The sequence below is a fragment of the Melitaea cinxia genome, chromosome 29, assembly GCF_905220565.1.
Source record: "Melitaea cinxia chromosome 29, ilMelCinx1.1, whole genome shotgun sequence".
NCBI lineage: Eukaryota > Metazoa > Arthropoda > Insecta > Lepidoptera > Nymphalidae > Melitaea > Melitaea cinxia.
The window spans coordinates 6216850-6277797 of NC_059422.1; the positions used below are offsets into that span (position 1 = coordinate 6216850).

The 60948-nt window shown below is 36.1% G+C and overlaps 4 protein-coding genes and 1 long non-coding RNA gene across 6 annotated transcripts; 2 read left to right on the top strand and 3 right to left on the bottom strand.

Moving 5' to 3' along the window:
- Window positions 1–7039: 7039 nt before the first annotated feature.
- Window positions 7040–22603, bottom strand: LOC123667899 (dymeclin). Its single transcript, XM_045601732.1, has 16 exons — window positions 22464–22603; window positions 21155–21301; window positions 19326–19452; window positions 18626–18747; window positions 17520–17639; window positions 16798–16934; window positions 15100–15312; window positions 14288–14367; window positions 13240–13362; window positions 12285–12410; window positions 11458–11620; window positions 10462–10560; window positions 9627–9685; window positions 9214–9384; window positions 8451–8576; window positions 7040–7440 (listed from the first exon to the last, which is right to left on the bottom strand). The coding sequence occupies exons 1-16, from the start codon at window positions 22601–22603 to the stop codon at window positions 7297–7299; spliced, it is 2097 nt and encodes a 698-aa protein (XP_045457688.1). The 3' UTR covers window positions 7040–7296.
- Window positions 22604–27120: 4517 nt separating this feature from the next.
- Window positions 27121–34377, top strand: LOC123667763 (putative ATP-dependent RNA helicase TDRD12). Its single transcript, XM_045601602.1, has 4 exons — window positions 27121–27524; window positions 28689–29497; window positions 29906–33655; window positions 33830–34377. The coding sequence occupies exons 1-4, from the start codon at window positions 27247–27249 to the stop codon at window positions 34375–34377; spliced, it is 5385 nt and encodes a 1794-aa protein (XP_045457558.1). The 5' UTR covers window positions 27121–27246.
- A 7316-nt stretch (window positions 34378–41693) lies between these two features.
- On the bottom strand, window positions 41694–51993 carry LOC123667765 (WD repeat-containing protein 7-like). The gene is made up of 7 exons (XM_045601603.1): window positions 51915–51993; window positions 49677–49862; window positions 49187–49313; window positions 47111–47288; window positions 43847–43973; window positions 42670–42840; window positions 41694–41973 (listed from the first exon to the last, which is right to left on the bottom strand). The coding sequence occupies exons 1-7, from the start codon at window positions 51991–51993 to the stop codon at window positions 41801–41803; spliced, it is 1041 nt and encodes a 346-aa protein (XP_045457559.1). The 3' UTR covers window positions 41694–41800.
- A 571-nt stretch (window positions 51994–52564) lies between these two features.
- Window positions 52565–56431, bottom strand: LOC123668011 (WD repeat-containing protein 7-like). Its single transcript, XM_045601829.1, has 6 exons — window positions 56296–56431; window positions 55659–55805; window positions 55031–55173; window positions 54211–54322; window positions 53205–53331; window positions 52565–52746 (listed from the first exon to the last, which is right to left on the bottom strand). Exons 1-6 carry the CDS (start codon window positions 56418–56420, stop codon window positions 52588–52590), a joined length of 813 nt encoding a protein of 270 aa, XP_045457785.1. The 5' UTR covers window positions 56421–56431; the 3' UTR covers window positions 52565–52587.
- A 2771-nt stretch (window positions 56432–59202) lies between these two features.
- LOC123668001 lies at window positions 59203–59729 on the top strand. Of its 2 annotated transcripts, none has more exons than XR_006745502.1 (2): window positions 59203–59219; window positions 59474–59729. It is a non-coding gene; the product is annotated as an uncharacterized LOC123668001 (long non-coding RNA). The 2 variants fall into 2 exon arrangements; XR_006745501.1 differs by lacking the exon at window positions 59203–59219 and adding an exon at window positions 59263–59373.
- The last annotated feature ends 1219 nt before the right edge of the window (window positions 59730–60948 follow it).

Below are 60948 nucleotides of genomic sequence, written 5' to 3' on the forward strand. Positions count from 1 at the left end.
TTTACTGTAAGATGAAAATACGATACGAACTGACCTTTAACGACTGACGAATAGACACTTTTAAACAAAATAACGCCACTTTTAAACAAAATAACGCGTAGTTGTGCTGCGGGACGTCCACTCATGCTCCGTTTTGGGACTTTCACACGTTATTTTTCGAACTAATGGTGAAATAAAATGATAATTTAAAACACAATAACAATTATTAAAAATACGATACGAACTGACGTTTAACGACATAGACAACATAAACTGAGTTCTGGGACAGATTATTAAATGCATAATATAAATTATATAAAAATCATTTTTAAGATTTAATAATCTAAGCTATTTTTATTTATTATTAATATCTCAAATAATTGTAATTTTCTTTTCTTAAAGTACTTTTAAATTTGTATCCATAAATAAGTCAGAGATAGAAATAGATTAAAAATACTTTGAGATAGTTTAACATTGCGTGCTAGAATATAGGTTTAGAAATTCGAAAAATACCCAAAACCGAATCGGAGCACCCCACTGTCCACGTGGTCTTGGTCTGTCCTACCCCTAGAGTGTTTTTTTTGTGCCGCGGAGGCGCGGAGGGAGGGCAGCCCTCGCCCGCCGTGCGAAAGCGCGCGAACGAATGCGTAGAGGAGCGGCTGAGGCTGGTCGCCGCAGGCGACCAGCCTCCGCTGCGGAACGGAGCATGAGTGAGCGTGCTTTCGCACGCAAGGGCGGAAGGGCTGCACTTCCCGCAGCGCCGGAGCCAAGCGTTCCTCTAACTTTCGAAATTCTTCTTCTAGCCTGAAAACTTTAACCATGGATATCTCCATAACTATGGGGTTCTGAGGTGTGACAGTGGTACCAGGGGTAGCGTTCCCCATCCTCTCCCCCCTTCCCCCCACGTCGTTAAACGTTGTACTTCTTAAGTTAGATAGGTTAGGGTTTTTTTTTTTTTTTTTTTTTTGTTAAACGAAACTGTCGTTAAACGTACTTCTTAAGTTAGATAGGTTAGGGTTATTTTTTTTTTTTTTTTGTTAAACGAAACTGTCGTTAAACGTACTTTTTATGTTAGATAGGTTAGGGTTATTTTTTTTTTTTTTGTTAAACGAAACTGTCGTTAAACGTACTTCTTAAGTTAGATAGGTTAGGGTTATTTTTTTTTTTTTTTTTTTGTTAAACGAAACTGTCGTTAAACGTACTTCTTAAGTTAGATAGGTTAGGGTTATTTTTTTTTTTTTTTTTGTTAAACGAAACTGTCGTTAAACGTACTTCTTAAGTTAGATAGGTTAGGGTTATTTTTTTTTTTTTGTTAAACGAAACTGTCGTTAAACGTACTTCTTAAGTTAGATAGGTTAGGGTTATTTTTTTTTTTTTGTTAAACGAAACTGTCGTTAAACGTACTTCTTAAGTTAGATAGGTTAGGGTTATTTTTTTTTTTTTTTTGTTAAACGAAACTGTCGTTAAACGTACTTCTTAAGTTAAATAGGTTAGGGTTATTTTTTTTTTTTTTTTTGTTAAACGAAACTGTCGATAAATGTTTAATTAATTTTATATATAATATATAAAGTATAGCAATTAATTTTATATACAATATTAATTATATGTATATGATAATTTTAAATTAGATACGTTATGGTTGTTTTTTTTTGCAATGACAAAAATTAAAATAAAAATAAAAATATATTTCAGTAAAAAGTATGACATGAAATTAAAATAAAATACACTACAATCATTTTGTTTAATAGTCTGTTTTAGAACTGTTTATGTTATCTATGTCGTTAAACGTCAGTTCGTATCGTATTTTTAATAATTGTTACTGTTTTTATTTTATGTACAGTTATTTAGATAAGAATAATGATTTTGTGTTTAAATTTTTTCTAAAAGTAATGCTAAGTGACGCGTTATTTTGTTTAAAAGTTTCTATTTGTCAGTCGTTAAAGATCAGTTCGTATCGTATTTTGATTTTGCAATAGAGATCGTTTTTACGTACATTTTTTTTGAAAATAACGTGTGAAAGTCGTGGAATGGAGCATGAGTGCATTTCCCGCAGCACTGGAATTAAGCTAGAGTCAGACACGGAGCTCTAAGGTATTGTAATAATCAAATCTAAGGTATTGTAACCTCAAAACTTTAACCACAATATTTTCGTAACTATGGGGTTTACACGATAATAGTTGCCAGGGAGGGTTAGGGGGGGTAGAAACCCACCCTTCCTACCCCTCCCAACCCCCCTTTTCTCCCTTAACCCCATAATTTAACCTTAAAACATTAACCACGATGTCTTTGTAACAACGGGGTTTACACGAAAATAGTCTGCCGGAGGGGTGAAAACCCACCCTCCTCCCCCCCAACCCACCCTCCTCCCCCCCACCCAACCCCCCTCTTTCCCCCCAACCCCATAAATTTCTCGCCAGGATTGTACATAATTACCAAGTAAATTTTTATTTTATAAATTAAAATAAGGTACAAAATAATAATGTGGAAATTAAACAACAACAACAAAAAAAACGGTGCGAAATATAAATTAAGCATATACAGAGAAATAAATTTGTAATAATTTTAAAACAAGTAACTATTAAAAATACTTAGGTAAATATTTATAATCTTTTACTCTTAAAATAACGATTTACGTTTCAAAAATAAATTAAAAACATCACACCTACCTGTCGCCCTCAGCCGCAACGATAGCTTATTATATAAACATATACTTTTTAATAATTAATAAAAGTTTTTTATTTTATATATCACAATTTCATAACACACTTATTTACTTCAAACGTTAACAAAATAAACAATTAAATACGCACAAAACATTTTCGTATCAACTTCATATGATTCGATTGATTGATTCAGTAACTGTGTTGCCATGTACGGAGATTTAGAATGAGATAAGATCATAAGACTACTAAAAAGCTTAGAAAGCTTATGATATTTTTTTTTTGTAAAATTTTCAATCTTATTTAAAATGAATAAAAAAGTACCTGAAAATTAAGTTATTTAAAGTATAATGAACAATAATATTAGTATGTTAACAAATCTTTGTTGTAATAATAAACTAAAATATTATTAAACAACTACACTATTTTAACTTTTTTAAATAAATATTTTATCTGACTGCTTATTAATTAAACTTTTCTGTGAATAAATAATAATGCTTTCAACTGTTCATTGAATTTCAATTGTTTCAGTAAATTCACTATGACTATCAAAAATATAAAGTTTACCGTAATACTTACAGTTTCTATATGAATTATATGATTGACCGTTATCTTCGGACGATTGGGAATGATTAATGTTTTTATAGAAAGTAATGTATTATAAGTATGTTTAATAACTAATAGTTAGTACCGTTGCGCGTTGGTGACGAACAATAACAGAGTATAGTAATACTTATAGAAACGAACAATCATCTAAGGCCTCATGCGTTTCGCTTTTATTTCAAAGTAACCAGCTGAGGTAACCAGGATATTCTTTGCCTTTTAATTAACTACAGTAAGTTAATTCCTAGTCGTATGTATGACTTTAGAAAAATTGAGTGATATGTGAAATTTTAACACAAATCGCATCAATAAAATAATAAGCAGTTATGATTGAGACAATTTGGTAATCGGGTACTTTACTGCTAAATGCTGGTTGCCTTCGTCAGTGACGTAGCGAGCTTAACTCGTGCCGGGGTCACAATACCTTTTAAGCGCCCCTGCCCCATTCGAAAACCATATTATATGTCCAGCAATTTTTTGTTTTGCGAACCATTTGGCACCCCTTAGTGAGTACCGTCCGAGGCATGATGCTCCCTCTTGCCCCACCACGCTACGCCTCTGGTCTTCGTATAAAAAATTTTTTAGCACTGATTAATCCCCTTCCTGTCTTCTTCATTCTACGTGACATTGGCGAAATCTATTGTGCTAATTTGGAAATAATGGAAGAAGTTAATCTGAAGAAATTAAATATAACGTGATTTTAATTATGAACTTCTACTTTCTTACTAAAATGGACTCGCTACTGAGTTTGAGTAGGTATAAATTAAAGGGCAATTCTAGTTATTATATTATTAGCTTCAAGAGTTCTAGCTACCGTTTTTATTTAGAGCATAACTACTTTTGCTAATTACGATTATAATAGTCACAATAGTTGGTGGGTCGTCACCGTATTTATAATTATATACACTAGATGTACTCAAGCGTATTGTAATCCCTAGCCTTCCCCAGATACTGTAGCATATTTGCCAAAGGAAAACGGCAATACTTCTGATTGTTGTGATTTTTTTTAATGTAACTGCGGAGTTTCCTGCAGATTCTTCTCTGCACAATCTATATTCGAAATTGGTGGCAGGCTGGCAGCTTCATTTTTAACTAGTTGGTTATTTAAAATTAATGTAAATTAATTTTGTAAAATGTCGAATCAAAAGTGCCTTTAAAGCCTATTTGAATAAAGTAATTTTTGATTTTTATTTGACTGCAAATTCGAAATCTTCACTAATTCATAAAAGTGCAATAAAAGTGGTTATGGGTTTGGGATGGAAGGCATTGCCGACCCTCCCCAGGAGTTCTGGTAACCTTACTCACCACAGCAGTATTATTTAGCTGTAAGGTTACTAACCCAGTTAAGCTGCTCCAAAAAATTTACCTTCAATCCGTGGGTTACTACGGATGTATATAGATTTGGCGCCCTAAAAAATTAAAGGCGGAAAACTATAATAGGCCCGGGGCGCTGAATTTTAAAATACGCCACTGAGTGTAAGAGTTACACGTAGAGGTGAGAGGTCTTATTTCCAAATATATCATGTATCATCTTCAATTATAGGACAAAATTAAACACACACATAATTAAATAATCATTTATTATTCTATATTGCATCCTTGTATACTACTTAAATCTAACATATCATTAGAATGGAAAGTTATAGTCAAATTATAAGCTCATATATAAATAATGTGTATCCGCGTGACTTATACATTGTTTCGAGTTAAAATAATTCGTTTTATAAATCTAACAGAGATATACTATTGATGATTAATGATTTTGTTTATAGTTAAAATGTATGAAAATATCAAAAAAAATAATTGTTATTATGAAAGGGCCAGCAACCCACCTGCCTAGCGTGGTGACTATGTCCAGCAGTGGACTGCGATAGGTTGAAGTGGAAGTCGTGTATTTTTCGTACACTATTTAACCGGTTACTGAAAAAATTATCTGATGTATAACGGTATCGAATGGAAAATTTTTTGATATACTTATATCTGTCAAATAGATATGTTATGTAATTGTAAATATTCAGATCAGAGATAATTCGAAATATATTAAAATACATTTAATACAGGCAGGGCACGGCAGGAAATACCCTGCTCGAAAATGTTTCTTTTTTTTTGTTTGTTAACAAACATTTTAAAATCGAAATTTCATACTAACATGAAATATCCAACTTTTAAGGGATGAAAGATGAAATAAGAAGAGCACTTGTAAGAGATATTTCAAGAAAAAATACTTCCAAGAATACTTTCTTAAGATTTAATGACTGATCAGGAATATCAAAATCATTAAGACGCTAATGTAAACCAACTAATGTTACAGCCTATCAACCAATAGGTATATTTTACTATAAATTATAGTTATAAATCTATCAAGACACGTTGATTTATAAGTAAATTTGTTAATTTCATACAATTTAACTAGTTGACAAAACAGAATTGACTACGAATGAATAATACCCCGGTTCCAATATAAAAAGTACCCAAACAATTCATTTTTTTAATATGGGAACACTAGGCTTATAGGCTTTAGTGAAGTGCTACAAGTCTTATATTGATTAAATAAATTAATGACATTACAACAAAAAGCTAAATATAGGTACGGTTTTAATATATTAATATCATTGGATATTAAAATAAATATTTAAATAAGAATTAATTAAAAATCGTGATAATACAGACAATTAATGTTATACAATATTCGTATTGAAGATAGAAATACATTCTATGAAGGAATTTACTAACAAAACAAGTTATAATTGTAGTACAAATTACACCAAAACAGACATTCATAAAGTAATAAAATTAGTGTTTCATATGATCAATAAAGTTAGTAATTTTTAAATTTGTGACTGGCAGTAATACAATAAAAAATTTATCTAGAGTAGCCTCAATAAATATTAATAGATTAAAAAAAAGTCGTGATATTATTTTTACAAATATTTCAAAACGGAGTTTTTTTTAATATGCTGATTCTTATCGCATTTTTTCTAATATTAGGTGGTAGGTATAGACAATTTTTTTAAATTTCTTATTTTATATAAAAAAAATTGATTATAACCATCTTGTTTACAGTATAGAAATAAAATAACTATTAAAGTTTTAAACACATTAATGTCTTTGTATGCATTATTCAAAAAATTTAACTTTGTGATGTAATTTCGTTACATAAAAAGAAAGAAGTAGGGATTATATCCGCCAACCCGCAGTGGGGAAGCGAGGTGGATTAAGCTCCGAAACTTCTTCTACATGGGGAAAGAAGCCTATGCCCAGCAGTGGGATGCTACAATTTGAATCAATAAAAAAAATTCAAGTCACAAATGTCAAATATCCTCTTTTACATATAAATCATATTATTAGTTTTTTTTTTAATTCATACTTTTCCATACATATATAAATATCCATTAGAACAGAAAAACCAATTTATTCGAAATATATTTACCATTAAATGATAAAACTAGCTTCTACAATACAATAATTGAATGTTATCTAGCTTTTATTAAATTGTTCACAGTAATTTATAGTACCATCTCTCCCATAGACTATGGTTATTGACCATAGATCTATCACAATGTTCAATATTGCCATCGCAAAAATATGTCGACAATGTAACCATTTTATTGGTTTGAAAACAAAATTAATTGCGGGTTTTGGTTCTAGCAATAGAAAGATAAAAGAAAAACAAAATACCAATAGTTTTGTATACACATCATATATATTATATCAATCAATCTGCTTAAGATTTCGAGCAAAGTATTATCTGCAGTACCCCAACTCTTAGGTTTATAATATATTTTCAAAGACACGAAAATTTGTTATTCTCTTTATTAATAGCAATCATTTTGTATGTTCAACTGACTTTACCTTTCATATTATTCCAATCAAACTGCTCCACATTTCGATCAAGATATTCTTTGTCACCCCTTTACTCTTGAGTTCCTATTTTGCAAATACACTACATTACACGGTATTACAATCTTTCATAGTCAATATCCAACAGAGATAAGGCGTGGTCCATACAAGCGCGAACGCAGTGGATCAGACCCCACAGGGGGTGGGGACGCGATCACGCCAGTAGGTCGCAGGTTCGAGCGCATTCACTCGCCCAGTAAACATTCCCGCACGCGTTTATTAGCGCCCACACGTAGGGGGTGAAAAATTCTTCTGGTCTATCTTCTTCAACGTAACGGAATTTGAGATCGGGAAATTTCTGCAAGAATAGATTAATTCAAAATAAAAAAACTAGCGGCCCCAGCAGACGTTGTCCTGGCCGGAATACAGCTACCAAATTTGATTGTTGACATATATGACATAGCAGCGCCAGCCTACCGGGTCCAATTGTGTTTTCGGAGAGAAAATGTTGCAATGTTAATAAATCAGTATATTAACGATAAAATATTTTAAAATGTATACATAAAAGCATACAAACAAATATGTATGTGTATATATATATATATATATATATATATGTGGGAAACGGAACGTAAGCGTGAGTGAAAGAGAGAGAGTGTAAGTATGAGCGAGTGAGGTATGGTAAAAGGAAACTGATTCGAGCGAGTGATACGAGCGGTGGAAAGACGGTGTTAGCTACGAAATAAATTAATAAAAGCATTCTGTTGTTTTACTCTGAGCCATCAATCCCACATATATATATATATATATATATAATCCTCTTTATGAATATCAAACGTTATTTAAGTACTGTCCGACCATCTACTGGCTGTATGAGGACTGCGGAATACCGGAATGTCTGGCGTGAACATAAGGACGCCTATGTCCAGCAGTGGACTGCGATAGGTTAAGCTAACTGACTGAATTATTTTTTGTTTTGACATATTCTCAGAACAAATAAGCCTACAAACCAGTCAAAAATTTTAGACATATCAATAAAATTATCACTGTAAAAAAAATGAGTATGCTTTAGACCACACGACTGAAGTAAAATTTTCGAAACGTAACTCTTTCTCTTTCTATCTTCGCTAACTTGTATCTCCCTTTCAACTCCTGTTCTGACTTTCCGTATCGCTCTCATCATGCATTCACCACCTTACTCCCAAAGCGTGCGTAGAGAAGTCTTACTTCAAAAAATTACAAAAATCTTTGTAACGCTTTAGCGATAAGTCCAAAACCAACTGATACAACTATGTTAGTTTAATATGTAATTCTGTATTTTATTAATCACCCTCGGTGAATCTATGTAAATAAAACATAAATACATACCTTAAGCCTATCACTCGACCACTGCTCGGCGCCCTTCTTGATACACTGCAACACCTCGGTGACCCCCAGGTCCCCACCGGCACCCTCCTGGACCCGCTGGAGTCGGGTCGAGAAGTAGCCTATTACCTGGATCATCATTTCAGCCTATTGCAGTTCATCGTTGGAAATAGGCCTCTACAAGTTCATGCCAAAAAATGACGTGAACTCATGTATTTTGCCCATAGTCACCACGCTGGGCAGGCGGGTTGGTGACCGCAGTACTGGCTTTGTCGCACCGAAGACGCTGCTGCCCGTCTTCGGCCTGTGTATTTCCAAGCCAGCAGTTGGATGGTTATCCCGCCATCGGTCGGCTTTTTAAGTTCCAAGGTGGTAGCGGAACTGTGTTATCCCTTAGTCGCCTCTTACGACACCCACGGGAAGAGAGGGGGTGGCTATATTTTTTACTGCCGTAACCACACAGCGTAAATTGGTGAAGGACAAGAAGGTTGCATCGTCTTTATTTGTTTTTTTTTGGTTTAAAAATCGCCGCAGATAATGGAAAATAAATTCACATAATATCTCAATCTAACACCCTCCTTGTTTCATTTCGTGATGTTTTTCTAAGCCCCTCCCTCCCTTTCGAGCCTCACGTGATCAATGGACGACCCCTAATTTAAAATATAATACGATCTAAAATATATTAATGAACAGTTCTTATCAAAATCAATAAAACATCAAACAATTTCGTTATCAAAATTAGATCAGTGTAACAAATATAAATCACCATTTCGATGTTCTGCGCGATGTGGTGATGGGCGTGGTGTTGGAACAGTTGTCGCTTGTGAAGCAAGGCGTACACCAAGTTCAGGTTGTTTGAGAGCTGGTGGGTGAGGCACGAATTTATTATCTCCAGCAGCATCCGCAGCACTTCGTCTAGTACTGCTATGTGTTCCATCTGTAACAAAACAAGCGGACATACTATAGGCTATAATATATCACGGTGTGAGTTGCAGTGGTCGAACAATGTATGGTAAATTTGCATTTTTTTTTTGTAATAATAATAATACTTCTAATAAAAGATATAATATTGAACCACATATCCGTTGCTACACTATAAAATTAGTAATACAAGTTAACTAGCTTCAAACTACTTTAGCTAATAACAAATATACTATAGAAACATATGGAACGACTTACAATTTCCTCTGTTTTCTCTTCTGCGTGATGTGGTAAGTCTATGCTGTTTATATCGCCTCCTAAAAAACAGTTAAATTATATTAAGACCTAAAAAATAACGTTATATTAGGTATACAAGTGATTTTAACTGAATTAGGGGACAGCAGGAAATTTCCTGTTCAAAATATGGAGCAGCCCGACTGGGGAAGTAACTCGACTTTACAGAAATTAGTGAAAAGTGTTCCTGTTGGTGAGTAAGGTGACCAGAGCTCCTGGTGAAATTGGGGATAGGGTTAGCGGCGCGCTTTCGATACTTCTGGTGTTGGAGATGTCTATAAGCTACGGCAGTCACTAACCATCAGGTGAGCCGTACGCTTGTTTGCCGACCTAGTTGTATAAAAAAAAAACATTTACAGTACATAGATCTGCCCTATAGATCCCCTCTACCGTCCCTATCCTGGACAGCCTGTATTTTATTTTATTTTTTATATCACTAGGTCAGCAAACAAGCGTACGGCTCACCTGGTGGTAAGAGATTACCGTAGCTTATAGACGCCTGCAACACCAGAAGCATCGCAAGCGCGTTGCCGACCCAATCCCCAATCCCCCAGGAGCTCTGGTCACCTTACTCACCAACAGGAACACAATACTGCTTGAAAACAGTATTATTTAGCTGTGATCTTCTGTAAGGTCGAGGTACTACCCCAGGCGGGCTGCTCCATATTTTGAGCAGGAAATTCCTGCTGTGCCCTACCTCAATCGCTATTTACATCTCTGGTTATCATCTCTCATCTTTCCAAAATTCAATGTCTACTTTCTATCTGATTATATACGAAACCGAATAAGCCTAACTTACCTTCTATTTCAGTACAAAGTCTTGCTCTTCGTTTCGTTAATATTTCGAACAGTGACACCAGCCGCTGGGCAACGTATGGATGTAGATTCCTAAATTCACCTGAAAATGTTTATTGATTTTCATATCACTACTTAGTATAAAACAAAGTCGGTTCGCGCCTTTTGATGCGGTTTTCTTTAGTCAATAGAGTGATTCCAGAGGAAGGTTTATAAGTATATTACATGCATAATATAGTAGAAGGAACACTGATAGTTTTAGAGGTTTCTAATGTGATGTCGTAAATAAACACATTTCTTTGCGCTTACATTGCAAATATTTATTTTATATTTAGTATCAGCAATGCACCCGTGCAAAGCCGGGGCGGGTCTACTATTATTCTAGTCTCTATTGCTCTAGTCTTTATTACCCTTTCAATCACAGTTCATAAGATACTAGTTCCTATTGCTCACGACCCGTTAGATACTAGTCCCTTTTGCTCACGACACGTTATATACTAGGCCCTTTTGCTCACGACCCGTTAGATAGTAATCACTTTCGCTCACGACCCGTTAGATACTAGTCTCTTGCTCACGACCCGTTAGACACTTGTCCCTTTTGATCACGACCTGTAAGATACTATTCTCTTTCGCTCACGACCCGTTAGATACTAGTGCCTTTCGCTCACGACCCGTTAGATACTAGTCCCTTTTGCTCACGACCCGTTAGATACTAGTTTCTTTTGCTCACGACCCGTTAGATACTTGTCCCTGTTGATCACGACCTGTAAGATCTATGCTCTTTCGCTCACGACCCGTTAGATACTAGTCCTTTTTGCTCACGACCCATTAGATACTAGTCCCTTTTGCTCACGACCCGTAAGATACTAATCACTTTCTTTCACGGCACATAAGAAACTAATGCCTTTGCCTCATAATTCATTATATACTGGTCCTTTATGCTAACATTCTATTAGATATTAGTAAAACCCCCTTTCCCCTAGTAGACAGTATCACTCACAGCTCATATTAGCGATGGCAGCCAGGCAGTTAGTATGCAAGTACTTGTCTCGTACGCGAGCCATATTATACTGTAATGCACGTAGTAGTACAAGTACAACCAGGCCCCCCAGAGATACCTCAGAGATTGAACGCTCCGTATACCACGGGATGTTTTTCAGCATCTGCAATTATTTCATAAATTATATAATTAAGAATTGGTATTATATTGAGATCAAGGTTCATTAAAGTATACTCTAGTTAATAAATTTAAATACAAGCAATACAAATATAACGTACAAAACCAACATACAAATATGCAAGTGAAAAAACAAAAAATACGTACAAAAGGTGGTCTTATCGCTTGAGAACGATTGTTTCTAGACAATCTTTAGAAGGAGATGAAAAAGAATAAAGCGAGAAGAATGAAGTTCTATCTTTGGTAAGTTAAATCAGAAACAAGCACCAGTCTAGTTATAGCTAGTTTATATTGTGAATTAGTAACAAATTACGATACGAATTTTCAAATTAAAATTACACCAAAAAGCTAATAAATCGAGGCAGGGCACAGTAGGAAATTTCCTGCTCACAATATGAAGCAGCCCGACTGGGGCAGTACCTCGACCTTACAGAAGATCACAGCAAAATAATACTACTTACAAGCAGTTTTGTGTTCATGTCGGTGATTAAGGTGACCAGAGCTCCTGGGGGAATTGGGGATAGGGTCGACAACGCGCTTGCGATGATTTTGGTGTTGCAGACGTCTATAAGCTACGGTAATCGCTTACCATCAAGAGAGCCATACGCTTGTTTTTTGACCTCTCTAGGTATATTAAAAAATATACTTACAATTAAATGAACATTCTTGATCAAGGAGTCATCCTCTGTCAGTATCAGTAGAACAATAAGAGACATGTAAATATGATGTGACGCGCTGTCTGGAGTATTGTACAGTACTTGTAGGATTGGTACCAGCTGGAAACAAATTATTAAGTTTACTAACTGTCCATATTCTAAGAAAAATTAATTCAACAATTATTTTTTTAAGTTTTATATAATTTTTTCCAGCTCTAGTTGACAGATCTACGACAATCATGTAAAAATCGCGCAATCGACCAATATGTGTCATTTATAGCTTAATTATGTATAATACGTAAAAATATTAATAATGACTTGTATACAGGACAGGACAACGCGTTTGCGCAACGGTCACAGCACTGGTTTGCGGCTGTCGCGCTGGCGGTTGCGGGTTCGATTCTCGCACATGACAAACACTTGTATTGGCCATACAGATCTTTGCCCTGGGTGTTTGTGCAGTACTTGTGGGTCTTGGAGTATTACTTGTGGGTCTTGAAGTATCTCCTTGATGGTACTAGATACATCAAGATTAAACCTGTGCCGGAGGTAGTTAGACTCCAAGAGTTACAACTTTAAAAACTGAACCCTTTAATAGAAAAACAGACTATATTTCTTAGAATAATCATTTTGTTAAATATCTGGACATCGCCACAGAAGTAAATTACTACACACTCATTGTTGATTGTGATGTATTTATTTGACTAGACCGTTGGCGCAATTTGTAGTGGCCCTGCTTTCTGTTCCGCGGGTTGCGTATTCGATTCACGCCTGAGCCTAGGTGTAAATATGTTTATTTGTATGTATGTGTTATTTCTATGTATATTTATTGAAAAAAAAAAGTTTTAACTGTCGGCCGTTGCCTTTGACACAATCATTAAGTTTGCTTATCATAGGAAGTAGGAACAGACGACAGTGTTATAAGATATTTATTTACTTGTGAACTCACCAGATTCTCAATATGAGGTACGTTGCTAACGTGCCGCTTGTAGGCCTTACAGGAGTGGAGCATGAGGTAGAGTAGCAGAGTGGAATGTTCACAACCCGCCGTCGCACACAGGGCCTTGTGGAGCTAGGGAGCATAATCTTAATATATATAAATCTCGTGTCACAATGTTTGTCCTCAATGGACTCCTAAACCACTTAACCGATTATAATACAATTCGCACACCATGTCCAGTTCGATCCAACTTAAAAGATAGGCTATATTTTATTTTGATATATTCTGTTATTATTATATTTCAGAAAAAAAATAAGGTGATACGAAGTTCGCCAGGTCAGCTAGTATGTATGTATGAATTTAAATGAAAATATTAATTATGCCATACGGTGATTGATTACACACACTTAACAAAAGGAAGAAAAATAAGTCATGGTAGCAAGTCAACTAACAATTTCAAAATTGCTACAATATTAACATTAAGTACATTACAAACATAGGTAATGTATGTGTTATGTAATAAATAACAATACCTATTCTCCTCTTATATCTAGTGTCCCGAAACTTAAAACAGATTATCATTGTCTTATAGCTGGTCTAGTCTCTTCACATATGGGACAAGGTTTTGAATTTGCTCTATGACTTGAAATGAAAAGAAACGGACTACAATTTACATTGAAAAATAATAAAATGAGTATAAATTTACGCATAATATTGATAACTCAAAAACTACTCCGAGATCGCTCTATCGCTAGAAACTATCGAGATCGTCACATGACAAGCACCACATGTAGGTAAGACATAAAAAAATACACTCGAATTGAGAACCTCCTCTTTTTAGCAGTCGGTTAAAAATGTACACATATACATCTCAAAACTAAAGATAAAATTGTCCTAATTGTATCCATGTCACCGTTGAATTATCTCCTAAACGTCTGGACCAACTTTGACAAAAAAATATATAAGGTCAAATAGGGTTCTTAGATTGTTTTGAGGAAGGTAACATCTGGCAGGTTAACTAGCTAAGCTATTAATTGTAACATAAATATACACTTACAGCGGCCATGTCTATTCTAGGGGGTGTGAGGTGTGTGATGCTGCCGTTTGTATCTCTGTGTGGCGTCGTGGTCGATGTGTCTGGAAATTAATTAATTTTTAGTATATTAAAAAGAAAGCCTATTGAGTTTGGTTTCACATGCTAATATTGATAGAACGAGGGTGCGTTTAAGATGATTAAGCATTGGGTATCAGCCCAGAATGATTTGAGCGAGCAGGCAGATTATACAATATGTATATATAAAACTGTTAAAAGTTCTACTGTTGAGCAAATATGTAGATCTTTTTATTTTCTTCTTATCTTTACTAGAAGCTGTCCACTAGTAAAGACAAATGTTGGAACCATATTGTCACTATTAAGTAGTTTTACTGCATGTGGGCCTATATATATATATATATATATATATATATATATATATATATATATATATATATATATATATATATGTTTTTTTTCAATAATTCTATCCACCGATCAACCTTGCTTCAATAAGACCAAAGATGGTTGACCACAGATTACTCCTTTATGAGACTCCTTTATGAGACTTTATCAGGTCTACCGAATGCTTATTTTCCACTGTAGTAGTACAAAAAAAACGCGTGCTCTAGACCACGCAACTGAATTAAAACTTAACGTAACTCTCTCTCTATCTTCACTAACTTATCTCCCTCTCAACTTCCGTTTGCCTCGCCCGATCACACTTTTCGTAACGCTCTCATCACGCATTCACCAGCGTACTTCTCAAGTCAAGCGTGCATAAAGAAGTCTTTACTTCAAAAACTTCCAGTAGTACTAAATTTAGCGTAGCTTACCTTGAGAATCCTCGCAGTGCAACAATGCCACTCGGTACAAGTTATCCTCATGTATACAATGGTTAGCCAGGGCCAGTAATAACAGACAAGACTGGTTGGCTACGGGGTGTTCTTTCTTTAGCCGTTCCAATAGTTCATGCCTATCTACTGGCGGGTTAGTGTATATTGTCTGCCGGGCTGCCGGGCTGAAGGTCAGCATGTTCCATATGCTCGCTGGAAATTAATTTATATTATTTATTAATTTTTTACTGTATTCTATAGTATTGTGTAGTACAATGGAGTTATAGCAAATTGGCTATTTCTTCCAAATAAGCTAAAATTTTTAATATATCTATCTTTATAATATAAACTAGCCGACCCGTGTCCACTTCGTTGGGCGTTATTATATTAACCAAAAAACATACTTTAAAGAACGAATTTTATAGCACTTAAATAAATAATATGTTGCTCCCGTGTATTTATTATTTTAAATTACAGAACCAAATAACATACTTTAAAGAACAAATTTTATAGTACTTAAATAAATAATATGTTGCTCCAACGCCATCTATTAAAAATCGAGATAACGTCGAAAGACTAATAAATTGTTTTCTAATAGCGATAGATGGCGCTAGTTTATTTACCATTTTGATATTATATTTTAATCTTTTTCTTATTTACTGAATTTTTTGTTCAATTAGAATAAGATATAGCCTATGTCACTCCTGAATAGTGTAGCTTTCTGTTAGTGAAAAAATTTACATGATCGGATCAGTATTTGCGAAGATTACCCCCTACATACAAACAAAGTTATAAACTTTACCTCTTTATAATATTAGTATAGATACAAGTTAGTCTATTCTTATTAAACCTGGATGTCTGTTTTAGGTAACAGCTCACTGATATAGTTACATTTTTGTCAATTTATACACATACATAATATATATATATATATATATATATATATATATATATATATATATATATATATATATATATTAATACGTGAAGCAAAAACTTTGTGCCCCTTTTCACAAAAATTGCGCGGATGGAGCAGTATGAAATTTCGTACACTTATAGTTTATATAGAGGAGTGTAGAATACGAATATATTTTTTTTAAATTATGCATAAAAACATATTAAATAAATAAATTAAAAAAAAAAAAACATTACAAACAATACCATGGATTTTACACGCACGCTCTTTTGTTGATTATTAGTCTGTAGTCAAATTGAAAAAGTTAAAAAAAGGTTCTTTATTTTCATAATTTTTTGGTTTTCTTTAATTTCAAATTTTAATTTTGGTCGAATTTAGACTTCTGGGCGACCACTAGTCTTAATAATTATATTAATATTAAAAAAAAACATATATTAAACCCAGGGTTGCGGCGAAATCGAATCTATATACCAGGAGCAGAACGCAGGCTCACTACAAACTGTAGCAACTAAATAAATAAAAATATAGTAAACAAAGCTCGACAGTGTTTTATTACGTTTTGAATATGTAAACTACTCTTAGAAGTTTTAAATACCCCTTTTATCATGTCTCATATTAGTCTTGCAGATATTATGGTAAACAATTTTAAATATTACATATGCACAATAAAATTTATACTACTGCTTAAACTCCCCAGGCCCCCTTATCACAGGGGGCCTCAACATCAACATAACAATAATACGATTATATACCTTAAATTAAACACAAAACAGCAAACTTACAAGCAATGTTAATCAATAAGCTGCCAGGCCCCTGGGCCCCGAACTGTGGGGGGGCCGGCAACATAGCCGACAAATTGGTTAGTAAAGTTTTGACTAGTAAAGATGCGTGCATACTGTATCTGCCTTGGAATAGTGTTCTGAAACAATATGAGTTCAAATTATTTCAATTCTATTTAAAAAAGTAAATAATACAGAAAATCTTTAAATATTAAAAGGGGGGAGGGGATAATACGATATCTTTTTTATATACAATTTTATCATATTGAATTTTATTTGTTTTAAAATAAAATTTATGTTACATGGTGGAATAATAATTTAGAGCACGTTAATAATTTGTAATAAAAAATGTATTGACGACGCGTTGGCGCAACGGTCACAGCACTGGTTTATAGCTGTTGCGCTGGCGGTTGTGGGTTCGATCCACGCACATGGCAAACGTTTGTATTGGCCATACAGATGTTTGACGTGGTTTAAATGTTTTTGCAGTCTTTGTGGGTCACCCCACCTTACCTCAGAAAGCACGTTAAGCCATCGGTCCCGGTTGTTATCATAAATACATGATAGCGATCATTACTCATAGTAGGAAATATATCCGCCAACCCGCAGCGGACACCGTAGTAGATTAAGCTCTGATCCTTCTCCTACATGAGGAAAGAGTCCTATGCCCAGCAGTGGGATGCTACAGGCTGAATTCGAAATGCGAAAATAATAAAATAACATACCTGAATATCAACGAAGTCTCAACTAACTGTGCCTGTCCGTGAGCCCCGGCAAACATGTACACTGACATTAGTACTAGCAGTGTATTGAGACACTCTAGGTGAAGGTAGTAAGTGTTGTCACTGGAAAGTTAATTATATAATTATAAATTTTTATTACAACTAGCTGATCTAAGCAAATGTTTTTCTCCCCCTATCACCTGATGTATAAAAAATAGCTTACGACCTATTCTCAGACCTACCAAATATATACCATAAAAATCGGTCAAGCCTTTACGGAGGACTTTAGTAAGAAACAATGGTGCACGAGATTTTTATATATAAGATAAAATATAGATGTGGCGACGATAATCAATTGAGTTTTAAATTAAAATATCTTTAATATTTGTACGATTAATACAAATTATATTTTTGTATGTTTGAATAGATAAACATAAAAACTTTTGGACCGATTTAAAAAGTTCAATTGTGCAAATGCTATGTTACCAATGAGTGTTTGGTAGTATGAAGAAAAGGCAGGGTTCTCCGACCGGACGGGTGTTGTGTCTGGTGGACTACTGGCCCAACGGTTGTTGTCGGGATCTTGTATATATACCTCAATCACTTTGATATCTTTGATAGCGCGATGTAGGATACGTCAGTTTTTTCTCTAGTTACGTAGTTCGTAGTCGCGGTAGATGTCGCCACAAGTGAAATAGGCTATATTTTATAGCACTCACGAGCCCGCAGTGGTATGGACGCGCACGCATATACCACATATCCCAAATTATTCACTCCGTAAAAACCACCATCAAAGTAGATAACTATTAAAAATCGGTCAGCAATTTCACCCCAGTCGTTCCCGAGTATAATAAATATTTAATTTTTATTTTATTGCTTGATATATTACTTCCCTTAACTTTCTTTTATTATTGACTTTTTTTTTGGAAAAGATATTATTTTTGACTTTCGTTAAGTGTATGGATCACATTATGGCGAAATAAATATTTTCATTTCTTTTCATTAGCAACACATTAATTAATTTATTTCTATTTATATATAGAATTATAGTTAAAAGAGTTAACTAACTTCCTAACATGTTTTTTTTTATTTTATAAATGTATACTTACGTAATAGGCACATCAATAATTAATCCTATCAAGGCATCGATAAGCATCTCAACTCTGCTTTCTCCGGACACAGATTTTGTCTGCGTGTCCGTTACTTCTTGTGATGGGGACAGTGGGGGCGACTGTTCTTGAGGTGTGGGTGACTAAAAAATTAATATATATATAGAAGGAAAACAGTAATGTTAGCAAGAAAATATTTGATTTCTTATTAAGTTTTTATTGTAAATTAGTGAACTTTTAAAGCGTATATTAATTTTGTTATTTAACTATTAATTATATGTTACGATTTAATTTGAATATAATATAAGTCATTGAACAAAAAACCTGTATCTTAACTAAAAACTTTCACACACTTATTTTTAAGTCATAGAAAAAAAAAATTGTTTAACAAAATTAGAAAAAATGTTCTTTTTGTTAGAAAAATCTAACATTTTATTTATATAACACTATAATTACTATAATATTACACAAACAGTTAATTTAATGAACAGGCACGATAAACCGATTATAAAAAAAAAATAACAATATAAAAGAACATCTAATAAGAAAAGCTAGGGGTATGAAAAAAAGATGTTGGCCGATTCTCAGACCTACCCGATATGCATACAAAATTTCATAAAAATCGATCCAGCCGTTTCGGAGGAGTATTTTAATTAACATTGTGACACGAGAATTTTATATATAAGATTAATCAACTTACATTGACATTCCTCCCTTGCACATCTAAATGCTTACACAGTTCATACTCCGGCACCAGTTCCACTAAATACTTAGTGACTGCTCTTATCACGAACAACGCGTTGTAGCTCTGCCATGCCAACATCACACTGCAAAATAAATATAAATATAACGAAAAAAAACCAACTTCAATTACATCCACAAGTACACACATACAACGTAGTTAGACGAAAAAATAGTCAAGTAAATACTCATTATCAAAGATTACTCCAAAACTACATGATAAACATCGGCTTTCGATTAAATTAAAAATCATCAAAATCGGTACACCCAGTAAAAAGTTATGCGGATTTACAAGGGTTTCCTTCGATTTATCTATCCTATCATCAGATCCTGGTTTCCTTATCATGGTACCACACTGGAGATATTTCCTTTCCAACAAAAAAAGAATTATCAAAATCGGTTCATAAACGACGCAGTTATCCCCGAACATACATTTAAAAAAAAAATATATATATATATATATATACGGTCGAATTGAGTAACCTTCTCCTTTTTTAAAGTCGGTTAAAAATTAATAAATCAATGAAATAATTTATAGAATTAATTAAAATACAAATCGTTAATTATTAAAATATCTATGCAAGAAGGTAGGTTGGACGTGACTTTCTTTTTCTTTTTTTTTTCGAAAATTTGAATAAAGTCGACTTTTAGGTTTACAAATACCACACACAAAATGACAATGGCACTGGAGTTAAAGGATACAATACAATGTTGGCTATATCAATTTTAAGATCCATCGTTATACCAAGAATACGGCCAAATAAATCTCTTTGAAGTCGTACTTCCTGTAGTTTGCCAACGATTGTTTTTTTTTTTTTATAATCTACAGATAAATTGTTTTAATGATCGACCGGTTTTACTATTATTAATCTAATGTTCTAAGAGTTATCTGCCGAAATATAAAAACCGGTTTATTAAAGGGGTCATAAATTGTAAACGGTAAATTTTACAAAGAAGTTTACAGGAAACAATAGATGCTAAATATTATTCTTTACAATAATGATCTTAATAACTTTTGGCCTAAGGTGCATAGTTTCCGAGATATCGGCCAAAATCTTATTCAAGATGGAGCTTGAAGCTCTATCTGAATATGTCAGTATTTTGTGGTTTTATGTTCAGTAAATGATCCTAATCTTTATAAAAAATAAAAAAAAAAAAATAACGGAAATTTAGTGTGTGGCTAATACATATATATACCTCATGTAGTTCATTTGGTATATTCTGTTGGTGTTTGTTAAAGTAATTTTGCAATTATTATAACTTTAACTATTATTTATATTTATTTAATAACGATATAATAAATTATAATCCAATATAGAAAGACAGGTCATGAATAAATTACAAAATTTTGCTTAACTTTTCATTTTTTATAATATTGTTTTTTTATTTCATAATGCCATTTATTTTAATATTGCTGTAATACGATCCTTTCTATTTCTCGCTCTATTAATCATTTTGTAATAATGATTGCAAATATTATATATTTTTTACATAAAATTATCAGAGAGTGGAATTCGATGGCGAAAAAGAATAACATATAAAAACTTTATCTGTTGGATACCGTCATCTGGCAAATAGAGTTATCCGAAAAAGGTATAATAGGCTCTTATTTTATATGTATTATAATATTGGAAACTTTATTGATTAATTTGCATGTTTTGTTTATTTTAAAGACCATTGTAATAAATACAGTTTGCTTCCAAAATAAAAGATAAAAAAAATACACTTTTTTAGGGCCCCTTAGTCATAGGGGCCTCAATAATTTTCATTTACTATTCTAGTACTTACTTATCTGAGTTAGGTTCAGCGAGTAGTTCCGTCGCCCGTGTTATAAAAACCTGTACAAGTGACCCTAAGTTGCCAGTCTGTGGATTGTTCTGTAAGAACTTTTGTAGTAAGGCCTCCGTACTCGAGTCTAACATTAATTGTTCCTCACTAAAAATAATAATAACGATGTTTAGACCATTCTAAATGTATTTTATATAAATAAAATGGAATTAAATTAAGTTAGTTAATGCATATTTTCTTTATAGAAAAACATGCCGTGTTCGATTTGATCTTACGTCATTTGCTTGCTTGTTGATGTTTGTTATTGCTGTTATAAACAACATACAACCATAAATATTAATAATTATAATCTTAAATGTTTTTTTTTTATGTCACTAGGTCGGCAAACAAGCGTACGGCTCACCTGATGGTAAGCGATTACCGTAGCTTATAGACGCCTGCAACACCAGAAGCATCGCAAGCGCGTTGCCGACCCAATCCCCAATCCCCCCGGGAGCTCTGGTCACCTTACTCACCAACAGGAACACAATACTGCTTGAAAACAGTATTATTTAGCTGTGATCTTCTGTAAGGTCGAGGACTACCCCAGTCGGGCTGCTCCATATTTTGAGCAGGAAATTCCTGCTGTGCCCTACCTCTAGATTTGTTCAAAAAAATGTGTCCAAAAGTTGTCATAAAATAATATCGTTTTTCTCATACTGACAAATAAATATAATTTTTATCCTCTTTAGAAACTAACACTATTGTTCTGATATTAATTGAGATATTTACCATAACCCCTGGGTTGGGGGCACAACTTTTTAGCCCCCCCCCACATCGAAAAACCATATAATATGTCCAGCAATTTTTTATTTTGCGGACCATTTGGCGTCCCTTAGTGTGTAGCACCTGGGGCAAGATGTTGCTTGCCACCACCCCGCTACGTCACTGGGTAGCCATAATCAATAATATAATCATGGCGCTTGCAACAGTGACAGCAATATTGAAAATAGTATCGCGAATATTACGTCATCTAAATCTCATTGATATTACGTCACAAAAGCTACACCAAAAAATGATTTCGATATTAAAATAGCATACAGATTACGATTCTTTGTTTTGTAGATCTATAAAAAAAAACTATTGTCATATCTCGTCACACTAAATAAATACCGGGGGGTCTTTTCCTTAGTGTGACAACATGTGACAAGGATGGGGGATTCCCTTTTATTGGCAAAAGTATTTTAAGGACAACAACAAAAAATCAAGAACAAACTTTGCAAATATCCCATTTAAACTTTTTATAATAGTATCAATAAATAATACTTACACATTAGTCGGTATCTGTATATTGAAAGCGAGCAGTTGATTCCAGAATGGATCATTTGGACATATTATTTCATTTGAACAAAACCTCTCCACCAGCTCATTGGTCGATATATCAGAATATTTCGTTACCGCGATACCCATCTTTCCTGTAATAAAATACATACCTAATAATTATATTTATACTAGCTGCCCAGACAGACTTCATTCTGCCAAAAGTTAATAGTAAAAATTACTTTTTAACTGACTTCAAAAAAGGAGGAGGTTACTCAATTTGACCATATATATATATATATATGAATGAATGTTTGGGGATAACTTCGTCGTTTATGAACCAATTTTGATAATTCTTTTTTCGTTGGAAAGGAGATATATAAAAAGTGCGGTACGATGGGAATGGGTACAAGGAAACCAGGATCTGATGATGGGATCCCAGAGAAATCGAGGGAAACCCTCTAAAATCCACACAACTTTTTACTGGGTGCACCGATTTTGATGATTTTTAATTTAATCGAAAGCCGATGTTTATCATGTTGTCACATTTAAATTTCATCGAGATCTGATTACAGCTTTTGGAGTAATCTTTGATAATGCGTATTTACTTAGAAATTTGTCATCTATCTTATACATTATTTGTTAATGTAATTGAAATATTATTTATTTACTATTAGAAGGCTATATTATTCAAAAGTAAATACTAAAAAAACAACACAAGAAATTGCAATAACAACTAATTAATATTATGATTTACAGCTCCAATCAAGACATACCAAAATCACATTTATTTATGTCATAATAATGTATATTAGTGGCCATCCATAAATTACGTCTCCCGTTAAAGGGTGACGAAATGTGACAAAGGGTGGGGAGGGCTTCAAAATTTAGTGACGTCACATTTAAAAGTATGATATATTTAATTTTTAGCTACACGGTAACAAAATGTCGAAATTGATGTTTTAATTTAATAAATAAGAATTTGCAGGTGTTAAAAAAACTGAGTTTGTGTGAGAATATATAGATCTCAAGTTAATATAAAATATGATAACATTAGCATAAACTTCTTCTTTATTTTTTTCAATAAACATTTCCAAATTATGTATAAGATTAAATCTTTAATTTTGTACATAATTGTAGGTAAATATATTTACCTAAACTTCAAAGTTAAACTAAGCTAAAGATAGCATTATAAGTTTATTGATTTATCATATAAATTACTAACACACGTTCGCTTGATTATTAACGTATAAATTTAACTGATAATATCACATTGTTTTCTAATGTTTACTCGAATGTCACTCATTATAATGAAATAGCTTTTTCGGATTTTATCGCGGTTTATTAAGTTTTTTAGATGCCCGACGTTTCGTATACTTTACAGCAACCATGGTCACGGGACGACGATAGGAGGAGGAAGAGGAGGAATGATAATAATTAATAATAATTATAAATAGTAGAGAAGTCTCTCACAGTACCTACTGCATTTGTTGTTATAATTGATCTCAAATAAAGGAATTCGAATAGGCGTTATTTATATTTAATGCCCTGAATCATATAACTAAATTAATTTTTATCAATAAAACGTTAGATTCCAAGAAGAACTATCTTTTATTTCGACCGGTGATTTAATTAAATATATATTTTTTGACTTTTTATAGAATTAATTCAACTTTACACTTACATCGATATAATATTTACAACTTACCTCAAACTTTAGACTTTTAATTGTAATATAAATATCATTAAGCAAAATGTTATTAAAATTTTCTCAATGTTGTTTCCCTACGCCACGAAATCATTGTTAATCTGACAAACGTCAATTTTTTTAAATGTCATCAGTGTTATGTCCATGGAGCATAGAGTTATGTCCATGGAGCATAGAGGTTATGTCCATGTTCAATCCATGGACCATGATTTCGGGCTGTTGATATTTTTTATTTTTTAAAATGCCGGATTCTCGAAATATCGATATTTAAAATATATCAATATCGGAGTTTGATATATCGAAAAAAATATCGATATTTCGATATATCGATAGTTTTTTGATTGGATTTCATCGGCTTTGTTTTTAAAAAACAATCGTTATTCAGCTCAAAAATAGTTTACACAGTTTATAATTCAGTATATTTGTTAAACAAATTAAATTATAAGTGTATTAAAATGTAAGATTTTAAGTCATTATTGTTGAATTTTAATAAAACAATAACGCGTACCAATATTCAGTAAGAGTTTAAAAAATACTCGTTGTCTTATATGTTCAGTTGTTTGAGTATTACGATTATTAGACTCTAAAAGATTGATCATAGAAGCAATCCGTTCAGATGCTATAGATGTAGCAGAAGAAATCAAATATTTAACAGCTATTTCTGATAGCACAAGAGTGAAATGCTTACTATCAATCCAAAATTTTATTAACGCAGTATTTAATGACCTTGAAATATTCGGTTGATCTAAACACTGCTTTAATTCAGTAGACATTGTAACAAAAATTGTGACAAAAAATTCATTGACATTAGACAAATTTTTCGAGAGCATATCTTCATGTCTGTTCTGCAATGATGAAGTATTTTCCTTTTCTCTGCGTGGAGAAGTGCCTACGAAAATTACATTTTTATTTAGGATAATTACTACTAATATAAAAAATGTGAATGTGTTTATTTGTTAAGCTTTCACGCGAAAACTACTTATCATAATGAAACTTTGTACATATATTCTTGGAGGTATAAGAAGTAACACAGGATACTTTTTATTTAAAATATATATATATATATATATATTTTACGAAAGATAAAATCTCTCTACTTATTTAATAGCCACCCCTCTCTTCCCGTGGGTGTCGTAGCAGGCGACTGACGGATAAAACAGTTCCACTACCACTTTGGAACTTAAAAAGCCGACCGACGGCAGGATAACCATCCAACTGCTGGCTATGAAATACACAGGCCGAAGATGGGCAGCAGCGTCTTCGGAGCGACAAAGCCAGCCCTGCGGTCACCAACCTGCCTGCCCAGCGTAGTGACTGTGGGCAAAACACATGAGTGCACGCCATTTTTGGCGTGAGCTTGTGAAGGCCTATGTCCAGTAGTGGACTGCAAAAGGCTGCTGTGATGATGATGATGATGATGATGACTTATTTAATGGCTTCAGTTCGAGCGAAACCGTGGGTAAAAGCTAGTATGTAAATAAATAAACTAAAAGAGGAAAAAAATAACGTAGTGTAAATAAAGTTCAGTAGAATTAGTTTATGATGTTCTAGTTTAAATAATTAACGAGAAAAAATAAAAAAATAAAAAGTTACTTAAAAATACGAGTAAGCTTTAGACTACATGACGAAAGCTTTACGAAACATAAGTCTTTCTCTTTTTCTACTTTCACTAACTTATGGGTCCCTCTCAACTTCCGGTCGCCTCGTCCGATCACACTTTTCGTAACACCCCATCACGTATTTCCCAGTTTACTTCCCAAGACAAGCTTACGTCAAAAAGTTTTACTTCAAAATATCGAGTGTCAATATTTAAATTTCAATATCGAACTATCGATATATCGTATTCTAAATAATGATATCGATATTTCGATATATCGATACTTTATCAACAGTCCTATCGTGGTTAAGTCCCATGGTTAAGTCAATAACTCTACCAGAGCAAGGAATATCGTTAAAAAATCTATCACCGTTATTAGTTCAGAATATTTATTTACCGGTAAATCTTAAAAATGTATGTACATGCATGTATTGTATGAAGAAGTGAGATCGTCGTCTGACGATGTGTTGTAAGCTCTAAACTGTAAACCCTATCATTTTCCCCTATTTCGCCTTCTCTGGTTCCCGTTTACCATGGTCTAAGTATGAACGGGGACAACTATATATTGTTAAAAATCTTGTTTTTTTTACAAGAATATTAATTTTTTGATTAATTTTATAATTTTTTAATCATAATTGTAAAATGTAAGCAGGTGGAAAAAAGATTAATTATTGCTTACATTTTCAACAAGAATATGGAAAAGTTATCGTGCAAACGACACGTTGGTGCAACGATCACAGCACTGGTTTGTGTCTGTTGCGCTGGCGGTTGCGGGGTTGATCCTTGCAGATGACAAGTATGTGTATTGGCCATACACATCTTTGACGTGGTCTGGGTGTTTGTGCAGTCTTTGTGGGTCTCCCTACCGTGCCTCAAAGAGCACGTTAAGCCATCGGTCCCGGTTGTTATCATGTACACCTGATAGCGATCGTTACTTGTAGTAGCGAATATATCCACCAACCCGCATTGGAGTAGCATGGTGGATTAAGCTCTGATCCTTCTCCTACATGGGGAAAGAGGCCTATGCCAATCAGTGGAATATTACATATTACAGGCTGAAGTGATCGTGTAAACTTTGAAATCGTGCCTTTTAGCCCCGTTTTATGGTATCAGAAAAAAATTAACGCTATTAACCGGTATTTTATAATGGTAATCAGTAACGTTACGAAGCTTGCTGCATTCTAAACGTTAATTTCGGCCTTATCGATATCGATTTTAATAAGTGGTATTATCAAGACTTCTTTTCATATAAATACTTAATTTAGAATCGTATATTATCGTTTATTATCTTACGTATATTATATTGATTTGCCTCTGATTCTCTAAAGAATTTGAGTTAAACATTTTTATCCTATGGTATGGTGCATTTAAAAATGAACTGAAACTTTTAGTTGCTGACATAAGAAATCGTGCTTAGCGCCGGTATTAGGGCATTTTTAATTCCAACAATATACTGTCATATAAAATAATTAATAGTACCTACTTAAAATGCCCCCCGATTGCTATAAAGTAAAAGTTATTTACTATTTAAATCCTCATTTGATATGGGTCGAAGTGTGTGATCCTAACGTTGCGAAAGATGAGTGTATTTTTGAACAAATCGGTTTATACGGAATTTTGCCGCTTGAAACAACGCTGGATATTGAAAATGAGGAGATAAAGATACAGAAATGCGATAACTGGACCACTGCAGCATCGACGTTGATGAAAACTGTATTTGCGGATAGTACAGAAGTTTGGTTTTCGCCAACATACATAGATAGACGGTAAGTGCTAAATGAAGGGGTAATTTGCAAATAAACCAGGTTCCACCTGCAACTAAATTTGAAAGCAAACTCGCTTGTAATTAGCTATTTTATATCCGACTTCAAAAAAGGAGGAGGTTCTCAAGTCGACTAGATTTTATAAATTGTTTTTTTAAATACCTTATATTAGACTTAATATGAAAGGCATTATATTAAAGCGAATACTCAGAATAAGGATCTGGTATAATTTGTTCAACAAATTAAATTATGAGATGACCTATTTTCGAATTACCTCCTGTAATATTTTTACTTTTTGATTTTTTAATAAATGTAATATGAAAATCATATATTGGCTTCTAACAGTAAGCTTTTATTTATAGAGATAATATTAAAGAGAAAAGGACAGGAGGCAGTCATCAAAATTATATAAATAATTGTGTTTGCTCGCAAACAAAAAAAAAACCGACTTCAATTACATCGACAATGTAGATCGACGAAAAAATAGTCAAGCAACTACGCGTTATCAAAGATTACTCAAAAAGTAGTTATCAGATCTCGATAAAATTTATATGTGACCACATGATAAACATCAGCTTTCGATTAAATTAAAAATTATCAAAATCGGTACACCCAGTAAAAAGTTATTACGGATTTTCGAGAGTTTCCCTCGATTTCTCTGGGATCCCATCATCAGATCCTGGTTTCCTTATCACGGTACCAAACTAGGGATATCCCCTTTCCAACAAAAAAAGAATTATCAAAATCGGTACATCCAGTAGAAAGTTATGCGGTATAATACAACGTAGGTCGACGAAAAAAGCGTCAAGTAAAAACGCATTATTAGATATAACTCGAAAAGTAGTTGTTAGATCTCAAATAAATTTAAATGGGACCAATTGGCACACACCACCTTTCGATTAAAACAAAATTTGTCGAAATCGGTCTACCCAGTCAAAAGTTCTGATGTAACATACATAAAAAAAAAAAAAAAATACAGTCGAATTGAGAACCTCCTCTTTTTTTGGAAGTCGGTTAAAAAAAAACAGTCAAATTGAGAACCTCCTCCTTTTTTGGAAGTCGGTTAAAAATATCAAAATACTACTAGAGAATTGTACTATTTGTCTAAACTTAACAATGTTTATTCATGTGCTGTATATGTAATTATTACATAAATTCTGTTTTCAGAACTTCCATATTTGATGACAACATACACAAATATGGGGAATTGTTAATAAAATACAAAAACGATGTTGATTTAAAACAACTATCGAAACTTTTAATCAAATCTAATTTTGCCCAGTTTGATATTTGCGATTTCTACCAACAACTAATTTCTGGAAATTTAAAAACTAAACTCAGTATAACAGAAACTCAGAATGTAGTCGAAGAAATCAAGAAATATTACTCAACAAATGCTTCATTAAAAAAAAAATGTGTGGAATCTTTAGAAAAGCGAACAACAGTTGTACAGCTATCTCAGGATATGGAAACAGCATTAACTGTATCTAATCTAGAGAAACATAACAATCGAACACTTTATAAGATGTTCGAGAATAAAATGAAAGACTTGGAGCTTTGTAAAGATATCGAGGAAGAGGCATTAGGTCGTGGTTACGTTAAATTAAAGAAGCCTTCGATTATCGATCAATCGGATTCAGATACGAACAAATCTCAAAATGACAATGAAGCATTTAGTCAAACTTTACGCAAAATAAAAAAAACTTCAGGTAGTACTACTTCAAATAGCAACGAGCAATCAATCCATGTTAATAAGGAAAGTATTACAAATACAACTGAAGAGAAAAAAGTTCATAATAGCAGTTTGTGTAAGAAGCTACATATTTTTAATCAGATTGATAGAGACAAGATGATTAAAATTCAAAAGAAACATAAGTTCAATGTGGAAAAACAAAATGTTAATGAGGAATGTACTAACAAAAACCAACCATCCAAACAGGAGACTCAGAGTAATGAAAGAGCTAGTTCAAATACTGGTAAGTTATCTGCTTACACTCTTGACAAATAAAAAAATATGTCACCTCTAATACGCAACTGCAGTTTACTTTTTAAGGGTCGTCCATTAATCATGTCTCATGTCCATCAATGCTTTTCAGCAATTTATTAACCCCCTACCTCTACCCCTCTATTACCTCCTCTTCCTTGGTGATGTTTGCCGAGATTGTCCTTTTTAAACCACCCCCCCCACTTGAGTGTGTGACCTGTGTTACATCCTATTTTATTTTAAAATAAAAAAATGTTTCAAATTTTTCGAACTCTTGTGGCGTAATATTTGTTGGGGCATAGCTGAAAGTGTGATCCAACATGACAAGCTTGGAGGGAATCCTTAATTAATTCTTGTTACTAAGTTTTTCCTCTAATAACTTAGTTATTAATATTTACAGGATCAATATGTGATGTCAAACAACAAAGTACGAAGAAGGATGTGAAAAAAATAGCATATGGACCACCAGGATTAGACCCTCAGCATTGGAAAACAATAGATGCAGAAACTTGTGACCAAGTTGATGCTGCACAAGAAAAACATTCTATTGAACAAGTTCCCGATATTGATGAAAGCAGTGACCATACTTTTGGTGAAATTGATTCTGAAGCTAGTGTTGAAATAAAAAATAATAAAGTTTTGTCCAATTATTATAATAGAATCAAATTGCTTAAGAATAATCTGGATAGAGAATTAAAACAAGAAGATTCAAATATAACTAAAACTATAGAAATACCAAAAATTGGTGAAAATGATGATTCTAGTAAAAAAAGGAAGTCTTTGACAAGATCGTCACTTCTTAGTATGAAATTAAGAGCGTTTGATAGTCATAAAAAGCGCACCAGTAGCATATCAAGTTCAGACACATCGAACAAAGACGAGTCAAGCTATTCTGATAGCAAAAGTATCGATAAAGTTCCAGATGAAGAAGAGGAGATAGAAGAAGTAGTAAAAAGATTAGAAGAACAGTACAAAGTTATTCCAGAAGTTAAAAATAAAGAAAAATCAGAGGAAATATCACAAATGAAATTAAAAAATAATGTTAACCCATTTAAAAACATCGATCCTAGTTTATCAGTTTTCGTTGACAAACTTGTTGCCCCTATCCTCATGGTGCACACTAAGAAAAACAAACGTATTCAACCAGTTTATGAAATGAGAGATGTATTCTTCAACTCTCACATACATTTTATACTTAAGAATATGTCTTTCAATCATCCGATGATAGTTCAGAGCGTATCGTGGAAAACGATTTTACGAGGCTATAGTTTGTTTATGATAAGTCCTCCAAATAGTGGGAAAACGCTAGGCTACTTACCCGCAGTATGTCGTTTTATAAGCGATGCAAATCAAGATGGGTGTAGCGTAGGTCCACTTTGTATAATCGTTTGTGCTACAGCTAAATCAGTGGCGTATATCGAAGAATTGGCACGAATGTTTTTAGGTAATGATAGTAAGGTGTTAGGTTGCTACGCGGGTGTTGATAATTTTCACATAACTACTCAGTTGTTGAACGGTTGTGATCTATTAGTATCAACACCGCCATATCTTATTCGTTTAATGCAATTAACTGACTACGGCGTAGACTTGCGTCGTCTATCGATCTTTGTTTTCGATGATTGTGAACATTTAGCTGTAACGTACCCAGATGAGATGAAGTATTTCTTGTTTAAAATCAAAGAAACGGTTAAATCTAGAGCAAATAATGAGTTAAAAGTTCAGTATGTTATCGCGTCACGTGTTTGGTGCGACTTTATGGGACCATTAGCAAAAAAAACACCTGACACAGTGATTTCGATTAGCGCGTTCCAAGAATGCGTCCTGTATTCCAAAGCTAGTACCTCAGTTAGTTTTGTCGAAATTGATAATAAACTCGACATCGTATTCGAATTTTTGACGGAAATCGACGAATCTAAGAGAACGGTAATAGTTTGTAAGTCTGACGATGAAGTGAAATTGTTAGAAACGGCTCTCAAAAAATCTAAACATGTAGTATTCGCTTGTAATAATAATATGACAGTTCACGAATTGTATAATTTAAGCATAGCTTGGGCGGATTATGAAGAACCTTTGGTGGGGCCGATTCTTATCTGTTGTGATGGGAATTTGACCCACATGAACATTACAGATGCTCACCATTTATTACATTTTTCCTTACCCCAGTTCTTCTCGATGTTCTGCAAAAGATTCTGCGTTCTCAATGACAATTATCCGTCTATCTTTAAAGATGATAATGAAAAAGTTAAAATTAAAATAATACTTGACGGTAGTAACATGGAACAATTACCGAAAATTGTCCATTTTATAAAACGTTGTACGAATAATGTTCCCGATTTCTTGGACGGAATATGTAGTAAAGTTTTAAAGGAGAAAGACGTGATCAAAGCTCAGAATTTGGTTCCCATTTGCGAAAAGTTTCTCATTTTGGGTTCGTGTCCTGATTTGTATAATTGTCAAGAAAGGCATACAATTTTGAAAGAATATGATAATCCTAAAGATTGGATGCCTAAAGAAGGTCACATTACCTTTAAAATTTTACATTATCATAACGCGGTTACATATTCCGCAAACCTTTTAACTAATACTGTGAATGGCGTCACCACGAAGTACCCTCAAACGTATAGCTCACTTTCCATGAAAATGGGAATGTACTATAGCAAAGATTGTAACAAAAGACTCCATGGTATTCCTAAAATTGGAGACATTTGTGCAGTATCAAAGAATCTAAATTTTTTCGTGCGTTGTCAAGTCGTTAAAATTTTAAATCATTATCCAAATGGAAATCCCAAAACAGTCTTTATAAATTTAATAGACGAGGAGAAATATGAAATAACCAATGATATTTACCTTTATTATTTACCAGAAGAGCTAAAAGATGTTAAAACGTCTGTAGTACTCGTGAGACTAACAAATATTATACCGAAAGATAAAGATATAACATTTTCCGATCTTGCGATGAACCAGCTGAACAAAATAACGAGAAACGATGACCTTTTCATAAAAGGACGCATAGCTTTGACACTTGGAAACTGCGTTTTCGTTGATACATTAGAAGCGTGTCAAGAATTTACATCTATGAATGAGACAGCTGTGAAACATAATTTAAAGAAGGAGCTGTTAGATAACCACGCGCAGTTACAGCCCGATCATATTAATAAACTAGAAAAGTTGTGCATTGAAAGTGGCGTTATCGTGAAAAAAGAAATAGAACAGTCTCAAAGTCAAAATCCTGTTAAAAACTTCCCGAAAGGTACTTGGGCATATTTGGACAGTGAATTGTCTACAGTATTCTTAGCGTTTTCCAAAAGTCCGGATAAATTCTTTGTGCGTCTTAATAAATTTGAGTCTTGCATGAGTTCTTTGTTGCGCGATATTAAAAAATATGTTGAAAACTATAATAAAACTAGTGAATGTATTGATGTAAAAGAGGGTGATTTAGTTTTGGCGGAATTCCCTGACGATGCGACTTACGAACGAGCTAGAATTGACGGCTTAAACGAAGATAAAGCGAAATGTTTCTTTGTGGATCAAGGTGATTGTAGAGATATTTCTTTAAAGTGTATTTTACCAATAACAGAGTCTATCATTAATCGATTGCCTTTCCAAGCAATTGAATGCAGATTGATGGGAATCCAGCCGCCCGGTGACGATTGGTCTGATTTTAGTAAAAATTGGTTTTTCGATAACTGTTATGAAGATAGAAATGGTGATTTGAAATTATTGTACATCAAATACTTTACAAAAGAAATGGCTGAATTCACAAATGGATATAAATACGGAGTTGCTTTAATAGACACTAATGAGGACAGAGATGTTGTAATAAATCAACTAATGATTGACTTAAATTTGGCGAGAGAAAACATTAAGGAAAGGGAATATCTTAATAAAATTCAATCTGTGTTAAAAGAATCAGATTCTAAGCCATCATCTGAGGTATATTCATCAGAAAACGAAGATGAAGTTGAAAATAAATCAGATGTAAATAAAGAAATAGTCAGCGCTAAAGACATGATATACCAACTATCGAACCCAGTAAGATCTGTTCCATTAGTTGACTCCGACAGTGACTTAGATAAATGGGAAGTTAACATGGATAAAGCATCTGTGGGTGCTCTATTTAAAGGAGTAAGAGCTAATCTTGATGACGTCAGTGCAACTCAAGAAAAAAAACACGATCAGAAGATAGTTGATAATAAAATTGTACCTTTTCATTCTTTAAGTAATGAAAAACATGAGTTGTACTCTAATGATCTTAACACTGTCAGCAATAAAACACGGGAGTCATACGCTAGTGATGTTAATTCTATAAGTAATGAAACAAAAGTATTTGATGTTGACCAAACTAAACAACAGGAAGAATTAGATTCTGATGATTTAACGTCGTCAGAAGTATCACAGCCAATTAACGCTATAGAAAAACCGTTAATAATAGAATCGGAACAAAAAAGTCGACCAAAACTACTATGGCGTCAAACTAAAAATATGGTTTATATAAAGATCCAACTAACTGCTGTCGAAGATTATGAAATCGATATTGATTCGCGTTCATTAAAGTTTAGTTGTAACGTAAATGATACTCAATATGGGTTTGATATAGAATTATATGGAGTCATCAATAAGGACATGTCTACTCATGTTAAAAATGGATTATATATTACGGTGAAACTTGTAAAAATTTTTAAAGCAAAATGGCTCTCCTTAACTAAAGATTTCGATACTAAAAATTGGATTGTGTATGATGTGGATAACATCGATACCTCATCAGACGAGGAACAAGTTGATAAGACACATATGGAGAAAATCATAAAGAATATTTACGATGTTGAAAGTGAATCAGAAGATGAAGAATTTTTAGATGACACTTATCGATAAAATTTTATTTTGACTTGAATTACAGAATAAGTTCTTAAGCTTTCACGGTCGCTATTGTTTTACTTATACGGAAAACACCACGATTGTCATTTTTAAAATCCCGATAGTGTTGCAGACGGCGTGGCGATTCAGTATCATAAAAAGAATAATCAGAACCGCTGCACCCAGTAAAAAGTTGTTAGGTAATTAAAAAAATTAACTCGAAGAAACTTTCACTTTTTATATCAGTTGAAAATGATGATAGCGGTAAATACCGTGTAAGTAAAGTACATAGACGCAGCTGTGATTAATGAAACCGGTTCTAGTCTAACAATGATGTAGAAGAATATAACTTACTTTATAACAGAATGATTTATTTTTGAAATGTTTATTATAAAGTAAGGGAAAAATGAGAATGGCCAGAAGGGCTTAAGATACTTTTAAAGTATTTAAACTTGGTATACACAATCATATCTGTGAACATTCCATTTGTTTTTTTTTTTCGTGGTCGTTTAATGACTCCTAAGATTAGAAGTAATGGGATAATTCTATTATAAGAGCAATAAATTGCAAAGGCTTACATTGTCATTGAGGATAAGCGAGAAAACTCAATTAGTGAGAGTATATAACCAGGTCCCATCATTTTACCACTCAAAATACTCGATAAGTGATAGTCGTTCCTTCACGTCTTACGTTACGATAGTAAATTTTTTATTTGTATTAATTTATTTAATGACTTTTCGAATATGCTTTTGAAGTTTATTTGAATAGAGGATTATTAGGAACTGAGGTAGGGCACAGCAGGAATTTCTTGCTCAAAATATGGAGCAGCCCGACTGGGGAAGTACCTCGACCTTACAGAAGATCGCAGCAAAATAATACTGTTTTTAAGCAGTATTGTGTTCCTGTTGGTGAGTAAGGTGACCAGAGCTCCTGGGGGATTGGGGATTGGGTCGGCAACGCGCTTGCGATGCTTCTGGTGTTGCAGGTGTCTATATGCTACGGTAATCGTTTACCATCAGGTGAGCCGTACGCTTGTTTGCCGACCTAGTGACATAAAAAAAAATAGAGCTATTTTTTATTTTTACTCGTGAACCTTCGTAACTCTTAGATTTAAAAGCCCCTTTGAATTGTCATTTTAAATTAAGTTTATTTTAATAAGTTAGTGCTGTGACCATGGTTGCTGGAAAGTATCCGAAACGTCGAGCATTTAAAAAACTTAATAAACCGCGATAAATTCCGATAAAGTTGTTTCATTATAATGAGTGAGATTCGCGTAAACATTAGAGAACAATAAGTTAACATGATCTGTCATCAAATCGAAATATAGATTCTGTAGGAGAAATGGCCAAAATTCCTCATTTACTCTTAGAGAATATAGTTTTTGGCGCTCATATTGTCATATGTCTTACTACTGTCAGTAGTGTAATTAGAATTTGCGAAGCAAGTTCCCGCGAGTAAGGTGACCAGAGCTCCTGGAGGGAATCGGGGGTAGGTCGGTGACGCGCTTGCAGTGTTCCTAATGTTGCAGGCGTCTACGGTGAGCCGTATGCTTGTTTGCCGACATAGTTGTATAAAAAAAAAGGATCCATTTTAATGCTCAAAACTGTACAGTTTTGTTTTAAGGAAATGCAAGCTTTAAGGTCATAATTATGCGCGTTTTTAAGTGTTTGTAATTCTGTTATTAAATTTGACTACGTTTGTAAATGTATCTATTACTTTTTGTGTATATTTATAATGTGTACATTTGTATTATATTTTGTTTTATTATTTATTTAATACTAATAAGTACTAAAACTGTTGTATTGTTTTCGAAACTTGTACTGTATACAACTTACCTTCAGGTAAGGTTACCTGGATAACAATGATTACGTGTTATGCACTAAGATGACCTTTTTGTGTGTCTTAAGTCCACATTTTATTGTTCTGGATCTTAAGTCTACATTGTTAAACTTTTACAAGTAAGAAGTAACGTGTAATAGATACGTTTATTATAATGTTAATATTACTTTATATCGATTAATACTGGAAATGATTCGCCCTAAAACATGTTACGAAAGACTGGTGAGGTGCTAAATTAAATTTTCCTGATTTTTACAACACCTGAATTACGTATGTATGTATGTAAGTTAAACGCCGCGTTGGCGCAATGGTTACAGCCATGGATTGTATCCCCGCACATGATAAACATTTGTATTTGTCCATACAGGTGTTTGCAGTGGTCTGGGTGTTTGTGCAGCCCTTGTGGGTCTCCCCACCGTGCCTCGGAGAGCACGTTAAGCCGTCGGTCCAGGTTGTTATCATGTACACCTGATAGCGATCGTTACTCATAGTAGGGAATATATCCGCCAACCCGCATTGGAGCAGCGTGGTGGATTAGGCTCTGATCCTTCTCCTACATGGGTAATATCCCATTACTGGGCATAGGCCTCTTTCCCCATATAGGAGAAGGATCAGAGCTTAATCCACCACGCTGCTCCAATGCGGGTTGGTAGATATATTCCCTACTATGAGTATGAGTTATACATATATGTGAAATCATTTTTATTTCTATATCTTTTCCGCTTTGTTCTCTTAATATCATTTTTTGCCCAAAAGTTGTGTGGAAAAGAGCGCTCTTTTAGCGAAAAAATCGCCTTTGTACATTGATTTTTTATTTACTTTTGGACAATAAAGAAAGATTGTATTTGAAATCTTACTGGATCGCTTACCTAAAAAAAGTACATTTTTTTTACTAAAACTTGAAAAATCCAGCGTAATTTTGTTGCCTTTTCAAATTTTAATAAAAGAATCTGTCCGGTTTTCAACTTTTTTTTGGCCTTATTGATTTATTTACTGCTTTCTAGTTAAGTTGCATATTTTTAAGGATAATAAGTCTTATGTTTAATTTATCGCTATAAAAGTTTGTGCTGTTATAGAAGATAAATGCTATTATCATCAAGCATCGTTTAGTAGCTTGATTTTTTTTTTTTGTTGTAACCTAGTGTTTCTATGCTTATTTAAATAAATATCTTTTAATATTTTTTTTCTTTAGGCGCATATGAGGGTAACATTTTTACAGATGAAACGGCAACGTTTTATGTAAAAATTTTACGCTCATGCGCAACATGTGTGTACTTTGTACGCACGCATTTTTCATTAATTCTAGGTTTTTGTTTAATAAGTAGCTATGTAATTTGTTTTAATTTTCGTACATTTGTTTCTAGTTCCTAAGACTGGTCAGTGAAAAAACAAATACAACCATATACCTAATGTTATACTAAGGCCTACATAATGTTATATTGAGCCATATATATTCCTTATATAATAAAGAAACTTAAGTATAGTATAAGAAAACGTATCTCAGTAGGTATAAAAATCTTTGTAAGCTTTTATTAACAGTAACATATTCTGTAATAAATATAAATTTAAAATATAAATTGTTTTATTTTAAAGTCTATAGAAACACATAATATTTTGCTAGACAAGTATCTTCTTAATTCCTATCTTGTCTATATAAAAAACTAGCGACCCGCCCCGCTTTGCACGGCTATGCTGATACCAAATATACTACGGAATGTCTTTTTACAGGATGTCCCGTAAGTAGTGGACCAACGGGCTACGGCGGGTAGTGAGACTTATTATCTAACATAAATTTTACCATAATTATCTGTTTTTAATTTTAGTGTTATTTTATATTCAAGGTAGTTAGGAATACATAAGTCTTCCTAATTAAAATGATACTCAAGCATTATTAACAACAACAAGAAAATTCGACCAAAAACTAGGTACAAATTTTACGTTTAAAAGTTTATGAACTGAAGTTTGAACAAAGCTGGTGTAAAAAAAATGTATGGTAACCTTATTTTAAACACATCTACATCTCGTACAGATTACAAAAAGGTATAATTATGTGGAATAAATTTAAAAAATCTTATTTTATTCAATATCATAGGATAATTTTAGGAGAAAATAAAAATACTATTTTTGTAAAAACCCTTTTATTAAACTTTTTTTGTTACAGTAAATGCTCAAAATGCCTTCCTCTTGCTCTTATGCATAACCAACACTTCTCATTTCTTATAAAGTTTCTTCGTAAACTTCTACGAGCCTTTTCATTGGTTTTTACTATTTTGGCTACATTATTTAATTTTTCTCATAACTCTTTCATTGGAAACATTTTTCTCGTAAACTGATTCTTTGAAGTAACCCCATAAAAAATAATCGAAAGGATTTAAAGCCGGAGATCGTGTTACGTTCGTCAAAAATAGCTATCGTTTACCCAAAATCGAACCTCGGCAATGTTGATGCGAGTCTGATGCCTATGCTAGGTATAAAATATTACAGGTCACCAGTCTCGCACCACCTCGGACCACTTAGCATACTGATCGCACTGTGACAAAAAGGTAATATCTATGCACGGCTTTTCAAAAAAGAAATACTTAAAAAACATATGAGTACCATCGCGGACTTTTTTGTAGACTTTTTCAAGGTGTACAATACTATAGATACATTATTTTGATCAATCTCGCAGGGTTCAACCAGCGTTTGCAATGTAAGCGCAAAAAATGTGTTAATTCACGACATCTCATTAAAAACCTCTAAAAATTATTTACTTGTTTCTCTACTTTACAACGCATATATTATACACACAAACCTTCCTCTTGAATCACTCTATATATTAAAAAAACCTCATCAACATCCGTTGCGTATTTTTAACAATCTAAGCATACAAAGGGACAGACAGACAGCGGGAATCGACTTTGTTTTATACTATGTAATGAAGTTGAAGAATCTTATACAAAACACGACGTTTCACGAAGCGATGACACAGCGGTCACAGCGCTAGCTTAGAGGTTTTTGCCGTGGACTGGGCATTTGTGCTTGTGTGTTGTAGGTGTTTCTGGACCACCGACCCAGGAATAAATCCTACTGGGGGCTGTTGAGTGGGAAGCGTTTATTATTTAACTTCTTCATTTATATTTTAGGTACCTACACATATATTTTTTGTAAAAATATCTTTTTGAAGTTATACTTCTTTTAGCGCGTTAGGGAAAAATGATGAGAGTTAATTTTCACAAACAACCGACACCTGTAGTTAGCTATTTAACGAAGAAGAAGTTAGCAACGTGAAGTTAGCTAGCCAATGAAGTATAACTTCTTACGTGCGTACATAAGTACACACACTTTTTTTATTTCTATATTACTGAAATATAAACGATTCGCGTAATTTGGAGCATCTGTCAAATATTACCTCAATAATCTTAACTGTTTTGGTTGTTATAATAGGGCCCCAGTATGTGTGATGTTTTTCATAATGTAGACATACTAACAATTGCGTCGCAATATAATTATAACAATATTATGTATATTCACAAGAATATCGAATGTTTTGATATAAATATTAATAATCTCAGTATAAACACGAGAAGCAAGATAATTTAAATTCGTAAAATGTCGATTCGAAGGTGCAATTGAAGCCTATTTGTATTGATCGACTCGAAAATACACAATTCATGAACGGGAATTGAGGATCAAAATAATTGCAGCGAACTCTTTTTTTCCACTGATCACGCTGGGTGAGTTTGTGACCGCAGGGCTGACTTGTCGCTCCATACACGCTGCTGCCCGTCTTAGCTCTGAAGGTATTAATCCGTTTCCACAGTTCCAAGCTAGTAGTGAAACTTTTTTATAAATTAAGCTCTCATAAAAGTGATAAAAAATAAAAGACAAACATTTCAAATAAGATGCATTTATTTAATAACATCAATAATTTACATGGTGGCAATAAACACATAAATAAATAATACTTTCTGTTTATCACGACAAAATTATACTTAATATTAAATAAAATAACAATTTAAATATAAAACTAATCTAAACTAATTATTCAACATTTTGACCTTTGACCATCAAAAGGTAAGTTTAAATAATGTTATTACATTTGTTAGTAATAATTGTAATTTAGAGCTAGTGGACAGTTTCTCCAAAAGTGTTAAGAATAAAACACAGAACAAATTATTCAGGGTCCGTATATATAATTATTATAAAACTAAAGCAAAAAATATATTGCGATAATTTGAAATTTTGCAATCTACTATTATCTTAGTTTTACTTCAGCTTATTTCATTTATCAATTTAAAATACTGTCAAATATAATTCACCGCTCATTTTCATTATGTACGACTTTGCTGTCGTCGTACCACGATGATCAACCAGTGGCCTATCGAAAACTTTACATAAGTTGTTTTTTTTTTTAAATTTGATTTAGAGTATGTTTGAAATAGTAGAAAGCTTTGGACCATAAAGATCACAAAGTGATTTTATTACAAATATGTTGTAAATTTTAAATAATTATTAATATAGACTAATTTATTAGTACATTTTAACAATTGATTAAATATTTTAAAAAGGTCAGTATTGTTAATAAGTAAAAATAGTTGTTAATAAATAATTTTTCATGTTATACACAGTTGTTTGAATAATACTTCGAAAATGTACTTTTTGTGAATCTTATACATGACTTGTTATTCGTGACTTTAATATATATAATTGTGCTATATTTTATACATTTTTGCTACTAGATTAAATTTTAATAATTTTATAAGGTAAACATATTGCGTAAGCTTTACATCAGATGACAAACGTATGAATTTTTGTTTTTGGCATTTTCATGGTCATATTTGTAGACGGCCAAGTATTTTTTTTAACAAATAGTTTTTTGTGTATTAAGGTGTAACTTACTGCAGATCATCAGTTCCTTATTACACTAAGAACAAAACTATGTTACTGAGGGATTGAATAACTTTTAAATCAATATGACCTGTATTTATAGTCCAAAATATAGCCTATAGTTACGAAAATATCACCAATTTAAGTTAGTTATGAATATAATACTTTATTGTAACAATCTTTTTACTATTACTCTTATTTCGAACAACAACAATAATATATTAAGAAGTCATTAGCTTTTAAAGGTAAATTTAGGTTTGGAGCAATGTATAAGGTAAGCGTGAATCACAAATTAAGGTGCAAATTTTTTATCTTTGAATCCATATATATCACCATACAAGTTTTGTTTTATTGATTTTCAATAACGACTCAAGGGAAATAGTAATTTAGGAAACCGTCAATAAAAAATTAAAATAAGAAAATCTATTTAAATTTAGATTTTGCAAGAGGAACATTAGAATTGGAGCAGAGTGGTGGATTAAGCTCTGATTCTTCTCCTACATGAGGAAAGAGGTCTATGCCCAGTAGTGGGATATTACAGGCTGAAGCGTGAAGCGTACATTAGAATTAACAGTCACGAAACGTAGTTAAGCTAAAATGACGGCTAATGAAATAAAACAGGTAAGTTTTCATTACATTGGGTAACATTTGCATATATATTAATTTTATTAGTACATGTAATAATTTACTTTAATATATTATTCTGATAAAATATTTCGATAATTGTTATTGTCTACACGTTGAATCTTGTTTCAGAACCGTCAGCTAGCATTAGTGTGACGGTTCTAGAATTAGTCCAGACCAGTCTGGCTAGTCTGGCCGGGTTTAGTCTAGCCACGTCTGCCATTGGCGCAGTGCTGTAGCATTTTACGCAGCGAGTTTGAGCCGCGCCGAGACCAAACATACCTGTAAAATATATTATTTAATTTTAAAAATTGAAGAAACTAACCTAGGCGAAGCAGTTCTTGTGATTTAGTACAAAGGTTATTATTGTGATGATACTATTAAATCGGGATTTTTGTGTAAGATTTATTAAAAATAATTACATTTAGAGACTAATGTTGTATTTACTATTTATTCATTTAGTTTCGCTGTAAATATTAAAAATTAGCTCGAAGTACGAAAGAATCGTGTATATCTCCCAAGTCTTATTATGTACTATTATGTATAAAATATACGTACATTTATTAAAAAATGTGTATATATGTAGGCTTTTACTTAAAACACACGAATAAGGTTGTTTAACTTAGTAACAGACGACCATGAATGTGTTTTTAAACACAATAAAAAAATTAGACCAAGATTTATTTTTGGCATTTATTGGCGCAGATATTGAGCGCTAGCCTTCAAATTTACATCAACATCTTATGGATATAAATAAAAACAATTAATCAGTACTAAAAACATTTATGTTTTTAGCAAACTAAATTATTTTTTGTTTGCGAGCCTAGTACAATTTGCAAAGCGATCCCCGCTTTATCATCGAATGCTCAATATTCAGGCCGATACCTGTACCAACGCATAAAAACTTTTCATACCATACCATTAGCTCTAAAAATCCTATAGACAAAGTATACAATAATATTGTTTAATAGACCGTACCAGCGGTGCTCTGCCAGAAGGACAGTCGGTTGTCGGCCGTGGCGTAGGACACGAGGTAGCGGCCGTCGGGGCTGAAGGCGCAGGCGGTGACCGGCCCCGAGTGCGCGGCCAGCGACTGGCAGCGGCCCGCGCGCAGCTCGTAGATGGCGAGCTGGCCCGTGTGGCTGCCCACTGGGGTGCAGTGAGTTGTAGTTTAGGGAAGTCGGTCGATTGGGTAAGTCGGAAGATTAAGGAAGTCAGTAGAATAGGGAAGATAGAACTGATAGTTCCGAGGAGGCACGCTGTTCGTAGATAGTCAGCTGGCCTGTGTGGCTGCACACTAGATACAGCGATTTAATAGAATATCAATAAAATAGGGAAAAATGATCCACTGATATGCAGTGATTTATTAACATATCAGTAAATTAAGAAAACACGCTTTTAGCAAATGGAAAGGTCTCAGGCAGCTCGTAGATAAGCTAACTGCCCCGTATCCCATCGGCATCACCGGAATTAGTACAAAAGTCAGTATACCAGGGGAAAATGTTGCCAGCGACTAGTATCGCCCCGCAAACGTTATAAAAAGTCATTTTAATTGAAAACGTCATTAAAAGTCCTTTTAACTGTTGAATAAACTAAAAAACTATTGGACTGTCAATAAAAATTCTTTCATGAATATAAAGCTATCACTAAGTGGCGTAGGCTATGTTTAAACAGGAAAATAATGAAAAATATAACCGAGAAATCAATAAAATTAATATACAGGTACACCATAAGCCTGGTAGGTGGAGGGTAATTAATCCGTTTAGCTACTAACTGCCACACGAATACCAGATCTATATGAGACTACAGGTCAAGAGGTTTAACATTTTAATAATCGAGCGATTTAAAAAATATTCTAAATAAAGTGATTAAATGAATGTGTGGTGGACCATATATCGTTCCATATTTTTATTTTTTCCTATACCATATTTTTATTTTTATTTTTAATAGTAATAAAAAAAATCAAAGTTCAATTAATGTAGACACATACAAAAAAAAAAAAATCATATATCATAGTGGTAACTTACCTGTAAATAGAATATTATAAGTAATGATAGTTAAAGCTTACAAATGTACAAAGATTAAGCAACACGAAAACAATTTTAACTTAGTCAATGATATCTAAGAAGTTATTTAAATACTAATTATATTTTACCTGCGATTCTTCTAGTCGCAGGGCAGTGCGAGACTTGGTTGTAGCGACAGATCGCGGGGAATACCTCATTCAGACCTTTACTCTTGAGATGTGATTGGTCCACGCAGTGCAGGATAATGTCCATAACCTATTAAAGTTTTGTGATATTATTTGGCGTTCGAGTAATTGTAGTGATAATATTGTACTCTTACATCTTTAAATGTCCAAAATAATTGTGTTTGCAGGCAAACGAAGAAAAACCGACTTCAATTATATCGACAAGTAAAGCAACGTAGGTAGACGAAAAAATAGTCAAGTAAATACTTATTATCAAAGATTACTTAAAAAGTTGCAATCAGATCTCGATGAAATTTAAATGTGCCCACATGACAAACATTAGCTTTCGATTAAATTAAAAATCATCAAAATCGGTTCACCGAATAAAAAGTTATGCGGATTTTCGAGTGTTTCCCTCGATTTCTCTGATCCAACCATCAGATCTTGATTTCCTTATCATGGTACCAAACTAGGGATATATCCTTTCCAACAAAAAAAGAATTATCAAAATCGGTTCATAAACGACAGAGTTATCCCCGAACATACATAAAAAAAAACATATATATTGAAGTCGGTTAATAACGATAATTTCAGCGACAGAACGAATTTCAGGGCCTCGACAGAGGCACGAAAGTAATGCAATTGGTAGCACTACATTTCTCAAAGTTCTAAAGTTCGAGGTGAGGTCAGACAGTCGAGCTAGGGCGGGGGCGGTCAGGTCACCTCGACGAGCAGCTCGGCCACGTCGGCGTGCACGCGCTCGATGAGCAGCTCGACGCCGCGCAGCACCTCCGCGCGGCCGCGGTGCAGCGCCAGCGCGGCGGGCGGGGGCGGTCACAGCACCGAGGTGAGGTCAGACAGTCGAGCTAGGGCGGGGGCGGTCAGGTCACCTCGACGAGCAGCTCGGCCACGTCGGCGTGCACGCGCTCGATGAGCAGCTCGACGCCGCGCAGCACCTCCGCGCGGCCGCGGTGCAGCGCCAGCGCGGCGGGCGGGGGCGGTCACAGCACCGAGGTGAGGTCAGACAGTCGAGCTAGGGCGGGGGCGGTCAGGTCACCTCGACGAGCAGCTCGGCCACGTCGGCGTGCACGCGCTCGATGAGCAGCTCGACGCCGCGCAGCACCTCCGCGCGGCCGCGGTGCAGCGCCAGCGCGGCGGGCGGGGGCGGTCACAGCACCGAGGTGAGGTCAGACAGTCGAGCTAGGGCGGGGGCGGTCAGGTCACCTCGACGAGCAGCTCGGCCACGTCGGCGTGCACGCGCTCGATGAGCAGCTCGACGCCGCGCAGCACCTCCGCGCGGCCGCGGTGCAGCGCCAGCGCGGCGGGCGGGGGCGGTCACAGCACCGAGGTGAGGTCAGACAGTCGAGCTAGGGCGGGGGCGGTCAGGTCACCTCGACGAGCAGCTCGGCCACGTCGGCGTGCACGCGCTCGATGAGCAGCTCGACGCCGCGCAGCACCTCCGCGCGGCCGCGGTGCAGCGCCAGCGCGGCGGGCGGGGGCGGTCACAGCACCGAGGTGAGGTCAGACAGTCGAGCTAGGGCGGGGGCGGTCAGGTCACCTCGACGAGCAGCTCGGCCACGTCGGCGTGCACGCGCTCGATGAGCAGCTCGACGCCGCGCAGCACCTCCGCGCGGCCGCGGTGCAGCGCCAGCGCGGCGGGCGGGGGCGGTCACAGCACCGAGGTGAGGTCAGACAGTCGAGCTAGGGCGGGGGCGGTCAGGTCACCTCGACGAGCAGCTCGGCCACGTCGGCGTGCACGCGCTCGATGAGCAGCTCGACGCCGCGCAGCACCTCCGCGCGGCCGCGGTGCAGCGCCAGCGCGGCGGGCGGGGGCGGTCACAGCACCGAGGTGAGGTCAGACAGTCGAGCTAGGGCGGGGGCGGTCAGGTCACCTCGACGAGCAGCTCGGCCACGTCGGCGTGCACGCGCTCGATGAGCAGCTCGACGCCGCGCAGCACCTCCGCGCGGCCGCGGTGCAGCGCCAGCGCGGCGGGCGGGGGCGGTCACAGCACCGAGGTGAGGTCAGACAGTCGAGCTAGGGCGGGGGCGGTCAGGTCACCTCGACGAGCAGCTCGGCCACGTCGGCGTGCACGCGCTCGATGAGCAGCTCGACGCCGCGCAGCACCTCCGCGCGGCCGCGGTGCAGCGCCAGCGCGGCGGGCGGGGGCGGTCACAGCACCGAGGTGAGGTCAGACAGTCGAGCTAGGGCGGGGGCGGTCAGGTCACCTCGACGAGCAGCTCGGCCACGTCGGCGTGCACGCGCTCGATGAGCAGCTCGACGCCGCGCAGCACCTCCGCGCGGCCGCGGTGCAGCGCCAGCGCGGCGGGCGGGGGCGGTCACAGCACCGAGGTGAGGTCAGACAGTCGAGCTAGGGCGGGGGCGGTCAGGTCACCTCGACGAGCAGCTCGGCCACGTCGGCGTGCACGCGCTCGATGAGCAGCTCGACGCCGCGCAGCACCTCCGCGCGGCCGCGGTGCAGCGCCAGCGCGGCGGGCGGGGGCGGTCACAGCACCGAGGTGAGGTCAGACAGTCGAGCTAGGGCGGGGGCGGTCAGGTCACCTCGACGAGCAGCTCGGCCACGTCGGCGTGCACGCGCTCGATGAGCAGCTCGACGCCGCGCAGCACCTCCGCGCGGCCGCGGTGCAGCGCCAGCGCGGCGGGCGGGGGCGGTCACAGCACCGAGGTGAGGTCAGACAGTCGAGCTAGGGCGGGGGCGGTCAGGTCACCTCGACGAGCAGCTCGGCCACGTCGGCGTGCACGCGCTCGATGAGCAGCTCGACGCCGCGCAGCACCTCCGCGCGGCCGCGGTGCAGCGCCAGCGCGGCGGGCGGGGGCGGTCACAGCACCGAGGTGAGGTCAGACAGTCGAGCTAGGGCGGGGGCGGTCAGGTCACCTCGACGAGCAGCTCGGCCACGTCGGCGTGCACGCGCTCGATGAGCAGCTCGACGCCGCGCAGCACCTCCGCGCGGCCGCGGTGCAGCGCCAGCGCGGCGGGCGGGGGCGGTCACAGCACCGAGGTGAGGTCAGACAGTCGAGCTAGGGCGGGGGCGGTCAGGTCACCTCGACGAGCAGCTCGGCCACGTCGGCGTGCACGCGCTCGATGAGCAGCTCGACGCCGCGCAGCACCTCCGCGCGGCCGCGGTGCAGCGCCAGCGCGGCGGGCGGGGGCGGTCACAGCACCGAGGTGAGGTCAGACAGTCGAGCTAGGGCGGGGGCGGTCAGGTCACCTCGACGAGCAGCTCGGCCACGTCGGCGTGCACGCGCTCGATGAGCAGCTCGACGCCGCGCAGCACCTCCGCGCGGCCGCGGTGCAGCGCCAGCGCGGCGGGCGGGGGCGGCGCGCCGGCCGCCGCGCCCGCGCAGCGCGCCACCTCGCGCGCCATCGTCGTGATGAACGCGGCCGGCCTGCGGGCGAGCGCGGGAGTCAATCTGACGTGTCGGTGACACGGGCTCGCGACCAGTCTCGGTTGTAAACGCTGAACGTTTTCAACGATAGTAGATGTACAACTCCAACGGGTATCGGTGAGACGGGCTCGCGACCAGTCTCGGTTGTAAACGCTGAACGTTTTCAACGATAGTAGATGTACAACTCCAACGGGTATCGGTGAGACGGGCTCGCGACCAGTCTCGGTTGTAAACGCTGAACGTTTTCAACGATAGTAGATGTACAACTCCAACGGGTATCGGTGAGACGGGCTCGCGAGCAGTCTCGGTTGTAAACGCCGAAAACGGCCAACGAAAGTGGATGTATAACTCCAGCGTGTTGGCTGACACCAATACTTAGCGGCATCACAGCGTCATTTATTTGGAAGGCCGAATATTAAGCTTACCTAACCGAAAAAGATAAGGCCTTTAAGAGCAGTCGTAAAAGTGAAGCTCCGTCCTCTCCCTTGGGTCTCCTATCGAGATTAGGACGAAGTCGGAAGAGGATCCCCGCAATGATGACAAATTATTGTACGCTTCAGCGTATAATATCCCATTACTGGGCATAGGCCTCTTTCCCCATGTAAGAGAAGGATCGGAGCTTAATCCACCACGCTGCTCTAATGCGAGTTGGCGAATATATTCCTATCCCAATGAGTAACAATCATTATCAAGTGTACATGATAACAACTGGGACCGACGGCTTAACGTGCTCTCCGAGGCACGGTGGGGAGACCCACGAGGACTGCACAAACACCCAGACCACGGCAAACATCTGTATGACCAATATAAATGTTTGTTATGTGCGAAGATCGAAACCGCAATCGCCAGCGCAACAGTCACAAATCAGTGCTGTGACCAATGTACCAACGCGTCGTCAATTACTGTACACGCCAGACATATGTTCGTTATAGTCTAGACATTTGTAATTGTATTGATTATTTACAAGTCATGTTACAACCGGCTCATAAAACATAGTGGCTTCATTAGAAAAGAGACATTTGATCAGAAACGGTACGTCGTAGGTACAGGAGATTAGGAGACATCCATCAACTACGTTAGCTCAGAATGGGAGTCGGGGGGGTCCAATGAAATCGCACCAAATCTCATTTAAACCGAGGAGGGAGGGGATAATTGAAAATCGCACATCAACTTCAAAACATAAAATATTACAGATATTAAAGATATATATTTTGAATGTTCATTTTGCCTGCTAAAATAAATTTCATGGCTATTAAAGTTATTTAGTTTTGTTTTGAATTTTATTTAATTTAAATAAATTAACTATAGTATATACCTGAGCAGTTTATTATTTTCCATCAATTTCTATTATAGTCAGTGTCAATCTCCCGTATGGGGAGGAGTGGTCCAGGCAAATCTCACTAAATCTCACCTAAGAGTGAGAGGGGAAGTCTAAACTGATCGAAAAAAATAACTTACGTAATTTATGGATGCCCCCTTACTTTGTGATTCTGTCTTAAAAAGACTTGAGTTGTACAAAAGAAACTACATGACTATAAAATACTCTAATTTCCAAGAAAATTGCAAGGAATTGACGACGCGTTGGCGCAGCGGTTACAGCACTGGCCGTTGCGCTGGCGATCGCGGGTTTGATCCCTACTCACTACAAACATTTGTATTGGCCATATAGATGTTTGTCGTGATCTCGGCGTTTGTGCTAGTGTATTGTCTACCTAAATAAGAGTCAGTTTACATGAAGCCAGGGTTTTTTAGAAGGAACACCATAATATATGATGTTAGTTAAATTTATTATAGGTGATTAAAAACTGAAATTGAGAGCCATATGAGATATATGTTGAGAATTTTAATTTTGTAATTGAAAACTAAAACGTATTCTATAACTAAGACTATTCACTGACCTGGCTGTAGCGATGAGCGTGAGCGCGTGTCTGGCGGTGCGGCAGGAGTCCGCTTGAGGAGTCAATGGCAGGCCGTATGTCATGGACGGGACCAGTTTGTCCGCGTCCGAGCACATCTCCAGTAAACCTAACAATAAGAAATTAACAATAATATGAAAGATTCTGGAATTCTAGAAACTTTTTTAGTGCCTAGATTTTTTTTTATCAATCTGACAAAAAGAAAAAAATATACTCGACTAAACCTATTTTAGTCAATCAGTTAAATCCAGTCTTAGGAAAAATTTTGTGTTTCAATCAAACAATTAGTATGCGACATATTTACAATATCGATAACTTCGAGCAAATGTGACTCGTGAAGTGAACAATATAATAGTTCTCACACATCAATCACCTCAATGTTGCGATCATTACTGTAGGCTGGGGTCGTTTCTGGGGTGTCCTGGCCAGCAGCAGGTGGTCAGCACTAAGGGCCGGCAGCCCGCACACTCACCCAGCAGCACGTGGCTGACGTCCAGGTAGGGCTCCCACACGGCGAACCCGCGGCCCAGCAGGTCCACGGCGGCGCGGCGCAGCGGCGTGTGCGCGGGCAGGCGCGCGCTGCCGGGCGCCAGCAGCAGGTGCGTCAGCGCCAGCGCCGTCAGCCGGCCCAGGTTGTTGGACGCGCTCAGCGTGAACCCTGGCCGATTACCGTTACGTTACCGCTCTGCTCGAGTGATGCGACTGGTCGCCTGACACACCGACTGGGGTGGATATTTGTGCTTGTACACATATTTCTTTCCGGTTTTGATGTCTGTCCCCGTGGGTCTCCCCACCATGCCTCGGAGAGCACGTCAAGTCGTCAGTCCCAGTTGTTATCATAAATATCTGATAGCGATCGTTACTCATAGTAAGGGACATATCTGCAAGCCCGAAGTGGAGCAACGTGGTGAATTAAACTCCAATCATTCTTCTACATGGATGAAGAGGCCTATGACCAGCAATGAGATGTTTCAGACTGAATATCATACTAAATTATTTTTACTGAGATAGAGCAAGACAGGAAATAATCTGCTAGAAATCTGGAGCAGCCCGACCGTGGAAGTGTCCAACCTTACAGAAGATCACAGTTAAATACGGTTCTCAGATAGCGTTGTGCTCCTGTGGTGAGTAAGGTAACGAGAACTCCTGGGCGGGGGATTGGGGGTTGGGTCGGCAAGGCGCTTGCGATATATCTGGAGTTGCAGACGTCTATAAGCTACGGTAATTGCTTATAATCAGGTAAGCTGTACACTTGTTTGCATAAAAAAAGAATCCTGCTTCAGCCTGTAATATCCCACTACTGGGCATAGGCCTCTTTCCCCATGTAGGAGAAGGATCAGAGCTTAATTCACCACGCTGCTCCAATGCGAGTGGGCGGACATATTCCCTACTATGATTAACGATCGCTATCAGGTGTACATGATAACAACCGGGACCGACGGCTTAACGTGCTCTCTGAGGCACTATGGGGAGACCCACAAGGACTGCACAAACACCCAGACCACGGCAAACACCTGTATGGCCAACACAAATGTTTTTCATGTGCGGGGATCGAACCCGCAACCGCCAGCGCAATAGGTACAATCCGTGGCTGTGACCGTTGCGCCAACGCGGCGTCCGTCCTGGTCCTGGGACCATGTTGGTTGTAAAATATCCGAAATGACAGGCATATATAAAACTTAAAAAAAACCGCAATAAAAACCAAAAAAGTTGTTTCATTATAATAAGTATTATAAAGCTAATTTTTTTTTTTTTGTTTAAACGTGTTAATCTCAGATAGAACAGGTTCGATTTGAAAAATTATTTTTGTGATGGATAGTTTTTTTGCCGAGAAAGGCTAAGACTGTATTATAATTTTGTTAAAATTTATATTTTTGATTAAAACACGCGGTCATATAACTGCGGGTCACAGCGAGTAGTTTGTAACTGTTTACAATGTTGCGCTATATATGTCTTTATTGTCTTTCATAGTCATTTGTGTCGGAATCGCGGAAGTGCTTAGCGTCCCCGCGACCTCGCTCCAGGCGAGCGAAAGAATACCCCAAAGGTTTCAGTCCGTGCGAATCGGACATACCCTCCAGCTCCCCCTGGCTCGAGCCATCCGTTAGGGATTTCCTCTGGGTCAAAAAAATGGCTATATAGACTATATTATATTTACGTTCAAATTAACGCGGTCATCTAACCGCGGGTCACAGCTAGTAGCTTGTAGCTCTTACAATGTTGCTCTGTATATGTATTGTCATTGATTGTCTCTATTAACTTAAAATCTGGTGGTCTGGTCTCTTGCTCTGTAGATAAAATGAGTTGCTGGCACAGTGCCGAGAGTGACTTGCTCCCGGTTGTTTTAGCTTCGTCAATACGCTGATTGTATCTCCGCTAAATCTACTTTAAAATAACGGCATCAGTACAAATGTAACATGTAACACACTTTGTATAACTACATTCGGAATAAGTGAATTTCATTTTGAATTTGAATTCGGATGTCATCACGCTGTCTCACTAACATTGACCGTAGCAACTCTGACCCAACAGTCGACTAGAAAAGTACCGTTTTAAATTTTGAACGGTAGCACGGAAATATTTACTTTTCGCGTTTTTTAAGTAAATTCGAAAACTGATTCCTTTTGTACAAAAATATTATTTTATTTATTGGTTGTGCTGCAATGTGTGTTCCGTCCACGGGTATCGAGATATCTGAATTAGTACTTACCCTCGACGATAGAACTCTTCCTACTGTTGCCATCCTTGTGTCTCTTATTACCAGCTGTACCTGTAAACGATTTTAACATTAACCATTATCTGAACAAGCAATCACGTTTATCATAGTACAGAGCTGTTACATCTAGCCTATTAGGTACATCACTAACTTTTAATTATGTCACACTAGTTTTTAGTTTTTGTTTTACATGTTTTAATGTTACAGTATACAAAAAAACGAGTGTGTTTTAGACCGCCCAACTGAAGTAAAACTTCTGCACAATAGGCCTGCAGTGTGTCTTAGACATACGAAACGTAACTGGCTATAAGAGAAAGAGAGAAAGAAAATATGTGCTCGCACATTTCTCTCTTGCTCCGTTCGCCTCGTCCGATCACATTTTTCGTAACCTTTTCGTAACACATTCACTAGCTTACTCTCAAAGTCAAGCATGCGTTGTTTGTGTAGAAGTTTTAGTTAAATAAAGATGGAGAGATGGCTTCACGAAAGAACAGCGCTGTGTACTAACAAATACAGCACAAAGCTCAGTGGCACCTTTTTGGGGACATATATTTATTAGATTTAATTCGCTCATAGTTTTGTTACTTCCTTTTTATATTACTCCTACCCAAATTAATATTTTTTCTTTCTTTTTAAATTCATTTACAACAACATTAAAATCATCTAACTAAAAATCATCTTCAGTACCTTCGCTTATATCTTGTCCGAATTCAGCGCCAATAACACCCAGCAGTACTACAGCCGTGGTCTGCTTACGTTTCAGTTCCGCTAAAGAGGACGGTTTACGAACTATTTCTTCCTCCTCCTCTTCAAATTCTTCTTCTTGCTGTAAAGACAGTACATATTGCATGCAACTATCTACTTACATATTTTTACTTCTAGTTTTATTGAAATCAAACAAATAATCAAACGAATCAGTGCCATATTTCATGCCATAGCTAAATGCGTGTTTTCTTTCCGATTCTTGTCTGGCAAATATACATTCTGAATTGGTAATTGCTTCAGATTAAGTATAATTCAATTTTCAAAGACCAATTAATTATATTTTGCGAAATGACCATTTAAGTGGTTTGAGGATAGAAGTAATTTTAGGTTTAGATTTTTTTGAAAAATTGTTAGTTAGTAATATTAGGTTTCTTGATCTCATAAACTTATCAGATCCCGTAAACATATAAGGACAGATATATCAGCTTTATTTTCTAGCACTATTTTGTACTCAAATAATGTCTATCAAAAATTTGAGAATTCAGGTAAGTTAGTATTGATTTGTCTACTATATCTCACATCTCTAACGACCTTCTCAGCGGGTTCCTTCTGCGCGGCGTGCGGGTTGATACTCTCGGTGTGAGTGTACAGCGGCAGGTATTGTGCCCAGTTGTCTACTAGCGCCTTGCGACCTTTCGGTCCCAATCTGGAAAGACAGACACACAAAAGATTGTAAATAAATACATCATGCCCAAACCCCACTCATTTTCCCAGGTGTTTATAAAATAAGCAATAAAATTATAATAGTAGGTTAGACGGGAACCCACCCAGTGTGTGAATGTGGAAAGAATGAAAGAAAGAAATTAGTATGTAGAATGAAAGTGCGAGAAGAATAAATGCGAGAACTGGTATGGATGAGCAGTTTAAGCGACCCCATGTCGGAGGTATAAAAAAAAATCTGGAAAGACATTGTGCATATTTGATTCCACTAGTCTATTTCTCATTTACACCTTTTTAAATAATTTTGAATGGATATAACTCTGAAGACCTAATAAAAACGGCTACTTGCCTTTTGAAGATATAACCTTTGAAGTAATGTTTTTTTGTTTAAAAATTATTTGCCAGTAAAGAAAAACATTGTGACGATTGAAATGACCGAAACTTCCAAAGCAACCAGAATGACTGGAAATGAGTAGTAGACCAAATCAGGTTCATATTATTCTACTTATTAGCAATAAAAAAGCAGAACAAAAATTATTTGAATAAAAAATTAATTACATTAAATAGTCGCTACAGATGACGCAGTGATCAAAAATAATTAAATTGGCACATAAAAAATACCAACTACATGTAATTACACATTTAGCTAAAACGAACAAAAATTAAGTAAAAGCTAAGGCAAAAACAAAAGACCATAACTTAAGCTAGGTTATAAAAGCTAAGGCTACAAAACTTCGAAAAAATTGTCAACGAAATCGTCATTACTAAATACTTGTCCTTGAGGAAGGGGTAATCTTTGCACAGCAGTAGGAGATTTAAAGGTATTAAAGTAAAGTATGAAATAAAGATTATCCTTATCAGTGACCTGCCAAGTTCAGCCAGTAGCAACGCTTGAGCCGCTTCACGTACTTCGAGGCAGTGATGCTGCCATCTACGCGCCAACATCTCCACTTGAGGACGCTTGAAGCTCTTTGCACCTGTATTTTAAAAATTGAACTCTCACTCTATTATCGTTTATTGATTTTATTACAATACAAAAAGTTCTAATTTTTTTCAATCTAAGCATAATATCTAGTATCTTATCTTTCTTCAGTATGTCTTTGACTAAATAAAAAGTGATGAAAATGTAACCACTGTAAGTATACGCATAGTGGCTGTGAGTGTCACAAGATAAAAGTTTCTTGATATTTTAATTTTTAAGAACAATTAATATTTTGCTGTGTGGTTACGGCATTAAGAATACAGCCACCCCCTCTCTTCCTGTAGGTGTCGTAAGAGGCGACTAAGGGATAACACAGTTCCACTACCACCTTAGAACCTAAAAAGCCGACCGATGGCGGGATAATCGTCCAACTGCTGGCTATGAAATACACAGGCCGAAGACGGGCAGCAGCGTCTTCGGTACGACAAAGCCAGCCCTGCGGTTACCAACCCGCCTGCCCAGCGTGGTGACTATTGGCAAAACACATGAGTTCACTCCATTTTTTGGCGCGAACTTGTGGAGGCCTATGTCCAGCAGTGGACTGTAATAGGCTGAAATAATGAATATGTAATTGAATATTGATAACTTTTTTACCCTAATTTTACACACTCTTTTCCAAAAAACTAAGCATGCCTGCATTCATATATTTTACTATTCATTCGGTCTAATTTAGTCATTAAAAAACATAATTTTATTTTCTTACCAGCAGCGACCACCTTGTCCGGTAACAAGACGCAATGCAAAGTAGCCAGTAGCGACCAGCCTTGCTTGATATGCGCCTGCTGCGCCGCTAATTGCTCTTCCCGCTCTTCATCACCGGCCCATGACGATGTACGGGTTGTCGGTCTGTTTGTTACATTTGCTACTTTAATAACTATCTTTATGCCAAAGACAAGTTTTAAGCTATGAGGTTTATATGAGAATAATGTGTTCTAGTAACGTATTTTTTTCCCGGATACGCACTTTAAAATAATTTCCCATCAGGGTTTTATTCAGTAGTGACTAAACAAATCTATTGATAAAGACTTGTATAATAATAAAGGTATTAATTCATTTTAATAGCATAATGGATAAGTACGCCATTACATAGTCACTGGCTACGCTCAAACACAATATAGAAAGAAATAAAGATAAAAGGACCTAGAATCAAACCTTCTAGTACACCAACATAAAATAGAGGTTAACAATTTTTTTGGTTCAAGGCACAATCATTGCATGAAATTTAACGTTAGCCAAGATAGAAAATCTGACATCTAAAAATATATTTAAAGTTCAACATAATCAAAAGCCTTACAAAGATCAAATTCACAATTATACAAAACTTTTCATACCTATGTAATCTCCTAGCGACTTCTTGCTCAGGCACGAAGCTGGCGTTGCTCATAGACATGAGGGTGTTGGCCAGCGCGACGATGGAGAGAAGGTGGTTTGTCGTTAGTGTGGTACTGAGTTCCCAGTGCAACTTGGAGGTGAACAATCTGAAATAATTTGAATGATAATGAAAAAATTTGTGAATGATTCTTTCCGTTTGGTCAAAACTACTAAGGAATTAAGACAAATTATTCGTTAGATGGACATAATAATAGCTTTTCTTAATTTTTATCATTTCGGAAGAGGAATTTTAAAATAAAATAAATAAATATTTACAACATACGCTGTAAATATACGCATACCCATCTGTTCCTAAAGTAAGCAACTTAATGCTTGTGTTATAGGTAACAGCCGACTGGTATAACTAATTTTTTTTTCGATAAACATACATATAAATAATACATATATAAATAAATATATATATTACACCCAGACTCAGGGTGGGAATCGAACCCACAGCCCCCGGAGCAGAAAGCAGGGTCACTACAAACTGCGCCAACGGGCTAGTAAGTAGTAGTAGGGGGTTTAGGGTAGTACATGAAACGGTAATATATTGTAAACTAAGTTTTCTTGGTTTAGAGACAAATTTATAGAGACCTAGTTAATTTCTCCTGTCGCAACAGTTCGACTGGAAGATCGGAAGTCAAGAGTAATGGATCATCGGGCGCTGAAGCACACGCGTCCATCCAGCTACCTAGCCTGGTCGGAAGCTGAACTGCCATGTGGCCATGACGTGAGACCACGCCGAAGCATACTGGTACCTAAAACGTTGTTACAGTTAGGTTTATTTTTTACAAGCTTTCACCCGCGGTTTCGCTCGCATTGAATTTTTTTTAGTAAAAAGTATCCTATGTTACTTTTAATACCTCCAAGAATATGTGTACAAAGTTTCATGATGATCGTTTAAGTAGTTTTCGCGTGAAAGCGTAAGCGTATTAGTAGGGTTTTTAAAACAATTTAATAAAAATCACACTTTTTAGCTGATAGTGAGGCCAGAAACGAGTCACTTATGTTATACGTTATTCAATGTACTTATACTTTTTCAAGGAGGTTCATAAAAAAAAAATCATATGATAGCCATATTGCCAAAACAAAATGAACTATCTTCATTCAAACGCATTGAAAAGCATGAAACAAATCCCAATTTTACCCACTATTCACTACCCTCTGCCGTGTTGACAAATTTGAAATATTTCAACGTCATACAATTTACATAATAAAGATTAAAAAATCTTTTCGCTCTGACTTCTTAAAATATTCTCGCCATTTTTTAAGCCATTAGGATAATGTTTTAATTATTAATTTAGGATATATAAGCATTGCTAACAAACGATTCAAGCAGGACAAAGATTCATCCACCAAGGAGATATAATAGGCTTATAAAACTTTATATATATAAAGTTTAGCGGTAGTAAAAAATTGTATAAAAAAATCACAGATACCATCGGTCGTAGCAATCCAAGTTTAGACTCGCAGACCCTATCGAGATCTGGGTCCAACCCCCAGGCGTGGAGCAGCGATATGAGGATCTGGGCGATCTCCATCGTATGCGGAGCTTCGGCCAGCGACATGTCACGTGGCCTTTGACGTTTTGTTGGCGTGTCATCTGCGAAGAGAAAATAAATTCTAGTTAAGTTTGAGCTAAACTGTAATAAACATATCATTATCGATATAGAAACTGGGTTAAAATTTAAGTGTGTTTATTTCAATTTATTTAATAATAATAATAAATAATAGTACACTTTATTGTACACCAAAAACAGAAATAATGCATAGCAAAGAAAGAAAAATATTAAAAACATATTTATTAGGTACAAATGCCTTATCGCTAAAAAGCGATCTCTTCCAGGCAACCTTAGGGCAAAGGAAATGGTCTAGCGTTAGCATAGGTTTACAAGTTACAACAAATTTATAATAAATATTCAAATAATTAAACATATACATACATACAGACATAATACCTAATAATAATAATAATTTAAATGAGTGGAGGTTCTGTAATTGAAAAAAATGTTCAGAGTGACGGTTGATTTAGTTGCCGGTTTTAAGTCAAAAGACATTTCGTACATTTTATATCACTTGGTAGTTTTACAATTACGTATATAAAATAACTAGCTGACCCAGCAACCATTGTATTGCCATATATATTATTAACCCCCTTAATCCCCTCCACTTGTAACTTAGGGGTATGACAAATAGATGTTGATCGATTTTCAGACATATCAATTAAAATATTTAACGGCTGGACCGATTTATAATTTCATAAAAATCGTTCCAGCCGTTTCGGAGGAGTATGGTAACTAACATTGTGACACGAGAATTTTATATATTAGATATTATTTGCAATGCTTTAAAACTTACTTGAATAAATTGTTAAGAACATTAACACAAAGCTAAAATTTTAAATCAGTTTTATCATCGCCTCTCTTCCGTTCACACGCCCCGCTTCTAGTTGTAGTCGAAGCGTGTTATTTTATAGCCTATCCTTCCTCAATAAACAGCTAATGTATCGTAACATAATTTTGTCAAATAAGAATTCGACCAAGCAAAGGAGTATTATATTTAAACATAATAATTAAACGGATTTTGTCATGAGGTCGCTTAACGACTTTTGTCAAAAAAAAAAAAAAAAAAAACTTAAATAAGACATATAATTCCTTTTTCCAATATGGCTGTCACTTGTTACTTTAAAAAAAATATTGATGAAGCAATTGAACCAGCGAGGATGATTCTTATCATATAAGTATGTATCATATATAAAAAATTAGATACTAATATGGTCTCGAAAATTTTGATACAGGTTGTATTCTCGATTCCACTAACTAATTTTCTTCGTGTCTTTTACAGTACTAAATAGTTCATATGATATAAGCCAATTCATCTGTGATATACGACTCTAAATCCTAAACAAATTAATGAATCATACGGCCCAATATAAAGCCAAGGTTATTCAGCGACGCAAAAAAATTGATTCGCTTAAATTAAGATTGCGTTGGAGTGCATGATCATTGAGAGTGTAAATTTCAGGGGTAACGTTACTCCATTTTCTCTATTTTTCTTTTTTTACTTCGCTTGCCTTACGTAGTCGGAGAAGAGAAGGAAGATTGGCGGCAGTAAGTTCAGCATAGGATTTACTATTCTTTTGATAGTGGAATAAAAAGGATCTGGACAGCCAAGATTATATCATTAAGGCATAATGAAGACCTTTTTAAGATCGATACCTTTTTTACCAGCATTTTTATTCATTATGCTGAGTTTGCAGAAGTTCTTATATTTCTAGATATACGTGATCGAGCTTAATTTATTTTCACATCTTTTTCAGCTAAGCTAAGAACTTAATGCTTGTGTTATAGGTAACAGACGACTGATAAATCTACAAAAAATATCATACCGATGTATTATAAATATTTTTTGTACTCAGAATGGGAATCGTACTTAGAGCAGGAAGCTGAGTCATACAAACTGTACCAACGGGCTAGTCAACGATGAACGCTAATGACGTCAAAGTCCACGTTATTTGCGTACGTACAATATGCTAAACAATGGGAACCTACTTAAATATTAATATATGTACTACTGCTACAAAATCAATAAATTTAATAACACTTCCGCAACAGCAATCGAGTTCAACTTCTCATGATTACCGATTCAGAAATAGCTATGACCAAGGCGGCTGTGAGTTCACGATAATCGTCTATAACGCCGCTCACCTCGGGTGAGTAATGATTTGTTTTGACCCCTATTAAATGTAGCATTGATTATTTGTTTGTTCTAGATAAATATTTCAATTCTTCTATTCGTATTTTTACGTCATGTCCTGGAAGAGATCGCTCGTAAAAAGGGAGAGTGTGAGTGAGAAAAAATGAGATTTAAAAAAAAATCATTCATCAGGACACTCCTACATATATTTTCTTACTCAGGACTGAGGTCCCGAAAAGTGCTCGTTTACAGCAAGACCTTCTAAACTCTGTATACTTTTTAACAGAAACAGTTTTGTTTCACAATTTCTAAATCCAAATAAATATATACTATATATACTAAACCGTCGTGCCGCCTTCATTATTCCTTACCAGTACAAACAATAAAATTTAACGGTTATTTTTTTTTGCTTCATTATCAACTTACAATCAATAAAACACATAAATTTTAAGCATTTATTTGTTCAATGTAATTTTGTAAAAGTTTTGTCCAATGCAGTTTTTTATGTTGCAAAAGGTCATCTTTCATATTTATTTTTATGTTGTCTTTTGTCCACTTGTCATAAGGACTTGTAATAGTTGGTTTCAAATTAAGTCAAATATCAACATCATATAACCTTCGTGTTTTCTCCACTCCACGTGACATTGGCGAAATCATCTATTATACCTATTCTCTTTTGACATTATCGAAAACCAATAATTATAATGAACTAGCGACCGGCCCCGACTTATGCATTTTTGATTTACTGTACATATAAACTTTCCTCTGGAATCACTCTATTTACTGCAGAAAACTGCATCAAAATCCGTTGCGTAGTTTTATAGATCTACGCATACAGACAGCGGTAAGCGACTTTGTTTTATACTATGTAATGATGAATGACTAACTACGTTGTAGTTGCGTATAATTCAAGCCATTAGGTTATAATGTAAATACACTATACATAATACTCAATACTAATTACAAAGCAATTTGTAGACGAAACGAAAATCTATAATTTTCAATAGTACTCATACACTTTGTGTAGTAATATACTGCTGTTTATATACTGAGTACATTAAAATATGCAAGTCAATGACTCATTTATAGATAATAAATTGACATTCGCGCCATTTTAGGTTAATCAATACAAAATGGCGCAATACGTCAAAATGTGCACAGATAAAATAATCCATAAAAGATCAAAATATGATTATTGATAGTAGAATATAATTGGTATTATTTAATCAATAGTTGTTTGTGCTTTTATATCCGATTGGTTAACGAATGACCGACTTACTTCCGGTTATACGTCAAGGTTTTTACACGATGTTTTTAATTTTATTAGTCTATTTTTAAAAAAAAAAAAAAAATTAATGAGTTCCTTATTACATAGGAAGGTATGTAGACAATTAAAATAACAATACAACACGCATTTATAAATTTAAACTAGCGGCCCGCCCCGGCTTCGCACGGGTGCAATGCTGACTAAATATACTACAGAATGTCTTTATTTATAGTATGAAACCAGCTTATAGCATGGTTATTAACATAATAACAACATTCAAATAT

What these genes read in the sequence shown, in the direction of transcription:
- LOC123668011 (XM_045601829.1), bottom strand. Translation starts at nt 56,420, where the DNA reads ATGGCAGTTCAGCTTCCGACCAGGCTAGGTAGCTGGATGGACGCGTGT. An exon ending in CGACAGGAGAAATTAACTAG is followed by an intron (nt 55,806 to 56,295) that starts GTCTCTATAAAT and finishes AAATTATTTCAG; the next exon opens with ATTGTTCACCTCCAAGTTGC. An exon ending in GTCGCTAGGAGATTACATAG is followed by an intron (nt 55,174 to 55,658) that starts GTATGAAAAGTT and finishes TGTAACAAACAG; the next exon opens with ACCGACAACCCGTACATCGT.
- LOC123667765 (XM_045601603.1), bottom strand. Translation starts at nt 51,993, where the DNA reads ATGTTAAAATCGTTTACAGGTACAGCTGGTAATAAGAGACACAAGGAT. An exon ending in GAAGAGTTCTATCGTCGAGG is followed by an intron (nt 49,863 to 51,914) that starts GTAAGTACTAAT and finishes GTAATCGGCCAG; the next exon opens with GGTTCACGCTGAGCGCGTCC. An exon ending in CTTCTGGCAGAGCACCGCTG is followed by an intron (nt 41,974 to 42,669) that starts GTACGGTCTATT and finishes TATATTTTACAG; the next exon opens with GTATGTTTGGTCTCGGCGCG.
- LOC123667763 (XM_045601602.1), top strand. Translation starts at nt 27,247, where the DNA reads ATGCCCCCCGATTGCTATAAAGTAAAAGTTATTTACTATTTAAATCCT. An exon ending in CCAACATACATAGATAGACG is followed by an intron (nt 27,525 to 28,688) that starts GTAAGTGCTAAA and finishes TTCTGTTTTCAG; the next exon opens with AACTTCCATATTTGATGACA. An exon ending in AGCTAATCTTGATGACGTCA is followed by an intron (nt 33,656 to 33,829) that starts GTGCAACTCAAG and finishes ATGAAACAAAAG; the next exon opens with TATTTGATGTTGACCAAACT.
- LOC123667899 (XM_045601732.1), bottom strand. Translation starts at nt 22,603, where the DNA reads ATGGGTATCGCGGTAACGAAATATTCTGATATATCGACCAATGAGCTG. An exon ending in TACCTCATATTGAGAATCTG is followed by an intron (nt 12,411 to 13,239) that starts GTGAGTTCACAA and finishes ATTTGTTTCCAG; the next exon opens with CTGGTACCAATCCTACAAGT. An exon ending in TCAAGAATGTTCATTTAATT is followed by an intron (nt 11,621 to 12,284) that starts GTAAGTATATTT and finishes AAATAATTGCAG; the next exon opens with ATGCTGAAAAACATCCCGTG.